Genomic DNA, 72,089 nt, shown 5'->3' with positions numbered 1-72,089 from the left:
GGCTCCGGTGGTTCCCGATCAAGGCTGAGGTGCTGGATAGCTCCGCAAGATCAAGGGGAAACGGGTGGTGGTGTTGGATGGACGGGGGAGGGTCTGGTTGCGACGAACGGCACCGGAAGGCGGCGGCAGCCGAACCGGCCGGAGTCGGGGATGACGGCTACCAACCGCCGATTGCTGGCTGAGGGGTGCTATGGGGGTGGCCTGGGGTCGCATGATTGCTCGGAGGATCTCGGGGGTCTCCTTTTATAGCGCAATGAGGTTGGTTCCGTGGTGGTGGATAAGAACGACGGCGAATCGCCGTTCTGTAGTGGCCAGGGCGACGTGGCCGCAACGAGCACTAGCAGACGGGCTTGAGGATAGGCTCGGGCTGTACAAGGGGGCAGCGGGCGCGCTGCTGCGGCTCGAGCGGCGCCGTCCATGGCAGGAGCCCACTGTGGCCGACTGCTAGCCGCCGTGGCCGACCTGACGGCGGCGCTGTAGGGCACCAGGGGCGGCTCTGCGGCGAGGGAGGGGGCGGGCGTGCTGGCTGCGAGTGGGGAGAGGCCAGAGCGGGCGCGGGGAGGCGGCCGTGCGACGCGGCGGCTCGGGCGCCCGCACGTGCAAAACGCGAGCTCTGGGCGCGCCCAGAGCGTGCACGCCAACTGTTCGGCAAAATGCCAATGCGTGCCACAGGGCTTGGGTGAGGCTGGCAATTAGCAGACCTAGGTTAGGAGTAGCTAGGATCTTAGTGGACAAGGTTGCTGGGTCAGTGGATTAAGTACAAAATGTAAACTAAAAATCATGTCAAAACTGACTATGCACACCAAGTGTTTGACAAAATGACAAGGGCTTCTAGACAACTCTTGGAGTGGCCAGAATTTCCAGATCAGGGTCTCCCTAGATGTGGGTGATGATGGCAAGATCATTTGGGCAAAACCAGAAACTTGCTAGTGCAAGTTTTGCAAACCTTCAGTTTTGGACAGAAAGAAAAAGGCCTTATTGCATGCACTTAAAATCCTCCAATGGGTCCACTCTCCTGGACTTAAGGGTTTTGCAGGGTGGTCTATAAGTAGGAAAAAGCTCATGGTTACTAGAGCAAGATAATCTAGGGTTGCAGTACAAAACACTAAGCTGGACCAGAATGAAGATGAGGATGATTTTCTCAAATTTTTCAAAGAACACCAATGGGTTTTTGCATAACGTTGAATTATATGCATCTACTGACATCTCCAAACACTTCAAAGAATTTTTATAGGAATATTTAAAAAGGTTGTAGTGCAAAAATACCTACTGGACCAGATTTGTAAAGTTGATGTAGAGCTCAAAATCTCCAATAACCAAAGGATATTTTTGCATAAAGGTGATGTGGAAACATCACATGACATCCCCAAATTTTGGTGAAAATTTTAAATGCATTTATCAAATGGTTGCAGTGCAAAAGAGGCTCCAAATTTATGAAAAATCATTTTAAAAGAAAGAAGCTCAGGAAAAACAATTATGCAAATAAATCCACTGATAAAGGATTGTTTTATTAAGAGAGTATACAAGTCCAATAACAGTTTTTTGGAAAGTTTCCCACTAGAGGTAAAAACCCACAATATTAAAGAGAAGAGGGGTTCCGAAATCAAAAGATAACCCAGAAAACAAATTTTTTATTTCCTGGCAAAATTTTAATTTATAAAACAAGGTCAAAATTTGGGGTGTTACAACACTAGCCCCCTTAAGAAAAATCTCGTCCTCGAGATTTGTTAAAAGCTGTTTGAACAAAGATCGCTCTACAAAAAGAAAAATAATCCTACTTATGCAATAAAATGTGGCTACAGTGAGAGGGCAATAAGTGGTGTAAAACTACAGTGTGGTATACTGGCGCTGCGCGGGGAAAAGTCCACGGTTGGGGAAAACGAGATATTTCTACGTTGGATACAGTAAATTTAGAATAAATTCTAAATTTCAAAAATACGCTGCTCGTACCCGAGAGCACAGTGCTCTCTCTGGCTGACAGGTGGACCCGGGGCCCACTGTCGGCCTCTTCTTCTACCTCTGGCTCTCTCCTCTTTCTCTCTCTCGCGTGCCCTCCCGCGCTTTCTCCACCGGCGACGCCTAGCGCGTAGGGCATCTAGGCCGTACTGCGGTAGTGCGCGGCGTGCTAGCTGCCGGTGCAGCGTGCACTCACCTCGCGGGCCAGTGCACTGTCGGCACTGCTCGCGGATTCGCCTCCGAACACCGGCGATCGAGCGACGAGCGGTGCTGGTGGACTTCGCCCACCGTACACCGATCTCGAGCTATAAAATGATCGCGGTGCTCCTTCTTCTTCCTCACACCTGGCCTCGCTTCTCCCTCTCCTTCATTCTCCTCCATTTCTGTTTGCAGGAGCTTGAGACGAGGCTCTAATGGCGGAGGTGATGCCGGACTGGTACGTGGTCCTGATGTGCGGAGGTTTGGCGACGCTGCTAGGGTTCTCCGTGCTCCTGTGTGCGATTATCCTTGATGATCGTCGTGATGCTGCTGCTCGAGTGTTAGCTCTCCGCGGTGGCGGTGATCACGAGGATTAGGTGCGGCATCGAGTGCTAACTGCTATCAGTGTGCTGGAACAACTTGCGCCCGAATGATTACTCACAAATCTCCCTTACTGAGACTGTGGTGTCCTCAGGTGTGATCAGTTAGGTGCAAAAAGTGCATGAGGATTTGTAATTAGCGCACGAGGCCGAGTGGTTGTGGTTGTGAGGCTGCTGTTATGGTGCTGCGCGAATAAAAATCTACGTCGTGAAGAGGTACATGCTGCAGCAACTCAGGGAAAGAAATCTCACTTCAAAATTTATCGCGAGTGAAAAATTGGTTAAATCAAAATTAACAGTAGTAAAACTGCTCACATAATTTAAACCAAATATTTGATCCGTCACACAAATTTTGGATACCACGCACAAGTTACAACACATAAACAAATACTGGGATAATAAACACAGCGGTGACGTCTACAATAAAAACGGTAAATGGACAGTGTCCTGAGAAAACGTCTCTGGTACTGGGGCACACTCCTCTTCTATCGGGGGAAGCGGATTGACCAGCCGATGAATGCGTCTCTCCTGGTCAGGCCTCAGTGGTCTGCCAATAGCGATCTGAGGATTTAAATCAGCGAGGCTCTGGAGATAACCCATTACCCGCTGAGTCAAACGTTCTTGTGCGATAACATACTGGGCAAGGTTGGCCAGTACTGGGTCTCTTTCAATTCGCCCACCGGGAAAAGATGCTACTTCTCCGGGTGCTGCACGACTCGGAAAATAATAATACCCTCGATCACTGGCATAGGGTACCGCGAATCGAAGATGAGCAAGCGCTTCGTATGCAGCAGCTTCTATGGCCATATGCGGAGTCGGCATGGATTTCCCCACGAAGGAGACTTCCGTTGGGTCTTGGTTTGGGTTTGCGGGAGGGATGTGCACCACTGCCTGGTACTGCAGGTAAAGTCCCACAATATCTTGACAAAACTACCTAGGGTTGCGTCTGGAGTTCTCAGATAAATACTGGGGGTCGGCATGGCAAAGAAATGGCTGTGTGTGTTGTGCACAAGGTGAGGGGTACTTGGCAAGGTCACGAGGTGGCCTTTTATATAGCATTGGGGGTTGGGTTATTTACCGTGGTGAAGGGTAACTAGTTGTCGGTTCTGCTCTTGGGGTCGGGGTCAATGCCATAGATACACATATCTCATAAATGTGACACATTGTTGTAGGTGTCGTCGGGGTGGTTTTGGTAGCTGCGCCCGGAATTTAAAAATGCAACTGTACGCTGACGTACTTATGCATGTCTACTATTCAAAAATAGAGGCGCACAAGCAGACAACATTTAATAATGGTGATACAGGATCACATAATTACAAGGCGTAGAAATACTAAGGCTTGGTACAACTCGAGTGACTTAGTCTACTTCGTTAATGTCTAAGCGGGCTGGCCTTGTGGACGTCGAGGCTTCTCCACGGGTTTCACCGTCGGGATTAGCCGGATGAGGTTGAGGGGCTGCAGGGTCGGGGTAGCGATGATGACCATCGCGGGGGTTGTTGGCCACAATCCCGTTGGAGCGTGTTCCCAAAAGGCGACCAAGCACTTCTAGGGACACCAAAGCATTTTGGTCGATGGCTGGGGCAGACCACAAGGACTCGATCGGCTGTCCGAACAGCACGACTGGGTTGATGGCGTCGGGCTCATCCTCTCCTCTTGCCGGGGCTCGGCGAACCAGTTCTCCACGAGCTGCGATCAGATCAAGGGTGATTTGATCGAACAGTTCCTCCAGTGCACTTACATAGCGCACCAGATGCAACAATGCAGGATCCATCTCGTGATCTCCGTTGGCAACCTGGGGTGGCCTACCATACACGTCACGGCTAGGGTAGTAGTAGAACGAGCGACAGTTAACTCTGGGCGACAAGTGCCGGAGTTGAACTATAGCCTCTCGAGCTGCTAGCTGGATGGCTTGTGGCTCAAAGGAAGTTGTCCTTCCAGTGAACCTGTAGGGGCGTTTTGGCGATAGTCCCCTACCATAGATGTGTACAGTAGCCCAGAACTGACGGCTCTCACCGCTCATGAGTCCTTGGTACACAACATATTCTGGGGGCTCTTCTAATGCATAGGCACGGTGGGTGAGGTTTGCGAGCACGGTCACAAAACCTCCAAGGTTGGTTGCTGTGGTCTCATTGTGAACAATGGGGCCAGGCATTATGGCTTGGTTTGGGGGTAGAGGCTGTGCTGTGCTGGGTTGAGGCTAGCGTGCCCTCTTTATAGAAAAGGGGACGGAGTCTTCCTTCGCACGCTTGCGAATGAGACATTTTAGGTGTCGGTCACTGGCGCGTGATCGACGGGCTATGCTGATAGGTTGGGCACCGACTGCCAAAAGCGTCGGAGTCACTGTGTGGCTTTCTTACACGAGAAGCTTGGCCGCGGTTGGGTTAAGGTCTGGTGGGTTTGTTAACCTAGGTTTTTTTTTCAACCTGGCTAAGATAGGATTAACCCATGGTCAGCCTGGCTCTGATACCAAGTCTGTCAGGACCGGTTTTTCGGGGTATTAATTTTCCAGAAAATGGCCCTTGTGCTCACCAGCCCCAGGATTACTGTTAGCTGATGAGGCACCAACTTGATACAGAAATTCCAAGCAAAGTACAAAATATGTAGTACAAGACCATTGTGGCCTATGAGTACAACACTTGGTTTCTAGTGGTTGATGGCGGAAGCGGTTTGTGGTTCATCTGCATCTATGGGACTCCATTTCCCGCAGGAACAGCTGACCAGGATAACTCCTATCTCCGCGAGGCTGCTATCATCATTGCGTAGGTTCCGGGGCTGTCATCACAACGCTCCTCTCCATGCGAGAAATCTGGCCAAGACAATAGCCAGGGACAAGCCAGTGAGTACTTTTGAATGTACTCGCAAACATTATGAACACGGGTATAATATACCAAGGGATAATCATGCTCCGAAATATTCTATGATCACAACGTCAGTCACGAAATAGGCAAAATCCATGAAGCACGCAAGCAGATTATTTATATAAAGCATGAGTATGCAATATGGAAGTAGAAACAGAATGCACCGATCGGGTGTCTGGAGCGACACCTCGAAAGATTTAATATAAATCATGCCTCAGTCGGGCGTCTGAGCGACACCACATAAAGGGCTCATAAATAAAAGAAATAACAAGCATGCCACAGTCGGGCGTCTATGCGACACCACATAAAGGGCATATAAATAAAAGAAATAACAAGCATGCCACAGTCGGGCGTCTATGCGACACAACATAAAGGGCTTATAAGAGAATAATCGCAGTGAGTATCCAGGAGGTAGAAACGTCCCAGGGATACTCAATAATTCAAATAATAAAATGGGTTAGTCTGTAATAATAATAATCATCCTCATCACAAGTCACAAGTCATGATCCAAGTTCTGGTTTAACAATCTTGTCCTCCGAAGACCGACACTAAGACCAACCCTAAGACTGACACTAGACCCATCTCAGACTGTAGTCCTTACCCATGGACACGGCTATCCGAATGGATTTAACCTCTGTAGAGGGTGTACTCTTTACCCACGAGTAACGAATTTCTTTAGTCCATCGGGACTAATTCCGCCGACGGTCTTTTAATTGAAAACACACCTGTCCGCACACACCAGCCTAACTTACCTGTGTCTGGAATCACCCACGACACCTGTCAAGCAAAACTCTAAGTGGGGAGGCTACAACCTCGATTAGCATGGGATCACGCGCGCAAACTAGGGAAGCCACTCCCCTCGGCTACAACCGGAAACACCCATGCCCCCGGACCAGGTGGCATGCCTACCGGATGCCTCCGGTATCTTCCACCATGGCCTCTCTGTACGGTGTGTGCTTGGAGGGGTTGACAACTTATTGAACCGTACCCTACCTGCGGCAGGGACAAGTGGTGGCACAAAACAAGTATGGGGGTTACTGGAACAAGACACGATCTACGGCCGACTCAGGGGGTTCAAGTATTCCCTGTATGATTAGCATAACAAATATACCTCAACTAACAGATAGAATCACCGCTCATCATACCTCATCATGCCATACCGGACACACTCGTCTCGACGAGGAACTAGGGACAAGCTCGTGTCTACCCAAGACAGCGACTTTCCCGGCTTCCTTCCGGTATGCATGAAAAGCTCACGAGGATGATAACTATCACCAGCATATCCATTTCTAACAGCGAAGAATCTCTATATGCACTCATGCGTATGATCGTATCATCACATAAAATAACGAAAGTCCCTTGTCAAGGTGGTGTTGTAACCGTATCAAACAACACACAAAAATATTATGCCAGGGTTCATAATGCTTACCTTCAAGAGTATGCAAGGGGGTGCACTTTTTGAAAGTTGCTTTCCTTCTTCAAAAATCCTATTTTGAGGAAATTTAAATGAACACATAATTTTAAAATAGTACAAAAAAGTTGTTTGAAATTTTTTCAAATAAATACTAAAATACACTAGACAGAAATTGAGAAAGGTAGGAAAAAGGATCAACTCATTTGGAGTTATATTTAAAAAGATATAGCCAGTCAAAGTTTAGTCAAAGTTCTGTTTTTAATAAAAACCAGAAAAGGAAAACGTTTCGGGGGAAAATATGCTTTCGAAGCAGAGGAGACGTACTTCAGGGTTTTCGCGTCCACTTAAACATGTGGTGGCGGGGCTGGGTCACTGACAGTGGGTCCAGCGGGCCCACTGGTCAGGTTTGACTAGTCCCCCGCCTTCTTCCTCCTCTGTCCAAGCCGAGGCGGGGGCTCCGGCGATGGCATCCGAGGGCGGGGATGGATCCGTGGTTCCAGGGCGGTCCTCCCGGTGGTCGTTGGGTTGTCGGGCGTGGAAGGAGTTGCCGGCGGCGAGCTCCGCGACGGAGGAGGCTTCGTGTGATTTTGGGGGTTTGGGCTCCGGTGGTTCCCGATCGAGGCTGAGGTGCTAGATAGCTCCGCAAGATCAAGGGGAAACGGGTGGTGGTGTTGGATGGATGGGGGAGGGTCTGGTTGCGACGAACGGCACCGGAAGGCGGCGGCGGCCGAACCGGCCGGAGTCGGGGAAGACGGCTACCAACCGCCGATTGCTGGCTGAGGGGGTGCTATGGGGGTGGCCTTGGGTTGCATGAGTGCTCGAAGGAGCTCGGGGGCCTCCTTCTATAGCGCAACGAGGTTGGTTCCGCGGTGGTGGATAAGAACGACGGCGAATCGCCGTTCTGTAGTGGCCAGGGCGATGTGGCGGCGACGAGCACTAGCAGACGGGCTTGAGGATAGGCTCGGGCTGTACAAGGGGGCAGCTGGCGCGCTGCTGCGGCTCGGGCTGCGCCGTCCATGGCAGGAGCCCACTGTGGCCGGCCGCTAGCCGCCGTGGCCGACCTGACGGCGGCGCTGTAGGGCGCCAGGGGCGGCTCTGCGGCGAGGGAGGGGGCGGGCGTGCTGGCTGCGAGTGGGGAGAGGCTAGAGCGGGCGCGGGGTGGCGGCCGTGCGACACGGCGGCTCGGGCGCCCGCACGTGCAAAACGCGCGCTCTGGGCGCGCCCAGAGCATGCACGCCAACTGTTCGGCAAAATGCCAATGCGTGCCACAGGGCTTGGGTGAGGCTGGCAATTAGCAGACCTAGGTTAGGAGTAGCTAGGATCTTAGTGGACAAGGTTGCTGGGTCAGTGGATTAAGTACACAGTGTAAACTAAAAATCATGTCAAAACTGACTATGCACACCAAGTGTTTGACAAAATGACAAGGGCTTCTAGACAACTCTTGGAGTGGCCAAAATTTCCAGATCAGGGTCTCCCTAGATGTAGGTGATGATGGCAAGATCATTTGGGCAAAACCAGAAACTTGCTAGTGCAAGTTTTGTAAACCTTCAGTTTTGGACAGAAAGAAAAAGGCCTTATTGCATGCACTTAAAATCCTCCAATGGGTCCACTCTCCTGGACTTAAGGGTTTTGCTGGGTGGTCTATAAGTAGGAAAAAGCTCATGGTTACTAGAGCAAGATAATCTAGGGTTGCAGTACAAAACACTAAGCTGGACCAGAATGAAGATGAGGATGATTTTCTCAAATTTTTCAAAGAACACCAATGGGTTTTTACATAACGTTGAATGATATGCATCTACTGACATCTCCAAACACTTGGAATAATTTCTAGAGGAATATTTAAAAAGGTTGTAGTGCAAAAATACCTACTGGACCAGATTTGAAAAGTTGATGTAGAGCTCAAAATCACCAATAACCAAAGGATATTTTTGCATAAAGGTGATGTGAAAACATCACAAGACATCCCCAAATTTTGGTGAAAATTTTAAATGCATTTATCAAATGTTTGCAGTGCAAAAGAGGCTCCAAATTTATGAAAAATCATTTTAAAAGAAAGAAGCTCAGGAAAAACAATTATGCAAATAAATCCACTGATAAATGATTGTTTTATTAAGAGAGTATACAAGTCCAATAACATTTTTTTGGAAAGTTTCCCACTAGAGGTAAAAACCCACAATATTAAAGAGAAGAGGGGTTGCGAAATCAAAGATAACCCAGAAAACAAAATTTTTATTTCCTGGCAAAATTTTAATTTATAAAACAAGGTCAAAATTTTGGGGTGTTACACGCCACCCAGTTGGTGTCGCGCGGCTCGGTGATGTAAAACCACCCCGATTGTCACCCCTTCACGGTCTCCACATAGGAGCCTTTGAGCCAGGTGACGTTGGGCATTTTGCCCACCATGGCGCCTCCGCACTCTGCCTGCTGACCGACTACCACCTTTGGCTTCACATTGAAGGTCTTTAGCCATAGGCCGAAGTGGGGCTTGATGTGAAGGAAGGCCTCGCACACGACGATAAACGCCGAGATGTTGAGGATGAAGTTAGGGGCCAGATCATGGAAGTCCAGCCCATAGTAAAACATGAGCCCGCAGACAAACGGGTGGAGGGGAAATCCTAGTCCAGGACGAAGTGGGTAAGAAATACCAGCCTCTCATGGGGTTCTGGAGTAGGGATGATCTGCCCCGCGTCTGGCAGCCGGTGCGCGATATCCGCGGCCAGGTATCTGGCTCCCCACAGCTTTGTGATGTCCTCCTCCGTAACGGAGGAGACCATCCACTTGCCTCTCGCTCCGGACATGCTTGGAGTTGTTTGAGGAGAAAAACGCGAACTTGGGTGCTGGAGCTCGAGTGCGCAAGAATGGATGAGCAAGGAGGAAGAAGGCATGGGTGAAAAAGGTGAATACTTGTCCCTTTATAAGGGCGGAAGAAACTATGCGCCTCCCCACCTACCTGGTAAACTCGCTTATTCCCCAAGCACCGTAATTGATGGCGCGGTTAGGTTACCCACACCCGTATTGATGAGAATCCCATGATAAGGGGACACGATCTCTGCTTCGACAAGACGTGCCAAGAAAACCGCCTCGCAATATGTGCAGTGGCTGGTTGAGAAAAACGGTTTGAATAATGACCGCGCCATGGTGTGATGTCATGCCGCAAAATGTGTCAGCAGATTAGATTTGTGGAAATATTATTCTCTCTACGGTGGTATGTGGAATTTTTTTTTGCACAGCCGGACACTATCCTTGTGTTCAAAATCTTCTATGGAGTATTCGGAGGACGAACCCGCTTTGCAATGCCGAAGACAATCTGCGCGCCGGACTCATCGTCATTGAAGCCTGGTTCAGGGGGTACTGAGGGAGTCCTGGATTAGGGGGTCCTCGGACAGCCGGACTGTTGGACTATGAAGATACAAGATTGAAGACTTCGTCCCGTGTCTGGATGGGACTCTCCTTGGCGTGGAAGGTAAGCTTGGCAATACGGATATGTAGATCTCCTCCCTTATAACTGACTCTGTGTAACCCTAGCCCCCTCCGGTGTCTATATAAACCGGAGGGTTTAGTCCGTAGTACAACAACAATCACACCATAGGCTAGCTTCTAGGGTTTACCCTCTACGATCTCGTGGTAGATCAACTCTTGTAATACTCATATCATCAAGATCAATCAAGCAGGAAGTAGGGTATTACCTCCATCGTGAGGTCCCGAACCTAGGTAAACATCGTGTCCCCCGCCTCCTGTTACCATCCGCCTTAGACGCACAGTTCGGGACCCCCTACCCGATATCCACCGGTTTTGACACCGATAGCCTCTACTACCACGGGGTCCTATTCATCCAACCCCCCACCGGGAACTGTTCATCCAAACCCCCCCCCCCAACAATGCTCACTGTTCATCCAGAGGCAACATCGATCGGCTTCAGTTAGCAGCAGTTGCGAAGGAATCACCTGGGTTCAGTTAACAGCAAGGGATCGATCGATCGCTCGGGTTCAGTAACGCGTAGCCTGCAGTGCAATCGCTCGGGTTCAGTTAGAGCCCAACGTCTCTCTTGGGTTCAGTTAGAGCCCAACGCCTCGCACACATGCGCGTACGTACGACAGAAATGCGCATCGCTCGGCCCCCGACCACCCATCGTAACCAGGAACTCCCCAATATTTTCCGCGCCCTCGCTTCTACCATGGTTTTTTCTGTCATGGACGGCCCAAAGAATGTCATGCATCTGCGTCTCTTGCCTGCCCAGGATGAAAAACCCATTTTTTTCATGATTTTTTGTTATAGAAGTAGGACCCCACCACATCTATGATGATACTTGGTTTTGTCACAATTATCATCACAGAAGTGTCATAACTATGACAGAAAAAAATTCCGTTCGGCCCAAAATGTCACGGATGTGTCTTTTTTTGTACTGTCTTCATCATCTTTCTTTTTAGTTTACTTAGGTGGAAAGGGCATAGGTTTTTGAACCCATGGTTCTCTTTCTTTACGGTGTTTTTAGCAATAAAGGCTCTTTTATCATATCTTGTATTCTTAGGTTGTGGGTTATCAAGATCAACTGGTGGTTCTATCTCACCATCATTATCTAGTTCTTTACTATTTGTTTGAGTATTTTGATGAACCTCATCATTATCAGAAGGTGAATGTTCATTACCAGACTGATTTCAGCATCAGAGATAGAAATTTCATTATCATTATCAGGAGGTTTTTCTACTTCAGGTTCATTAGAGGCATGCAAAGTCCTATCATTTTTTTTCTTCTTTTTCTTTTTCTTTTTAGAAGGACTAGGTGCAGTGGAGTTGTTCCTTTGTGAATCTTGTTCAATTCTTTTTGGGTGTCCCTCAGGATAAAGTGGTTCCTGAGTCATTTTACCTCCTCTAGTTGCTACTCTAACAACAAAGTCATGTATGTTATTGTTCATTTCATCAAGCAATTCTCTTTGTGATTTAGCAACTTGTTCTAATTGAGTTTGAAACATATAAGAATGCTTTCCCACACCTCTAATATCATAACATCTGCCTTGAAGTGATCTTGCTTTCTAATGTACTTCTCAAACTCATAAAGGCATTGGCTAGGGTGCATATTGTGAGGATTGTCATTAGCATTGAACTTCATTAGAGAATTTACCTCTACCAGCTTAGGCAGTGGTGGTGTATCAAGCCCATGTATTTCTTCAATAGGAGGTAAAATTTTAACATCCTCAGCTTTAACACCTTTTTCCTTCATAGATTTCTTTGCCTCTTGCATATCTTCAGGACTGAGATATAAGATACCCCTCTTCTTCGGAGTGGGTTTAGCCGGTGGTTCAGGAAGAGTCCAATCATCATAATTTTTCAATATATTATTCAATAATTCTTTAGATTTTCCAACAGATCATTCACTGAAAACACAACCATCACAACTATCTAGGAAATCCCTAGAAGCATCGGTTAGTCCATTATAGAAGATATCAAGTATTTCGTTTTTCTTAAGAGGGTGATCAGGCAAAGCATTAAGTAATTGGCAAAGCCTCCCCCAAGCTTGTGGGAGACTCTCTTCTTTAATTTTCACAAAGTTAAATATTTCCTGTAAGGCATCTTGTTTCTTATGAGCAGGGAAATATTTTTCAGGGAAGTAATAAATCATATCCTGGGGACTATGCACACAACCAGGAGCAAAAATATTGTACCAAGCTTTAGCATCACCCTTTAATGATAACGGAAATACTTTGAGAATATAATAATAGCAAGTCTTCTCATCATGAGTAAAAATGGTGGCTATGTCATTCAACTTAGTAATATGTGCCACAACAGTTTCAGTTTCATAACCATGGAAAGGATCAGATTCAACCAAAGTAATCAACTCTGGGTCGATAGAGAATTGATAATCCTTATCATCAATAAAGATAGGTGAAGTAGCAAACTTAGGATCATATTTCATTCTAGGATTCAGAGATTTTTCTTTATACTTGCATAATAATTTATCTAGATCATCTCTATCCTTAAAAGCAAGAATATCTCTAGTGGTCTCCTCATTCATAACATAACCTTCCGGTACCTTAGGCAATTCATATTAGGAAGGCTAGTTCTAGCAGGTGTTTCAGTTTCAAGGTCATCATCAGATTCAATAACATCATGTTGTATTACTCTAGCAATTTGTTCATCAAGAAAGTCACCAAGTGGCACATCATTATCATCAAGCAAGGTACTAGCATCATCATAAGTATCATTCATAGTAGAAGTAGCATCATCAATAACTTGCGACATATCAGGATTAATAGCATGTGGTGGTGTTGCAAGTTTACTTATAACAGAAGGTGAATCTAAAGCAGAACTGGATGGCAGTTCTTTACCTCCCCTCGTCTTAGAGGGATAAATCTTAGTCTTAGCATCCTTCAGATTCTTCATAATGATAAATTGATAATAATCCCAAGTGAATCAACAAATATAGCTATGCTCCCCGGCAACGGCGCCAGAAAAGGTGTTGATAACCCACAAGTATAGGTGATTGCAACAGTTTTCGAGGGTAGAGTATTCAACCCAAATTTATAGATTCGAAACAAGGGGAACCAAAGAATATTTGTAAGTATTAGCAGCTGAGTTGTCAATTCAACCACACCTGGAGATTAATTATCTGTAGCAAAGTGATCAGTAGCATAGTAATATGATAGTTTTGATAATAGTAACGGCAGCAATAGTAACGGTAACAGTGATAGCAGTAGTTTTGTAGCAAGTGCAACAGTAACGATAGCAGTATTAACTTAGCAAGAACAATATAAGATAAATTCGTAGGCATTGGATCAGTTATTTGTTGGATGATATTCATCATGTGACAGTAATAACCTAGGGCGATACGGCACTAGCTCCAGTTCATAAATATAATGTAGGCATGTATTCCGTAAATAGTCATATGTGCTGATGGAAAGAACTTGCATGACATCTTCTGTCCTACCCTACCATCGTAGCGGGGTCCAATTGGAAACTAAGGGATATTAAGGCCTCCTTTTAATAGAGTAACGGAACAAAGCATTGACACACGGTGAATACATGAACTTCTCAAATTACGGTAATCACCGGGAGTGGTCCCGACTATTGTCACTCCGGGGTTGCCGGATCATAACACGTAGTAGGTGACTATAACTTGCAAGATCAGATCTAGAACATGGATATAATGGTGATAACATAAACGGTTCAGATCTGAAATCATCGCACCCGGGCCCAAAGTGACAAGCATTAAGCATGGCAAAGTCATAGCAACATCAATCTCAGAACATAGTGGATACTAGGGATCAAGCCCTAACAAAACTAACTAGATTACATGCTGAATCTCATCCAACTCCTCACCGACCAGCGAGCCTATGAAGGAATTACTCACTCCCGGTGGGGAGCATCATGTAATTGGCGATGGAGAAGGGTTGGTGATGACGAAGAACGAAGATCCCCCTCTCCGGAGCCCCAAACGGACTCCAGATCTGGCCTCTCTATGAAGAACAGGGGTGATGGCGGCTCTGTCTCGTGGATCGTGATAATTCTTCCTCCTGGTTTTTTTGTGGAAAAATAGGATTTTATAGCATCGGTTTTAGGGTCTGCGGGGCCACCAGGTGGGGACAACCCACCTTGGCGCGCCTTGGGGGGGGGGGGGCAGACACGCCCTGGTGGGTTGTGCACACCAGGTGCCCCCCCTGAGGTGACTCTTGGCTCCAGAAATTCTCTTTATTGATATAAAAAATTGTCGGTGTACAAAAGTAGGGGCTTTCTGTACCCCTTTACTTGTGCGCGGGCTGCTATAGCCAAACCTGCGGCCACGCTTGGCGGGGCAGAGGAAGCAAGATACAAGACTACCAGAGTCGCGCTGAAACCAGAGGCGTGAAGAGTGAAGAGGCAAGGTGGGTTTCCCCCGGCAAGAGCCTTGCCGGGGATGACCTACGCCGCCCTGGCAAGAGCCTTGCCGGGGCAACTTACCCAACACCAGCAAGGCCGCCACCCTTGAGCCTGAGAGTTCCGACACCATCGACAACATTGGAACCAAGGCTCGGGAGGCGCCTGCATGGTGGTATGCAGATCTTTGTGAAGACTGAAGGCCTGCAGGATTGGATGAAGAACCAGAAGACGAAGGCCCCCGGCAAGACCCTTGTCGGGGACGCCCACACGACCTCGGAAAGACCCTTGTCGGGGCCCCGATAAGACCCTTGCCGGGGGCATCTACGGGGCCACAGCCAGGCCCGCACTTACCAATGCTTCGCTGCCCCGTGGCCGTCCTGACGCAGCAGCCAACCTGCCAACTAGGCACGCACCTACATGGCAGCATGCAGCTTCTAGGCCAACCAAGCAAGCATCTGCGTGGTGGCATGCAGATCTTTGTGAAGACCCTGCCACCGCGCCAGCTCAGCAGCCAACCAGCTAGCGTGGCGCTGCATGCCTTGTCAGCCAGGACGCGCGTCGGACCAAGGCGAAGCGGCGATAGACAGGACGGGCTTCCTTGCCATCCCCGATTAAGCAAGGGGACACGTCGGTAGCGCATTAAATGCATTTTCTCCCACGATGTCAGAGATAGACTTGTACACTGTACATACTTTCCACCTCCTGTGTGCCACTGTGGCGACCCCTTTGACTATAAAAGGAGGCCCGAGGCGTACTGAGAAAGGATTCGGACTTTTTTGGCTAGGCATGCACCGCAGCTAGTTCAACATGTCAAGAACACCAAATATACACCAAAGCAGGACTAGGGTATTATCCATCGCTTGCGGCCGAAACCTGGATAAAATTCCCTTGCGTTGATCTTCTAAACCCGCTCTTTTTACAGCCCCGCGACCCGGCAACCGTAGTAGGGATTCACTGTGATTCCAGAGGTGTCGTTATTGAACCTCGACATCTTTGGCGCGCCAGGTAGGCGGCGCAAGCTCTGAAATATCCGGTTTTGGAGTCTGCTCATGAACTCCTTCGTCGCGATGGCTCAAGAGAAGAGGGCGACGTTGATCAGCCACGCTTTGGTGCCATCAGCTAGGCGAAGCAGTGCTGTCTGCAGCCGCAACAACCATCCACGTAGCAGAGAAAAATCTAAGTCGCGCAGATCCTTGAGCAAATTCCTTTTTAATATAAGGTTATTCTCCTCAAAAAATCTTGCTCCTTCTACGGAAAACCTGTACGCGATGGAGCCCTCCCACTATCGGCAATTCCCTTGTTTTGTTTCGAGTCCGCTCAACAGTTTAGGCGACTGCGCTGAGAATGGCAGGGTGGCTTGCCTGGCAGCAAGCACCCCCGGCTGGCTGCTAAGGATTCGTCCTTCAAAGCACCCTAGCATTGGTTTACGCGCCGGCAAACCTATCCAACTAGGCGTAGGGCGAGTACATACAAGGAAAGATCAAATAGGAAGATATCATGCTTCATTTTGAAGTACTGCAGATAAAATTGCTGTGGTTCTAACTTAAGATAAAATTGTCTTGGTCATGAACTTGCAGCGGCGATGAGAAATGGGATGCCTAGTCCCGGCACTGGCCCTCCACCCTCTTGACTCCGTCGACGCAGCTGATGATGGGCTTCATACGCTCCTCGAGCACCGTGAGGTCCGTGCCCTCCGGCAAACTCTCTAGCACATCGGCGAAGTCGACGCTGGGATTCCAGAACTCCACCTCAGTGAGCACCTTGGTCAGGGCGCCCCGAAAGAGCCTCCGGGACTCATTCGCCAGATAGACTGCTTGAGTGGAGCGGAGCTACTCCAGGTCGTGGAGGACACCCTCGAAGAACAGGTTCAGCCTAGCATTCAGGCTCATGTTCGGCTCCTGGGAGTACCTGACGTCTGGCATGCCCATGGCGGCCAGCTTCGCGGTGATCCTCCTGGCGACGTCGATGAGGCGGCTGATCCAGAGGTTTACGCTCTTTGCGTAATCCTCATGCTTGGCGGCGACATTGCTCCACAGCTGCTTCTCGTGCTCCAAGGCCTTGTTCAGGGTCTCCTCACGAGCCCCGGCCTTCGAAAGCTTCCACTCCAAGCTGTCCAGTTTCAGCTTCAGGTCATTGATGGAGTCGTTGGCTTCGGAGAGCAGCTTGGCCTTGTCGGAGATGGCGACCTGTGAATCCGTGAGAGCGCGGTTAGCTGTGTCCCTCTCCTCCGCCAACTCCAGGGCCTACTTCCTCAGCTCCTCCCGCTCTAGCTCCAGCTCCTTCACCTTGCCGACATGGTCTAGGGCCTGAGCATCGAGTGCCTCCTTGTGCCTCTGCTCCAGCTCCTGGGTCCGCTGTGCGGCGATGTTCCCGATTTCTTCATCCTTGCCGCGGAGCGTGGCGGCAAGCGCCTGCTAACGGGCGACAAGGTCTTCCTCTTGGGAGTCTAGCAGAGCCTTCTACTGTTGCCGGGCAGCATCGTCCTAGGCAACCTACGCCTTCGCCGCCTCCTGGGCCTTCTCAATATCGGCCTGCTTCAGGATGAGCTCTCGCTTGCGCTCATCCAGCTCACCCTGGGCAGCCCTCAGCTCATCCCGGGCCTCGCCAAACCAAACTTGCATCTGAGCGACGCGCTCCTCAAGGTCTCCCTCCGCCTTGTCCACCGCCGCCATCCTGGATTTCACCTTTTCTTGGTGGGCACGATGAAGTGCTTGGAGCTTTTGGAAGTTGGCACCCATGGCTCGGAGGAGCTGCTCCTCCTGGGAACCATCGCTGCCGGCGCTCGGTTCGTCGATAACCTGGAGCCCGGCGGTGGCGAGCACCTCGTCATCGAAGAACTCCCCCTCGGCAGGCGCTCTGGTGTCTGCTGACCCTGGGAGGAGGACGAACAAGTCGTCGCCCACCTTCAGGTACTTGCCCGGCGCGGTGGCTGCAGAGGAGGAGGGTTGGTCGTTGGCCACCTCCTCCCCGACAAGCTTCTTGGCGGCCTCCTCGGCGGTAGCCTTGCCGGCCTCCTCGGCAGTGGCCTTGCCGGCCTCCACGGCAAGACCCTCGCCGGTCTCCCCTGTGGCGCACTTGGCGGCCTCCTCAGCTATGATCCTGACAGCCTCGGCTTCGGTGTCCTTGGCGACCTCCCTGATGACGATGTCGATATCCTCCTGGTCCATCGAGGGAGGGTCTGGAAAGCAGAAACGAAGAACGAAAAGAGGCCAAGATCAAGGTTCAGGACAAAAAAAGAAGGAGAAAGGAAGACAGGGACGAGAGGAAGGCCGCTTACCCATGCCAGGCGAAGAATTGGTTCCCTCCCTGCCAACATTCGTTGCCGGGACGGAGCCACCAGCCCCCAAGTCCGCCTCCTCCTCCTCCATGAGCGTGGGCTCGGCGGTGGTTGTCCTTGCCGGGGACGCCGCTTTGGGCGGCGTGGTCAATGGGGGCAGCATGTTGGGAGTGGCCCTCATGGGCTCCTCGTCCTGCTGCTCTCCTCCTGCAAACCCGGCAAGACCAGCACCAAGGATTCGTCCCCCCAACGCCCGTCGATGCAGAGCGAGTAATGAACTTACGCTGGGGGCTGAAGCGGGGGCTGTGTCGAGGGCTGGCATCTGGGCTGATCTCCACCACCACCGGCATGCACGAAGTGCTCGCCGGGGGCTTGACGCCCGCCGAGGCTTTGGCCCTCTTCGCCGCCCTCTGGGCCAGCATCTCCGTCTCCCTGCAAAAGGCAAGATCAAGTCAGGAGAAACAGCACGGGCTGGGAGTCAGCAAAGATAAAGGGTGAGATGCTTACTCTTCCTCCTCCGCCGGCCTCCTCTTCCTCTTCGGGCTGAAGGACCCGAGGTCGAAATCGGCCTCGGGTTCGCTGTCCGAAGGGGGAGGAGAAGGGGATGGGGTCTTGCGCCACTTGGACGAGGAAGAAGCGGCGGCCGCTGCCTTCTCCTTCGCTACCGCGGCCCTCGTCTGGCGCACGGGCTGCGCCTGGGCCTGTTGCCGTTGCGCGGTCCTACAGGGTCGGACCGGCTCGCCAGAGGTAGCCCGCCGTAGGATACGCCTCCTTGCCGGGGGCGAGGAGTCATCCACCTCGGTCTCCTCCCCAGTCGACTCCTCGGTCGTGTCTTCGACAAGAGGGGCCCCGGCGCCGGCGCCACTGGGTCCTCCGGCAGGCACCGCCCACTCAGCGAACTACCTCTCCGCCGCGATGGTGTTAGCCTCATCCTCCATGGTGCTGCTGCTGCCGGCCTCCTGGGCAAGTGCCGCCTCCTCTGTCGTGACAGCGATGTATGCCAGCTCCGCCTTGGTGGTGTCGCGGATGAGCAACGGCTCATCACGGACGTACCTCTCCAACAGGTTGTCGAAGAACACCTGCCCCTGCTCCGCTTCTGGTTCGGCCCAGCTTGGATCGAGGCCGTGCATGTTGAAGTCCGGCATCATGGCAATGATGTTGGTCTGGCGAGAATTGTTGCTCAGCGGGACCACTCCCGCTCGCAACCCAAACAGAGACCCGCCGGCCCTGACGGCCTTTGAGGGAGTCCTGGATTAGGGGGTTCTCGGACAGCCGGACTATATACTTTGGCTGGACTATTGGACTATGAAGATACAAGATTGAAGACTTCGTCCCGTGTCCGGATGGGACTCTCCTTTGCGTTGAGGGCAAGCTTGGCAATTCAGATATGTAGATATCCTCCCTTGTAACCGACTCTGTGTAACCCTAGCCCCTCCGGTGTCTATATAAACCGGAGGGTTTAGTCAGTAGGACAAGAACAATCATAATCATAGGCTAGCTTCTAGGGTTTAGCCTCTACGATCTCGTGGTAGATCAACTCTTGTAATACTCATATCGTCAAGATCAATCAAGCAGGAAGTAGGTTATTACCTCCATCGAGAGGGCCCGAACCTAGGTAAACATTGTGTTCCCCGCCTCCTGTTACCATCCGCCTTAGACGCACAGTTCGGGACCCCCTACCCGAGATCCGCCGGTTTTGACACCGACATTGGTGCTTTCATTGAGAGTTCCACTGTGCCGTCACGATAAAGGTTTGATGGCTCCTTCGATCATCGGCAACGATGCGATCCAGGGTGAGGTTTTTCTCCCCGGACAGATCTTTGTATTCGGTGGCTTCATACTGCGGGTCAACTCGCTTGGCCATCTAGAGCAGATCGAGAGCTACGCCCCTGGCCGTCAGGTCAGGTTTGGAAACATAAACTATACCGCCGACATCCGCGGAGACTTGATCTTCGACGGATTCGAGCCCATGTCAGGTGCGCCGCACAGTCACGACGAGCATGACTTAGCTCTGCCGTCGGACGCTGTTCGGGAGATCACACCTGTGGCTACTCTAGCCCTCAATCTAGAGCAGATTGCACCATCCGAGGACGGGTGGATGGACCCCGCCACGGAGGCCGCACACTCAGCGGTGATAGAGCCGAATACTGACTTCACCTCCTACGAGACCTGTGTTGCCGGACCCTTGGATTCGTCCCCGGCCACGGGCTCCGAACCGCCTGCGTCCGTGCCTATCGAATCTGATTGGGCGCCGATCATGGAGTTTTCCTCCGCGGATATCTTTCAGCACTCGCCCCTGCGCGACGTGCTGAATTCATTAAGGTCTCTCTCCCTGTCAGGAGGCCCTTGGCCGAACTATGTCCGGCTCGAGTGGGAAGCGGACGACGAAGAAATTCGTTCCCCACCCACCACCCACTTAATAGCCACTGTCGACGACTTAACCGACATGCTCGATTTCGGCTCCGAAGACATCGACGGTATGGATGACGATGCAGGAGAAGAACAGGAACCACCGCCCACAGGGCGCTGGACTCCCACCTCATCATATGATATATACATGATGGACACCCCCAAAGAAAGCGTTGGCAATAAGGCAACGGAGGATAATCCCCTCGAGAAGCAATCTAAGCACCGGCGTCAACGGCACCGCTCTAAGCCCCGCCATAGCAAAAGCGGTGATACCGGCACAAGAGACAATAACGCTGCGGATAGTGCCGAAGACGAAGACAATCCCCTCCAGCCAGGCTTCGAGCGGGAGGATGGGCAAGCTAGCCCTAAGGAATAGGCAGCAGACGGAGAATCAGAGGATGACAATTATATGCCTCTCTCCGAAGACGAGGTGAGCCTCGGCGACGAAGAATTTATCGTGCCTGAGGATCCCGTCAAATAGGAGCGCTTCAAGCGTCGGCTTATAGCCACAGCAAAACGCCTGAAGAAAAAGCAACAACAGCTTCAAGCTGATCAAGATCTACTAGCAGATAGATGGACCGAGCTCCTGGCGGCCGAGGAATACGAACTCGAGCGCCCAACCAAAAGTTACCCAAAGCGCAGGTTGCTACCCCAACTCGAGGAGGAAGCATTAAAACCTACGCTTCCAGCGTATGATGCGGCTGACCGGCCACCTCGTGGCCGAGACAAAACGACATATCAAGCCAAATTCCAGCCCGCACCCCGTCGCCAGTTAAACAAAAATACCAAGGCCCGGGGTAACACGCAGGACCTACGAGACGTATTGGAAAACAAAGCAGGACATACAAGATCGATCTACGGATCACGGGGGGGCGCCCCAACGCGTGACGACGACCGTCACGCCGGATATACTAAAAGCAAATCCTGCAGGGCCGAATACAGCACACAAGACTCGTATGAACTGCATCGCGACATAGCCCGGCACAGAGGCGCCGCACACCCCCTATGCTTCACTGACGAAGTAATGGATCACGAATTCCCAGAAGGTTTTAAACCCGTGAACATTGAATCATATGATGGTACAACAGACCCCGCGGTATGGATTGATGATTTCCTCCTCCACATCCACATGGCCCGCGGTGACGATCTACATGCCATCAAGTACCTCCCACTAAAACTCAAAGGGCCGGCTCGGCATTGGCTGAATAGCCTGCCGGCAAACTCCATTGGCAGTTGGGAGAATTTGGAAGACGCATTCCTTGACAACTTCCAGGGCACTGATGTGCGACCACCGGATGCCGATGACTTGAGTCACATAACCCAACAGCAGGGGGAATCAGCCAGGAAATTCTGGACTCGGTTCCTAACTAAAAAGAACCAAATTGTCGACTGTCCGGATGCCGAGGCCTTAGCGGCATTTAAGCATAACATCCGCGACGAGTGGCTCGCCCGACACCTCGGCCAAGAGAAGCCGAAGTCCATGGCAGCCCTCACGACACTCATGACCCGCTTTTGTGCGGGCTAGGACAACTGGCTGGCTCGCAGCAATAACACATCAAGAAACCCTGGCAATTCAGATGCCAAAGATAGCTACGGCAGGCCACGTCGCAACAGACACAAGCGCCGCAACAACGGTGACAACGCCGAAGACCCGGCAGTTAATGCCGGATTCAGTGGCTCTAAATCCAGTCAGCGGAAAAAGCCGTTCAAAAGAAGCAATCCGGGCCCGTCCAGTTTGGACCGCATACTCGATCGCTCGTGTGAAATTCACGGCACCCCCGATAAACCAGCCAACCACACCAACAGAGAATGCTGGGTGTTCAAACTGGCCGGCAAGTTGAATGCCGAAAATAAGGAAAAGGGGCTGCATAGTGACGACGAGGAGGAGCCCCGGCCGCCGAACACAGGAGGACAAAAGAAATTTCCTCCCCAAGTGAAAATGGTGAACATGATATACGCAACCCATATTCCCAAGCGGGAACGGAAGCGTGCACTAAGGGACACCTATGCGATGGAGCCAGTCGCCCCAAAGTTCAACCCATTGTCTTCTTGTCCGATCACGTTCGATCAAAGGGACCACCCCACCAGTATCCGTCATGGCAGTTCTGCCGCATTGGTCCTTGACCCCATCATTGACGGCTTTCACCTCACTCTAGTCCTTATGGATGGTGGCAGCAGCCTGAACCTGCTCTATCAGGATACAGTGCGCAAAATGTGTATAGACCCCTCGAGGATCAAACCCACCAAAACCACCTTTAAAGGTGTCATACCAGGTGTAGAGGCATGTTGCACGGGCTCAATCACACTGGAAGTGGTCTTGGATCTCCGGACAACTTCCGAAGTGAGGAGTTAATCTTCGATATCGTCCCCTTCCGCAGTGGCTATCATGCACTGCTCGGACGAACCGCATTCGCCAGATTCAACACGGTACCGCATTATGCATACCTCAAGCTCAAAATGCCAGGACCTCGCGGGGTTATAACAGTTAATGGAAACAGAGAACGCTCGCTCCGTACGGAGCAGCACACCGCTGCCCTTGCAGCAGAAGTGCAAAGCAGACTTTTGAAGCAAACCGCCAATTCGGTGAAAAAGCCCCAGACACCTTCAAGAGAGTCCGGAGTAACCTGCAACAGGATCTCCAGGTACGTTCAGAGTTCGCCTAGCAATTCGACCTCCGTCCTAGTCCCAGTAAGCGGCGAAATTTGCGCTGCGCGTACATAATTACGCACTCAAGATACCATGGGCATAGGCGGACGCACGGCTACGGCACGGCCCACAATGCGGCTCGACCGCTTCAAGACCCGTATACCTTTAACATTTTCTTCCTTTCAGGCCCCTATTCTCTGAAGGCCCTCTCCGATCGTCTGATTATCGGACCCATCCTGGGAAGGAAACACCAAAGTAGCAAGAAGCTTTGACGTACAAGGGAATCCCGAGGTGGTATCTGATAACGATCGCTATTCCTGTTTTGCATACCCACACGCAACTTGCCCTTGGAAAGGACATGTCAAATAGTCCTATTTTTTGCTTATTGCACTACTTGTACACATACGCTTTGACGTATCATTTAAATAATAATATACAGCGTTAGCTTATTATTACATTTCTTCATCTTTTTTCCTTGTCTGTTTATTTACGACAAATTGCACCCGTACATTCTGATACGTCCAGTGCGCCAGGGGCTACAGTGTACCCCATAACACGACATGAAAAGTCCGAACACTTTCGACAGTGCGACACCCCAAACTTATAGCACTATATGCATCAGCTCCGAATCATGTCTTGGGTCAATAGTTGGGATTGCCCGGCTCCCATGTTTTGGTACCTTACGTTCTGCTATATCGGCTAAGGTAGCGCTGGGAGAACTACTGCGATTGTGTCCCTGTTCTTCCGGATGAGCACCTCAGTAGAGAAAGCCAAAGACTGACTGTCGATGCGGCGAGAGCTCGTCGCTGTTCAAGAGGTCTCAAATCCTTAAAGATTTTTTTTGCTTCGGGCGAGGAATCAGCCTTGTCTGATTTAGGCGTACATAGCGCCCCAAGTTCGGCCTTTCGAATACTAGGGGCTTCGCCAAAATTTAAAATTGTAGACTTCTATGGCCAAGTGAGAGTGATAAAGCTTTCTAGTCCGATTGCCTGGTTCGTTGTGCTGAACACCTCCTTCGAAGGACCCAAAACTGGGATAAAGAGTGATCAGGTTTATCCCGAACACCTCAGTACTAGTTACATGGGGGCAGAATCCGACGACTGGCCAACTCTCAGATTTTATAAACGGCCGCACAGAAGGTAATATTTTAAATTAACAAGCGTTATATAGCGCTCATGAACTCGTTTCATATTACAGGATCACATGAGTGCATTCATTCAAATATTACATCCTTAGCACATTCCTCCGCCACAAGGCGGGCACCCTTCAGGACATTGTCATAATACTTTTCGGGGTGGCGATGCTCCTGCCCTCCGGTGGCCCCTCCTTCACCAGCTTTTCGGCATGCATCTTTGCCCAGTGCACTTTCGCACGGGCAAAGGCCCTGCGTGCACCTTCAATGCAGACGGACCGCTTTATGACTTCGAGCCGTGGGCAGGCATTCACAAGCCGCTTTACCAGGCCGAAGTAGCTGCTGGCCAGGGGCTCGCCAGGCCACATCCCGACTATGAGACCCTTCATGGCCAGTTCGGCCGCCTTGTGAAGCTCGACCAGTTGCTTCAGCTGGTCGCTCAAGGGCATCGGATGTTCGCTCCTAGTATACTGAGACCAGAACAACTTCTCCGTCGAGCTCCCTTCCTCGGCCCGGTAGAACTCTGCGGCATCCGATACGCTACGGGGCAGATCTCCGAACGCTCCTGGAGAGCTCCGAATTCGGGTAAGTAAAAGGAAAGTTTTCTTCACATGCTTGCTTTACATAATGAATGCCTTACCCGCCGCTATCTTCTTGACCGACTGAATCTCCTGGAGGGCCTTTTGGGCTTCGGCCTTGGCATTTTGTGCGTTCTCGAGGGCCTTCGCAAGCTCGGACCCCTGCGTCTTAGAGTCGCGCTCCAAGGTGTCGTATTTCTTGACGAAATCCTGGAGCTCTTGCTGGACCTCGCTGACTCGGGCCTCTTGCTTTTCGCGCTCGATGCGCTCCTTGTCGCTCTGCCTTCAGCCTCGGACAGCGCCTTCTTCAGGGCCGCCACTTCGGCCGTGGCCCCTATCAAAATTCATGATGATCCTATGATCTACAAACCACTTTCTCTTTATCAATATAAAAACAGGGTATCACTTACCTTTGTTCTCTTCGAGATGCCTCTTGGTAAGGCCGAGCTCTTCCTCAGACCGCTCAAGGTCCCGCTTCAGTCCGGCGACCTCCGCAATACGAGCGGCAGCGGCCAGCAGTGAAGCCTGCTTATTCACATAGACATATTCTGATTAGACTCCTGCGATTGTTATTTGATCCTCTGTCCGGCCGTTCTTTCCGAACACCAAACAGAGCATCAGGGGCTACTGTCTATGTTGTGATATTTTCTCATAATTTGATTACTTACCTCAAAGCCTGTTAGGAGGCTGGCACAGGCTTTGGTCAATCCTCTTTTGGCGGACCGAACTTTCTCGACCACCGCACTCATGATGGCGCGGTGCTCTTTGTCAATGCAAGCGCCGCGAAGCGCTTCCAGCAAGTTGTCCGATGCCTCTGGTTGGACAGAGGCCATCGGCACAGACGGCTCGCCACCCTTAGCGAGGGGTCGCCTGTCAGAATCCGGAACCACTGGAGGTTCCGGCGCAGTATCCGGCTGAGGGCCAAACCTGCTGCGGCCCCGTCATCAGAACCCGTGGGAGTCTTACCCCCACGCGCCCGGCGCCTGGAATGTCGCCTTGGGTCGCCTCCAGAACTATCTCCCCTTGGTCCGGTATCATCTGAGACAGCACCTCGGTGTCGTCCATGGGCCGGGGGGAGGTGGCTGTCGGGAGCGAATCGCTGTTCATCGCTGACGGGTCCAAAGATCCATCCGAAGAGGATACGTCGATATGGGCTTTGGATGGACTGCATGATCATGTTTGGCATGATAAGAAGCAATAAAACGAATATACCAGAACTATTATGGTATCCGGATACTTACGACTTCGCCAGGGGCTTGTCCCTGGGTAACCACTCCTCGTCGCTGAAAGCGGCCGTTGTGGAGCAGTCCGGAAGGAGGGTCCTTCCCTTCTTGGACCCTTCGGCCTCCCCAGATAGGGCGGCCTTCCTTTTCTTGTCTCCCCCGACTGGGGGGTGAACTTTCCTCTTCCTCCTCCTCGTTTTCGTGGTAGGAGGGGCCTCGGTGTTATCGGACGATGAGTCTGATACAACCTTGCGCCGGAGACCTTTCCTGGTCCCCGCAGCCTTCTTCTTGGCCTTCTTCTCCGGCGCCTCATAGGGCGCCGGAACTAGCATCTCCATCAGGAGAGCCCTTGCTGGATCTTCGGGCAGTGGGGCCGGACAATCAATCCGCTCCGCTGTCGCGACCCAGTCCTGTTAAATGGCATGGAGGCTCAGATCCCTCACATGATTATGCTGGGGAAAGGAACATCTAAGGGGAGGAGGTACCTCAGCGGACTTGAACAGCACCTTCCAGATGTCTTGGTGCATCGTGTCGAAAAGCTCTCGCATCGTCTGGTGCTTAGCCGGGTCGAACTCCCACATATTGAATGCCCATCTTTGACACGGGAGGATCCGGCGGAAGAGCATGACCTAGACCACGTTGACAAGCTCGATTTTCTTGCTTATCATGTTTTTAACACAGTTCTGGAGTCCGGTCAGCTCCACCGATGAGCCCCAGAATAGGCCCTTCTCTTTCTAGGAGGTGAGCCGCATGGGGATGCCGGATCGAAATTCGGGGGCCGCCACCCAGGTGGTGTCGCGTGGCTCGGTGATGTAGAACCACCCCGATTGCCACCCCTTCACGGTCTCCACATAGGAGCCTTTGAGCCAGGTGACATTGGGCATTTTGCCCACCATAGCACCTCCGCACTCCGCTTGCTGGCCGACCACCACCTTCGGTTTCATGTTGAAGGTCTTCAGCCACAGGCCGAAGTGGGGCTTGATGCAGAGGAAGGCCTCGCACACGACGATAAACGCCGAGATGTTGAGGATGAAATTGGGGGCCAGATCATGAAAGTCCAGCCCGTAGTAGAACATGAGCCCGCGAACAAATGGGTGGAGGGGAAATACCAGCCCACGGATGAAGTGGGTAAGGAATACAAACCTCTCGTGGGGTTCTGGAGTAGGGACGATCTGCCCCGCCTCTGAGAGCCGGTGCGCGATGTCTGCGGCTAGTATCCAGCTTCCCAGAGCTTCGTAATGTTCTCCTCCATCACGGAGGAGACATCCACTTGCCTCCCGCTCCGGACATGTTTGGAGTGGTTTTGCGGAGAAAATGCGAACTTGGGCGCTGCAGCTCGATTGCGCGAGAATAGATGGGCAGGGAAGAAGAAGGCATCGGTGAAAAGGAGGAGTCCTCGTCCCTTTATAAGGGCGGTAGAAACTGTGCGCCTCCCCACTTGCCTGGTAAACTCGCTTATTCCCCAAGCGTCGTGATTGATGGCGCGGTTGGGTTACCCACACCCGTATTGATGAGAATCCCGTGATAAGGGGACACGATCTCTGCTTTGACAAGACGTGCCAGGAAAACCGCCTCGCAATATGTGCAGTAGCTGGTTGAGAAAAATGGGTCGAATAATGACCGGGCCATAGCGTGATGTCACGCTATGAAAATTGTCAGCAGATTAGATTTGTGGAATATTATACTCTCTACGGTGGTATGTGGAATTTGTTTTGCAGAGTCGGACACGATCCTTGTGTTCAAAACCTTCTATGGAGTATTCGGAGGAGGAACCCGCCTTGCAATGCCGAAGACAATCTTCGCGCCGGACTTATCGTCATTGAAGCCTGGTTCAGGGGCTACTGAGGGAGTCCTGGATTAGGGGGTCCTCGGACAGCCAGAATATACTTTGGCTAGACTGTTGGACTATGAAGATACAAGATTGAAGACTTCTGCCCGTGTCCGGATGGGACTCTCCTTTGCGTGGAGGGCAAGCTTGGCAATTTGGATATGTAGATCTCCTCCCTTGTAACCGACTCTGTGTAACCCTAGCCCCCTCCGGTGTCTATATAAATCGGAGGGTTTAGTCCGTAGGACAAGAATAATCATAATCATAGGCTAGCTTCTAGGGTTTAGCCTCTACGATCTCGTGGTAGATCAACTCTTGTAATACTCATATCATCAAGATCAATCAAGCAGGAAGTAGGGTATTACCTCCATCGAGAGGGCCCGAACCTGGGTAAACATTGTCTTCCCCGCCTCATGTTACCATCCGCCTTAGACGCATAGTTCGGGACCCCCTACCCGAGATCCGCCGGTTTTGACACCGACAGCCTTGCCAGCCTTCTCGGCCTCGCCGGTCCTCTCGACCGCACCGTCCTCATTCACCTTGAGCTAAAAGAGCCTCTGGCAGAAATGGGCATGCCCTAGCACCGTGAAATTGTGCTTCAGGATAGGGCGGAGCCTCATGATATCGGCGGCGTTCCTGAAATCCCAGGCCAGCCTCCCCTTGTTATGCAGCGGGGCGAACCGGCGATGGAGGAAGTCGGCCCTGATCATCTCGAGGGAGAGCCCAGCTGAGGTAAGGTGGTGAATCCTGGTGGTGGCGACCATGAGCTTCTCGTCGTCGGCGTCGAGGTCACTCCAGTCCTTGCCGTGGACCGGCGGCCTCTGACGGACCCGGCAGAACTCCGGTGGGTCTTCCCCTTCGATCCAGCACCACCGGCCCTGCCACTTGTCCCACCTCTCCTTCTGGGCACCCTCCGGGTAAGTGCCCCTGCTCTGGGTCCCTGGGATCCAGGTGATCCAGCCAGAGATGGCACCCCCTGGCTGGATGCGAGGGGAAAAGTAGTGGCGGAAGAGCGCCGTACTGGGGAGCACTCCAGCAAAGCCCTCGCAGAGGTGGGAAAAGAAGGCCATGCACGCCACAGCGTTCGGCGTGAAGTCCAGAAGATGGAAGTCGTAGGTGTGCATGATGTCGTTGAAGAAATCAGAGAAAGGGGGACAAAGCCCACAGGAGAAGTAATCGACGAAGAAGGGATACTGATTCGGACCAGCCTTGGCGAAGTCGGATGGGACAACGTGCGTGGCGGGGTGCCCCGTCCTCTCCCTCCCCCATAGAGGCCTGAACTCCTCCCTGAGGACAAGCACGTTGACCGACGAGTTGAAGAGGGCGAACTGCATCCACAACTCCGCCAGGTCGACTCCCGGCGCCTCCTTCCCCCCATCGTCCTTGACCACTCCATTGCCCTTGCTCGTCTTGGGCGCCATGGCGGTTGAGAAGGGATGAGGGATTGAAGGCAATGGGTGCGCGGCGGTGGCGAGCGGAGGCGAAAGCATTGGTGCATGCTTGAGGAAGAAGAAGGGGGAACGGCAGTTCCGAGATTGGAAAAGGCACAGGGGGTAAATGAGCAGCGCGCCTGCGGTTTTTTCCTTTTTATGGGGAAGGCACGGGCCTCCCTTTACCATTTTACCACGATGTGACGCAGATGTACAGCAACCGCCCCACGCACGACCCCCATGTCACGCATTCAACGCGGGTCGTGGGGAAGCACCACTGGCGAAGGGATTACCATAGTCAAGACTCTGCCACGCGTGCCCGCGCACCGTTCTGGGCCTGGCCCAACAACGCTCCGCGCTTATGTGTGGCCCAGGCCCGAGGGCCCCTGTTGGTGTACAAAAGTAGGGGCCTTCTGTACCCCTTTGCTTGTGCGCGGGCAGTTGTAGCCACACCTGCATCCACGCTTGGCGGGGCAGAGGAAGCAAATACAAGACTACCAGAGCCGTGCTGAAACTAGAGGCGCGAAGAGTGAAGAGGCAATGTGGGTTTACCTTGGCAAGAGCCTTGCCGGGGACGACCTACGCCGCCCAGGCAAGAGCCTTGTCGGGGCAACTTACCCAACACCAGCAAGGCCGCCACCCTTGAGCCTGAGAGTTCTGACACCATCGACAACATTGGAACCAAGGCTTGGGAGGCGCCTGCATGGTGGTATGCTGAACTTTGTGAAGACGGAGGGCCTATAGGACTGGATGAAGAACCAGAAGACGAAGGCCCCCGGCAAGACCCTTGCCGGGGGCATTTGCGGGGCCACAGCCAGGCCCGCACTTACCAAAGCTTCGCTGCCCCGTGGCCGTCCCGACGCAGCAGCTAGCCTGCCAACTAGGCACGCACCTACGTGGCAGCATGTAGCTTCTAGGCCAACCAAGCAAGCACCTGCATGGTGGCATGCAGAACTTCGTGAAGACTCTACCACCGCACAAGCTCAGCAGCCAACCAGCTAGCGTGGCGCTGCACGCCTCGTCAGCCTGGACGTGCGTCGGAGCGAGGCGAAGTGGCGACAGACGGGACGGGCTTCCTTGTCGTCCCCGATAAAGCAATGGGACACGTCGATAGCGCATTAAATGCATTTTGTCCCATGATGTCAGAGATAGACTTGTACACTGTACATACATTCCACCTCCTGTGTGCCACTGTGGCGACCCCTTTGACTATAAAAGGAGGCCCGAGGCATACTGAGAAAGTATTCAGGCTTTTTGGGCTAGACATGCACCACAGCTAGTTCAAGATCTCAAGAACACCAAATATACACCAAAGCAGGACTAGGGTATTACGCATCGCTTGCGGCCCGAACCTGGATAAAATCCCCCCGCGTTGATCTTCTAAACCTGCTCTTTTTACAGGCCCGCGCCCTCGCAGCCGTAGTAGGGATTCTTTGTGATCCCATAGGTGTCGTTCTTGAACCCCCAACAAAAATCCTAGGTAGTTCTGCTGAAAACAACGTCAGTCCGGGGTTAGTTTCATTCAAATCATGCAAATTAGAGTCTAAAACAAGAGGAAAAGTGTTAGGAAAAGTAGATACGTTGGAGTGCATCAGGGGGCGCCCTGAGGTCTTGTGGGCCCCTCGGAGCTCCTCCAACCCTAATTTTTGGCATATAAATTCACAAATATTCCCAAAATACCAGAAGTGTCCAGCAAAAATATTTTTTCGCCGCCGCAACCTTCTGTTGCCATGAGATCCCATCCTGGGGCCTTTTCTGGCATCCTGCTAGAGGGGGATTCGATCACGGAGGGCATCTACATCAACTCTATTGCCCTTCTGATGAAGCGTGAGTAGTTTACCAAAGACCTACAGGTACATAGCTAGTAGCTACATGGATTTGATACGTCTCCATCGTATCTATATATTTTTATTGTTCCATGCAAATATTCTACAACTTTTACATACTTTTGGCAACTTTTTATACTATTTTTGGGACTAACATATTGATCCAGTGCCCAGTGCCAGTTCCTGTTTGTTGCATGTTTTTTGTTTCACAGAAAATCCATATCAAACGGAGTCCAAACGGGATAAAAACTGACGGAGATTTTTTTTGGAATATATGTGAATTTTGGGAAGTGGAATCAACATGAGACGATGCCCGAGGGGCCCACGAGGGTGAGGGGAGCGCCCTAGGGGGTCAGGCTCGCCCTGGGCCCTCGTGGCCACTCCGTAAGGTGGTTGGTGCCCTTCTTTCGTTGCTAGAAAGCCAATATCCGGATAAAAATCATGTTCAAATTTCAGCCCAATCGGAGTTACGTATCTCCGGGAATATAAGAAATGGTGAAAGGGTAGAATCAGGAGCGCAGAAACAAAGAGAGACAGAGAGACATATCCAATCTCGGAGGGGCTCACACCCCTCCCATGCCATGGAAGCCAAGGACCATAGGGGAAACCCTTCTCCCATCTAGGGAGAAGGTCAAGGAAGAAGAAGAAGGGGGGCTCTCTCCCCCGCTCTTTCGGTGGCGCCGGAACGCCGCCGGGGCCATCATCTTCATCGCAATCTACATCAACACCTCCGTCATCTTCACCAACATCTTCATCACCTTCCCCCATCTATCTACAGCGGTCCACTCCCCGCAACCCGCTGTAACCTCTACTTGAACATGGTGCTTTATGCTTCATATTATTATCCAATGATGTGTTGCCATCCTATGATGTCTGAGTAGATTTTCGTTGTCCTATCGCTAATTGGTAAATTGATATGATTGGTTTAATTTGCTTGTGGTTATGTTGCTGTTCTTTGGTGCCCATCATATGAGCGCGCGCGTGGATCACACCATAGGGTTAGTTGTATGTTGATAGGACTATGTATTGGAGGGCAAGAGTGACAGAAGCTTCAACCTAGCATAAAAATTGATGCATACGGGATTGAAGGGGGGCCAATATATCTTAATGCTATGGTTGGGTTTTACCTTAATGAACGTTAGTAGTTGCGGATGCTTGCTAGTAGTTCCAATCATAAGTGCATAGAATTCCAAGTCAGGGATGACATGCTAGCAGTGGCCTCTCCCACATAAAACTTGCTATCGGTCTAGTACAGTAGTCAATTGCTTAGGGACAATTTCGCAACTCCTACCACCAGTTTTCCACACTTGCTATACTAACTTTATTGCTTCTTTACCTAAAACAGCCCCTAGTTTTTATTTACGTGCTCTTTATATTCTTGCAAACCTATCCCACAACACCTACAAAGTACTTCTAGTTTCATACTTGTTCTAGGTAAAGCGAACATCAAGCGTGCATAGAGTTGTATCGGTGGTCGATAGAACTTGAGCGAATATTTGTTCTACCTTTAGCTCCTCGTTGGGTTCGACACTCAATCGAGAGAGGCTACAATTGATCTCCTATACTTGTGGGTTATCAAGACCTTTTTCTGGCGCCGTTGCCGGGGAGTTATAGTGTGGGGTCAATATTCTTGTGTGTGCTTGTTTGCTTTATCACTAAGTAGTTTTTATTTTGCGCTCTTGTTTTCTATCTTTAGTTATGGGTAGGAAACGTAAAATACCAAAAAATAGTTGTACATACTACACCAATGGTTGAAGAACCACTCAAAATCTTTCACACTCCTGAAGCTTTTTACTTGGATCATCTTCGATCCCTATGTGCTCGTGCTGAAACCCCAACTAGCTTAGTTGAGGGCAAATCTTTAGATGAGCATGCTTGTTATGTGCGACACCGCATATCTGAAAAAGGGAAACTTTTACTGGATCAAATTCATCGTTTGCAATGCTATGCTTGGAATTTATGTGAAATATATGATTTTACTTGTTGTTCTGAAGACCCTAAGAAACAACTTCCCTACCAATGTGAGTTTAGTGATAATGGAATCGTATCTTCGTATGCTAAGGGTGTTTATAATTACTATGATGTTCAACAAATTAAAGAATTTGTTGCTTTTAAGGGTGCTTATGAAATTGCTTCTTTGATTGAAACGTATGATGCTACTCTTTACAAATCTGAAAATTTTGCCATACTTAAATATTGTTATGATAATTATGCTTCTAATGCCTATGTTAAACCATATATCGAGGACTCCTCCGCTGTCCAAGAAGAGACTAATATTTTGCAGGAGTCTATGGAAGAAGGAATTGATGAAACTGTGGGCTCATTGGATGAAAAAGATGATGAGGAGAGCGAAGAACAAAAGGTGGAAGAGCGGATTAGCTACACGTGCCCACCTTCTAATGAGAGTAACTCTCCAACTCATACATTATTTAATTTCCATTCATGCTTACCGAATGATGAATGCCATGATAATTGCTATGATCCAGTTGATTCTTTTGAGATATCCCTTTTTGATGATGCTGGCTATGCTTGTGGCCAAGATGCCAATATGAATTATGCTTATGGATATGAACTTGCTATAGTTCCTTATGTTAAACATGAAATTTTTGCTATTGCACCCATGCATGATAGTCCTATATCTTTTTGAATTCTCCCGACTACACTATATCGGAGAAGTTTGCCCTTATTAAGGATTATAGTGATGGGTTGCCTTTTACCGTTGCACATGATGATTTTGATGAATATAATATGCATGTGCTCACTACTCCTACTTGCAATTATTATGAGAGAGGAACTATATCTCCACCTCTCTATGTTTCCCACACGATAAAATTGCAAGAAACTGCTTATGCTATGTATTGGCCTTTACTTTGTGTGCATGAATTGTTCTTTTATGACTTGTCGATGCATAGGAAGAGAGTTAGACTTCGTCATTACATGATATATGTTACTTTGTGCTCACTGCTAAATCACAAATCATTGTTAATTAAAATTGGCTTTGATATACCTTGGGATCCGGGTGGATCCATTACTTGAGCACTATATGCCTAGCTTAATTGCTTTAAAGAAAGCGCTGCCAGGGAGACAACCCGGAAGTTTTAGAGAGTCATTTATTTCTGTTGTGTGCTTTTATGAAGTTTAAAAATAAAAATAATGTGCCAAGATTTGCCTTTAGGATGTTTACATTGCTTGTTAGTTTGTGCGGTGCAAAACAGAAACTTAGGCTGTAGTGCGCGATTTTATGTTTTTTACTAGAACGTCAAACCGTTCTGAAACATTTTGCACTGTCTTGCTATAAAAATTGTTTATTTTTCCTAAATTTTTCAGAATTTTTTGAGTACCAGAGGTATGGTGAATGTTCAGATTACTACACACTGTCCTGTTTAAGACAAATTCTGTTTTTGATTGCATAGTTTGCTTGTTTTGATGAAACTATTGATTTCTATCAGTGGATTAAGCCATGGAAAAGTTATATTACAGTAGCTACAATGCAAAAACAAAATATGAATTTATTTGCAACAGTACTTAGAGTAGTGATTTGCTTTATTATACTAACGGATCATACCGAACTTTCTGTTGAGTTTTGTGTGGATGAAGTGTTCGAGGATCGAGGAGGTCTCGATATGAGGAAAAGGAGGAGAGGCAAGAGCTCAAGCTTGGGGATGCCCAAGGCACCCCAAGTAAATATTCAAGGAGACTCAAGCGTCTAAGCTTGGGGATGCCCCGGAAGGCATCCCATCTTTCTTCAACAAGTATCGGTATGTTTTCGGATTCATTTCGTTCATGCGATATGTGCAAATCTTGGAGCGTCTTTTGCATTTAGTTTTCACTTTTCTTTTATGCACCATTCTGGTATGAGATAGTCCTTGGTTGATTTGTAGAATGCTCTTTTGCTTCACTTATATTTGTTACAGCGTGGGCATATCTTTTGTAGAAAGAATTAAACTCTCTTGCTTCACTTATATCTACTTAGAGAGATGACAGGAATTGGTCATTCACATGGTTAGTCATAAAATCCTACATAAGGTTCCTTGCAATAGTTTTGCGATATAGAGATGATAATATGTGGGAGGTACTAGTAAATGGTTGTGTTTAGTAAGAATATTGGTGTTAAGGTTTGTGATTCCCGAAGCATGCACGTATAGTCTCTCGTTATGCTATGAAGTTGGAGCATGATTTATTATTGATTGTCCTCCTTATGAGTGGCGGTCGGGGACGAGCGATGGTCTTTTCCTACCAATCTATCCCCTAGGGGCATGCGTAGTAGTACTTTTCTTCGAGGGCTAATAAACTTTTGCAATAAGTATATGAGTTCTTTATGACTAATGTGAGTCCATGGATTATACGCACTCTTACCTTTTCGCAATTTTCTAGGCTCTACGGTACCGTGCATTGCCCTTTCTCACCTCGAGAGTTGGTGCAAACTTCGCCGGTGCATCCAAACCCCGTGATACGATATGCTCTATCACACATAAGCCTCCTTATATCTTCCTCAAAACAGCCACCATATCTACCTATTATGGCATTTCTATAGCCATTCCGAGATATATTGCCATGCAACTTCCATCATCATCATATACATGACTTGAGCATTCATTGTCATATTTCTTTGCATGATCGTAAGATAGCTAGCATGATGTTTTCATGGCTTGTCCGTTTTTTGATTTCATTGCTACGCTAGATCATTGCACATCCCGGTACACTGCCGGAGGCATTCATATAGTCATATCTTTGTTCTAGTATCGAGTTGTAATATTGAGTTGTAAGTAAATAAAAGTGTGATGATAATCATTATTAGAGCATTGCCTCAGTGAGGAAAGGATGATGGAGACTATGATTCCCCCATAAGTCGGGATGAGACTCCGGACTTTAAAAATAAAAATAAAAGAGGCCAAAGAAGCCCAAATAAAAAAACAGGCCAAAGAAGCCCACCAAAAAAACAAAAAAAACAAAAAAATGAGAGAAAAAGAGAGAAGGGGCAATGCTACTATCCTTTTACCTCACTTGTGCTTCGAAGTAGCACCATGTTCATCAGATAGAGAGTCTCTTGAGTTATCACTTTCATATACTAGTGGGAATTTTCATTATAGAACTTGGCTTGTATGTTCCGATGATGGGATTCCTCAAATGCCCGAGGTCTTCATGAGCAAGCAAGTTGGATGCACACCCACTTAGTTTCCAGTTTGAGCTTTCATACACTTATAGCTCTTAGTGCATTCGTTGCATGGCAATCCCTATTCCTCACATCTATATCGATTGATGGGCATCTCCATAGCCCGTTGGTTAGCCGCATCAGTGTGAGACTTTCTTACTTTTTGTCTTCTTTATATTTACCCCTATCATCATACTCTATTCCACCTGTAGTGCTATATCCATGGCTTGCGCTCATGTATTGCGTGAGGGTTGAAAAAGCTGAAGCGCGTTAAAAAGTATGAACCAATTTCTCGGCTTGTCATCGGGGTTGTGCATGATAAATACTTTGTGTTAAGAAGATAGAGCATGACAAGATTATATGATTTTGTAGGGATAGCTTTCTTTACCGTTGAAATTTTGAAAGACATGATTGTTTGTTGGGAAGCCTGAGTATTGATGTCTTTATGTCAAATTATGGACTATTGCTTTGAATCACTTATGTCTTAATATTCGTGCCATGATTAGATATATGATCAAGTTTATGCTAGGTAGCATTCCACATCAAAAATTATCTTTTTTATCATTTACCTACTCAAGGAAGAGCAGGAATTAAGCTTGGGGATGCTGATACGTCTCCGTCGTATCTATAATTTTTTATTGTTCCATGCCAATATTCTACAACTTTTACATACTTTTGGCAACTTTTTATACTATTTTTGGGACTAACATATTGATCCAGTTCCCAGTGCCAGTTCCTCACTACTAGGGAAAACTTTATGCACAGAAATCTTAGTAGCAGCATGGTTTAAAAACAAACGCTACTGCTAATTAGCAGTAGCGAGCTTCAGGAAACCGCGCTACTAATAGCCCTGTAGCAGTAGCGCTCTAGGTGAAACAAGCGCTACTACTATAATTGCCACGACATTGCCTCCAGGCTAGATATAGTAGTAGCGCCCTTCTCCTGGACGCGCTACTGCTAAAGTACTTAGTAGCAGCGTTTTTCTTCAAAACTCGCTGCTGCTAAGTATCACCCCCTTGCAACTAATTAAGTTTAGTCCCATACTGCTAAGCGAACAAGGTGTTTACCACCTTAAATATGTTACTTCTCAAACTATCTCGAGCACTTGGTCTTCATTGAACTATATGTGTAGGATTTGTGGCTGCAATATGAATCTTCACCTATGCCTATACAGGTACGGTGAGGATTCATGTTGACTATTTAGATTCTACACAAAAAGATCAATGATGACCAATGTATATTTTTTATGTTTTTACATGCTTAGACTTAGTAGTAGCTTTTTTTAGGACAAAGCACTACTGATATTGGGCTTAGCAGTAGCGCGCTCCCTGTACCCGCGCTACTGCTAAAGCAAAACAAAACACGCGGTCCGGCCACCCGCACGCTCATCTCTCAATCATCGCCCTCCGCCCGACGCCGACAGCTGCGGTTAGGGTTTCTCCTCCGCCACCGCCGCCGCAGCTAATGCTCCTCTCCCCTCTCGCTGCCCCTTCGCTGCTCCTCCACCCTCTCGCCGCCCACTCTGTCACTGCCCGTGAGCTCTGGTCGGGCGCCTTTGGCCGAGCGCCCTCGATCCCCTCGCCAGCCGCTGTCGTCGCGCCCTCTCGTACGAAAGTCACCGGCTTTCCCCTCGTCAGCACCCCCGACCGAGGTCACCATGCCATCCCCCTTCCTCAACAGCACCCCCCGAGGGCTGCCCTACCTAGATGCAGCGAGGGCTTACGAATTTCATATGGATAACTAGATGCTTTTGTTTTTTTGTAGTAAGTTATTTTTTGCAAAATGTAGGTGCCAATTTAGTTGAAATGCTTTGGTAGGTGGTATCGTGATCTGCTAGATATTGGTTTTGATACAAGAATTTAGTTTGCAAGTGCTAAGTTAATCCCAATTAAATTTGCCACTTGTTTTTTAATCAGTTATCTTAGGCAATAGGGGCCAAATTAGATGAAATGTGTCTTGGTAGGTGGTACCTTGATTTGGTAGATAACTTATTATAGATCTTAGGATTATACCTTTGGTAGGGGCCAAATAGTTTTTTTGGCAATAGGTGCCACTGAAATGCTTTCATAGGTGATACCTTGTCATCTTGTATGTTACTAGATCTTTGGGTTATAATTGTCCATCAAATTGCTTCTCGCGGAAGAATCACTTCATCTAGAGAACTTGTTGGCTGTGAGTCTTGTTGGCTGATTTGGCATTTGCCTGCTAGCTGTTGGTTCTATTATAGAAGGTGTTAGTAAGTTAATTGAGAGCTTGTTGTTTACTTTTTGGGATCGGGTTCCACTATGAAAATATAACTGAAGAAGAACCAAAAATATCACATGCTACTATTTTTCTTTCCTGTGAAATGGATCGTTAATCCTTTATGCCCATATTGCTTTAGGAAAATGGCGCCGCCACCACCACCACCATGACGACTGTGCAAGTCAAGGTGCGCCAGCAGCCTTGCAACTAGCAAGCTGTTCGCCATCTACTTCCAGCCGAGTTTTCGTCATGCGGCGGTAAGAAATTAGATGAAATGTAACAACTATTTTATTTTTAGTGTTGGCATTGCTGCATTGTGTCATTTTGCTTTTTTTACATAGATCCTCCCATGCAATGTGAGGCTGACTGGAGACACTGTGACATTTGAGGCTCCTGGGGGGCCGTACACTATGGAGGTCGAGAAAGGACGCAATATGTCACAGATTGGAGGAGATGGATGGGCTTGTTTCCTCGCCCGCATGCGTCTTACTGGTGGTGAGTTGATCAGCTTCTCCTTCAGAGCAGAAAGACCCAAGATGGTTGTCATTTATATCAACCTGGTGGAAGATGATGAAGATGACGAAGATGATGGAGATAATGAGGACCCACTCGATGAAGATGATGAGAACCCACTTCATGAAGCCATCGTAGCTCAAAGAATGAGGCTGAGCGAGGAGGAAGTGTGCAACCTATGGGACATAATTCCGCCACATGATGACTTTGTCGGGGTGCCATTCGTGACCCGCCTGACAAGTACCATGGTCGATCGGCATGAAATGGTATGTTATACTACTGTAGTACTTTGATGATATATATATATGCTTTATTGTTATACTTACAAATGCAAATTATCCGATGATATGCTTAATGAATCAAATGATATGCTTAGTGTAGAGTGCAATGATATGCTGTGTGGAATCCAGTCGATGATATGCTTTAGTGTTGAGTCTGATCACATGCTTATTAGTGTAGAATCGAAGGAACTATTAATAGTGTAGATAATCCATATATACTTATTAGTAGAATCAATGCTTAATTAGTACAAATGTGTAGTACTGTGTCTTTTGATAGTGTAGAAATCTATACTTAATAGAAATATATTTGCAAGAGTATGTGCGAGGCTATTTATTAATTGATACATTTTTCTTATTCAGAAATTGCCAAAGAACCTATCTGTGAGTTGTGGTATCGAGCCTCATGAAGAAGGCTCAGCTGGACTACGCCTTACCGCAAGGGTCTCCGTCACCACCTGTACTTACTGCATGGACATAGACGGTCGCACACACTTAAACTCGGTTGGGTGGAAGAGACTCCTCGTTGGCAAGAATCTTCGTGTTGGACAGGTCATCCGAATTACTATCTGGAACACCCACCGCCCAGGCTTGAGGATGATGATCGTCGTCGATATCATCTAGAACTACATATGTGTGTGTGGCTATATCATCTAGAACTACATATGATGATCGTCGTCGATATCATGTACAACTACATATAATGATCGTCGTCGATATCATCTAGAACTACATATGATGATCGTCGTCGATATCACCTAGTACTGCTTGAGGATGCATGTTGAGTATGTATGAAATTGTTATCTAGTACTCCCTCCGTTCCAAATTACTCATCGTAGTTTTAGTTCAAATTTGAACTAAAACCACGATGAGTAATTTGGAACCGAGGGAGTACTACCTAGTACCTATAATACTTTAAGAAATTGATATCTAGTAGTACCTAGTATCTGGAAATTGCAATTTATTGAAGCTCAAACGGGGTAGGAAGCCAGGGGGAAATGATGAAAGATATAACAGTAGCGCGGGGCTAGGAAATTGCTACAGCTAATTAATAGTAGCCCGTTCTGTAAAAGCGGTGCTGATATAGTCAATAGTAGTAGCGTGAGTACAGACCGCACTACTAATAATAGTTAGCTGCAGCGCCGTAGTAGTAGTGCGGCTGCCCGCGCTGCTGATAGCCTCAAAATCCGCGCTACTACTAGGGTTTTCCCTCCTAGTGCCTGTTTGTTGCATGTTTTTTGTTCCGTAGAAAATCCATATCAAACGGAGTCCAAACGGGATAAAAATTGACGAAGATTTTTTTGGAATATATGTGAATTTTGGGAAGTGGAATCAACGCGAGACGATGCCCGAGGGGCCCACGAGGGTGAGGGGCGCTCCCCAGGGGGTCAGGCGCGCCCTAGGCCCTCGTGGCCCCTCCGTAAGGTGGTTGGTGCCCTTCTTTCGCCGCAAGAAAGCCAATATCCAGATAAAAATCGTGTCCAAATTTCAGCCTAATCGAGTGACGGATCTGCGGGACTATAAGAAACGGTGAAAGGGTAGAATCAGGAGCGCAGAAACAGAGAGAGACAGAGAGACATATCCAATCTCGGAAGGGCTCTCGCCCCACCCATGCCATGGAATATAAGGACTAGAGGGGAAACCCTTCTCCCATCTAGGGAGAAGGTCAAGGAAGAAGAACAAGAAGGGGGGCTCTCTCCCCCTCACTTCCGGTGGCGTCGGAACGCCGCCGGGGCCATCATCGTCATCACAATCTACACCAACACCTCCGTCATCTTCACCAACATCTTCATCACCTTCCCCCATCTATCTACAGCGGTCCACTCTCCCGAACCCGCTGTACCCTCTACTTGACCATGGTGCTTTATGCTTCATATTATTATCCAATGATGTGTTGCCATCCTATGATGTCTGAGTAGATTTTTGTTGTCCTATTGGTATTTGGTGAATTGCTATGATTGGTTTAATTTGCTTATGGTTATGTTGCTGTCCTTTGTGCCCATCATATGAGCGCGCGTGTGGATCACACCATAGGGTTAGCTGTATGTTGATAGGACTATGTATTGGAGGGCAAGAGTGACAGAAGCTTCAACCTAGCATAGAAATTGATGCATACGGGATTGAAGGGGGACCAATATATCTTAATGCTATGGTTGGGTTTTACCTTAATGAACGTTAGTAGTTGCGGATGCTTGCTAGTAGTTCCAATCATAAGTGCATAGAATTCCAAGTCAGGGATGACATGCTAGCAGTGGCCTCTCCCACATAAAACATGCTATCGGTCTAGTAAAGTAGTCAATTGCTTAGGGACAATTTCGCAACTCCTATACCACCACTTTTCCACACTCGCTATACTAACTTTATTGCTTCTTTACCTAAAACAGCCCCTAGTTTTTATTTACGTGCTCTTTATATTCTTGCAAACCTATCCCACAACACCTACAAAGTACTTCTAGTTTCATACGTGTTCTAGGTAAAGCGAACGTCAAGCGTGCATAGAGTTGTATCGGTGGTCGATAGAGCTTGAGGGAATATTTGTTCTACCTTTAGCTCCTCGTTGGGTTCGACACTCTTACTTATCGAAAGAGGCTACAATTGATCCCCTATACTTGTGGGTTATCAGGCTTCTTCTCTCTCTTTGATCCTCAATACCATGTTCTCCTCGATGTTCTTGGAGATCTATCCAATGTAATATTCTTCTGCAGTGTGTTTGCTAAGATCCCTTGAATTGTGGATTTATGATCAGTTTATCTATGAATATTATTTGAATCTTCTCTTAATTCTTATATGTGTGATTCGATATCTTTGTATTTCTCCTCGAATTATCGGTTTGGTTTGACCAACTAGATTGGTTCTTCTTGCAATGAGAGAGGTGCGTTGTTTTGGGTTCAATCTTCCGGTGATCTCACCCACTGACAAAGTAGAGGTAGCGAGACACGTATTGTATTGTTGCCATCAATGGTAAAAATGTGGGGTTTTCATCATATTTCTTGAGTTTATCCCACTAGATCATGTCCTCTTACTTAAGGCCTTACTCCGTTCTTAGGAACTTAATACTCTAGATGCATACTGGATAGCAGTCGATGTGTGGAGTAATAGTAGTAGATGCAGGCAGGAGTCGGTCTACTTGACATGGACGTGATGCCTGTATTCATAATCATTGCCTTGGATATCAGCATAACTTTGCGCTTTTCTATTAGTTGCTCGACAGTAATTTGTTCACCCACCCTATTATTTTCCTTTAAGAGAGAAGCCCCTAGTGAAACCTATGGCCCCCGGGTCTATTTTCCATCATATATATCCATAAACCAAAAAACCCAAAAATACCTCACTTCAATGTTTTTACTTTGTTTTACGTTTTACTACTCTTTTATATCTATCTCTACCGGATCTCATCCTTGCAAGTGACCGTGAAGGGATTGACAACCCCTTTATCGTGTTGGGTGCAAGTGTTTGATTGTTTGTGCAGGTGCATAGATTGGAGACTTGCATGTATCTCCTACTGGATTGATACCTTGGTTCTTGACTGAGGGAAATACTTATCTCTACTTTGCTGCATCACCCTTTCCTCTTCAAGGGAAAAACCAACGCAAGCTCAAGAAGTAGCAGGAAGAATTTCTGGCGCCATTGCCGGGGAGATCTACATCAAGCCTACCAAGTACCCATCATAAACTATCATCTCTTGCATTATATTATTTGTCATTTGCCTCTTGTTTTCCTCTCCCCAACTTCTAAAACAATTGCATAAAAACACAAAAAGATTTCCCCTTTTATTCGCCCTTCTTCCGTTACTAATAATAATGATTTTATTAGTACTCCGATTTCTCGTGTGCTAGATTGCTTTCTTTGTCACGATGTCTCAAGAAAATACCAAGTTGTGTGATTTTTCCAATACTAATAATAATGATTTTATTAGTACTCCGATTTCCCCCGCCACTAGTGCGGAATCTTATAAAATTAATGCCGCTTTGTTGAATCTTGTTATGAAAGAATAATTTTCTGGCCTTCCTAGTGAAGATGCACATCCCATCTAAATACTTTCGTTGAGTTGTCTGATATGCAAAAGAAGAAAGACGATGTGGATAATGATATTGTTAAACTGAAGCTATTTCCGTTCTCACTACGAGATCGTGATAAAACTTGGTTTTCATCTTTGCCTAAAGATAGTATTGATTCATGGAATAAGTGTAAAGATGCTTTTATTTCCAAGTATTTTCCTCCCGCTAAGATCATCTCCCTTAGGAATTATATAATGAATTTTAAGCAACTTGATCATGAACATGTTGCACAATCTTGGGAGAGGATGAAATTGATGATAAGAAATTACCCTACTCATGGTTTATGTTTGTGGATGATCATACAAAAAATTTATGCCGGATTGAATTCTGCATCTAGAAATCTTTTAGATTCGGTCGCAGGAGGTACATTTATGGAAATCACATTAGGAGAAGCTACTAAACTCCTAGATAATATTATGGCTAATTACTCTCAGTGGCATACCCAAAGATTTTCCACTAGTAAAAAAGTGCATGTGATTGAAGAAATTATTACTTTGAGTAGAAAGATGGATGAACTTATGAAATTGTTTGCTAGAAAGAGTGCTCCTATTGATCCTAATGATATGCATTTGTCTACTTTGATTGAGAAAAATAATGAATCTATGGATGTGAATTTTGTTGGTAGGAACAATTTTGGTAATAACGCGTATAGAAGTAATTTCAACCCTAGGCCGTTTCCTAGTAATTACTCTAATAATAATGGTAATTCCTACAAAAATTATGATGGAAATTATAATAAGATGCCCTCTGATCTTGATAAAAATATTAAATAATTTATTAATTCCCAAAAAGTTTCAATGCTCTAGTTGAAGAAAAATTGCTCAAGATTGATGACTTGGCTAGGAACGTTGATAGAATTTCTCTTGAGATTGATTCTTTGAAAACTAGATCTATGCCACCCAAGCATGATATTAATGAATCTTTGAAAGCTAATAAAATTCCTATTGATGAGTGCAAAGAAAGAACCGCTAGGATGCGCGCTAAGCGAGATTGGTTTGTAAAAGCGCGTTCTTCTAGTTTTTGCGAGAATAATGATGAAGATCTTAAAGTGATTGGTGTGACTCCTATTGAATCTTTGTTTTCTAATATAAATCTTGATAAATATGGGACTAGAGATGAGTCAACTTTTGCTAAAAGGTGTCCCAATGATTCGGAGTTTATAGATCTTAATGTGAAAATTGATAAAAGTGGGATTGGAGAGGTCAAAACTTTAAGTAGCGATGAATCCACTCTCTTGGATTTCAAGGATTTTAATTATGATAATTGTTCTTTGATAGATTGTATTTCCTTGGTGCAATCCATGTTGAATTCTCCTCATGCTTATAATCAAAATAAAGTTTTTACTAAACATATCGTTGATGCTATGATGAATTTTTTTGAAGAAATACTTGAGTTGGAAGTTTCTATCCCTAGAAATATTTATGATGAGTGGGAACCTACAATTAAGATTAAAATTAGGGATTATGAGTGCCATGCTTTGTGTGATTTGGGTGCTAGCGTTTCTGCGATTCCAAAAACTTTATGTGATGTGTTAGGTTTCCATGAATTTGATGATTGTTCTTTAAATTTGCATCTTGCGGATTCCACTATTAAAAAACCTATGGGAAGGATTAATGATGTTCTTATTGCTGCAAATAGGAATTATGTGTCTGTAGATTTTATTGTGCTTGATGTAGATTGCAATCCTACGTGTCCTATTATTCTTGGTAGACCTTTCCTTAGAACAATTGGTGCGATTATTGATATGAAAGAAGGAAACATTAGATTTCAATTTCCTTTGAGGAAGGGCATGGAACACTTTCCGAGAAAGGAAATTAAGTTCCCATATGAATCTATTATGAGAGATACTTATGGATTGCATACCAAATATGACAATATTTAGATCAATGTTTTATGCCTAGCTAGGGGCGTTAAACAATAGCGCTTGTTGGGAGGCAACCCAATTTTATTTTTATGTTTTTGGTTTTTGGTTCTGTTTTTCAATAATTGTATTTTGGTGTTTCAATTAGTGTTTGAGCCAAATAAGACCTTTGGGATGGCTACGGTGATAGTTGATTTGATCTTGCTAAGGGGAAGCGTTTATCAACGTGGTTGATGTAGTCGTACACCTTCACGATCCGTCCCGATCAAGTACCAAACGTACGGCACCTCTGCGTTCAGCACACATTCAGCTCGATGACGTCCTCGCCTTCTCGATCCAGCAAGAGAGGTGAAGTGGTAGATGAGTTCCAGCAGCACGACGGCGTGGTGAAACTATCCGCAGGGCTTTGCCAAGCACAATGGACATGGACGGAGGAGGAACTAGAATTAGAGGAAAGGGGGCACCGCACACAGCTTGGGGATCATGGTGTGTGTTGCCCCCTCCTCTCCTCACATATATATAGGTGGGGGAGGGAAGCAACCCTAGGGCGCCCCCTAGGTGGCCGGCGGCCAGCCCTAGGCTCCTGCCCTAGGCGTCCCCCCTTTCCTTATTTAGGGGTGGAGGAGATGGCAGGGGAGGGCCCGGCGGCTGTCCTGCCTTGGCGCCGCCTTTCCCTCCTAGCACGTGGGCAGAGGAGGTGGAGCTTGCTCAGCCCCTTAGTGGACTGGTGCGCCTCCCTCCTTTGGCCCATGAGCCCCACCAAGTACCGATGGCCTCCCGGAACCCCTTTTGGCACTCCGATAAAACTTCGGTGCATTCCGAAACCTTTCCGGAGACCAAATAGTATTGTCCTATATATCGATCTTTTCCTTCGGACCATTCCGGAGCTCCTCGTCATGTTCATGATCTCATCCGGGACTGCGAACAACATTCAGTCACCAACTCACAGAACTCACATAATAGTATATCATCAACGAATGTTAAGCGTGCGGATCCTACGGGTTCGAGAATGATGTAGACATGACCAAGATGCTTCTCTGGTCAAATAACCAATAGCGGGACCTGGATGCCCATATTGGTTCCTACATATTCTATGAAGATCTTTATCGCTTGAACCTTTATGACAACATACGTATTTCCCTTTGTCTGTCGGTATGTTACTTGCCTGAGATTCGATCGTCGGTATCTCCATACCTAGTTCAATCTCGTTACCGGCAAGTCTCTTTACTCATTCCGTAATACATCATCTTGTAACTAACTCCTTAGTCACTTTGGTTGCAAGCCTCTTGTGATGCTATATTACCGAGAGGGTCCAGAGACACCTCTCCGTCATACGGAGTGACAAATCCCAATCTGGGTTTACACCAACTCAACAGACACCTTCGGAGATACCTGTAGAGCACCTGCATGATCAGCCAGTTACATTGTGATGTTTGATAGCACACAAGGTATTCCTCCGGTATCCGGGAGTTTCATGATCTCATGGTCGAAGGAATATGTATTTGAGATTAAGAAATCAGTAGCAATAAACTGGACGATCATATGCTAAGCTAACCACTACTAGGAAAAGGGCTATAGATGGAATGGCCACTAATGGCGCACCAGACATGTGGTGCGCCATTAGTGTGAAAGACACTAATGGCACACCAGACAAACGGTGCGCCATTAGTAACAATTTTTTTTATTTTGCCAGACATACTAATGGCGCACCAGGACATAGTGCGCCATTACTAGTTGTAACTAGTAATGGCGCACCAGCAGCATAGTGCGCCACTAATTTTTTTTTTACTTTTTTGCAAAACTACTAATGGCGCACCTGGTGCAGTGCGCCATTACTAGTTTAAGCTAGTAATGGCGCACTGCTCCCCGTGCGCCATTAGTGTATATTTCATGGACACTTGATCTCGATCCCCCTCCATCTCGCGATCGCTATCCCACCTCGCCAGATCCGGTCACCCTCGCCGCCGAGCACCCCCTGCACCCTCTACCCCGCTCCACCGGGCGCCGCCGCCGACCCCCCGCACCCTCCCCCGCTCCACCGCCGCCGACGACCCACCGCACCCTAGCTCCCCTGCTCCACAGCCGCCGATGACCCACCACGCCCTCCCCAGCCCGCTCCACCGCCGCCGACGACCCCCCGCACCCTCCCCCACTCCACCGCCGCCGACGACCCACCGCACCCTAGCTCCCCTTCTCCACAGCCACCGACGACCCAGCGCACCCTCCCCGGCCCGCTCCACTGCCGCCGACGACACCCCGCACCCTCCCCGGCCCGCTCCACCGCCGCCGACGACCCCCAGCACCCTAGCTCCCCTGCTCCACCGCCGCCGACGACCCACCGCACCCTCCCCGGCCCGCTCCACCGCCGCCGACGCCCCCCCCGCACCCTCCCCGGCCTGCTCCACCGCCGCCGACGACCCCCCGGCCCGCACCCTCCCCGGCCCGCTCCACCGCCGCCGCCGACCACCCGCACCCTAGCTCCCCTGCTCCACCGCCGCCGACGACCCACCGCACCCTCCCCGACCCACTCCACCGCCGCCGACGCCCCCCCGCACCCTCCCCCGCTCCACCGCCGCCGACGACCCACCGCACCCTCCCCGGCCCGCTCCACCGCCGCCGACGACCCCCCGCACCCTCCCCGGCCCGCTCCACCGCCGCCGACGACCCCCCGCACACTCCCCGGCCCGCTCCACCGTCACAAATTATTACTGTTTTTGTAAAAAATTGTTACTGTTTCATATTCATATTCATTTTCTAAAAAATTTATTAGATGCAACAAAAAATAATTAAAAAAATTACTTATGGCGCACCTATGGCTGGTGCGCCATTGCTACATAAAAAAAAATTACTAATGGCGCACCCGTCGTGGGTGCGCCATTGCTATGTAAAAAAAACATTCTAATGGCGCACCGCTTTGGGGTGCGCCATTAGTAAGTTCCCCCCCCTTAGCTAATTCCTCCCCTCTCCCTCGCCAGTCCACCCGTGCGCTCACCTGACCCACGACGCCGCCGCCCCGACCCCCGCCGGACTCCACCCCCGTCGCCCCCGCGCCCCCGTGCCCCCCACCACTGCAGCTCCCCCGCGCCGCCGCCCCCGTCCCTTCGCCGCCGCCCCCGCGCCGCTGCCCCCGCGCCCTCCCCCGCGCAGCCATCCCTTCGACGCCGCCGCCGACCCCAACCACAACCCCGACCCCGACCCCTCCGGCGACCGGCCGCGCCCGCCCAGGTATCTCTCCTCCTTCCTCCTTCCTCCTTGTCCAGCGGCCCGCCGCCCCGACAGCATCTCCAGCAGCACCTCTGAGCAATTTGCTCCACTTGTTCATGCAAGCTAGTAAAACTGTTGTTCTTCTTCTTGCTCCTGTGATGGATTTTCTGGACCTTACATTCGTTCCTGCACTAGTACTTCTTCTGCTCTGTTTAAAACTGCTCTTCTCTTTTTGTATTAGTCTCAGATAAGCAAGCATGATGCAATTATGATCTGGGCAACCGCAGATAAGTAGTACGAGTAACTATGTTTGTAAATCAAAATTGCTTCACTCCTCGTGATAATCTGCAGATTCAAGTTTTGGAAAAAAATGTTCTGTCTATTTACAGTGTGGAGTATACAGTTATTACAGTGTCAATGTTGATGATTTACAGTGTGGAGTAGTCATATTTTTCTTTGAAATATAAGTGCAATTTCTTTGTCTTGTTGCTAACTGAATTTACAGTACTAAGTGGTCTCTAAATTCTGCAGTATTTATGTTCATGACTTTACTGAACTATGTTGTCTTTTCTAACAGTGCCTTCATTTAAATAGTTATATTTTAGCTTCATGGTTCTGTGTAATTTGTGCCTTGATTTTCTGTCATCTCTGAATTTTGCTGTTCCTGTGCTTGCTACTCCTTAATTCACACATGTACAGGAGGTACAAGAGGTTAAATTGAATCTAACCCTCCAATGTTATATGTTTTGAACTCCTTCCTGAAATCCCTTCTATTATTTTTATCCCAAACAAGTACCCAGGTTTATAAAGATCTAGTGAGCATTGCCAGTGTTGGGGAGGGAGTGATCTGAATTGGTTTATGTGACTCATCCTCATTAACTTTTCTCTCTAACCTTTTTTACAGTACAAATAAATTGTTCCTTCTTCTGTATTTGACCACTGTTTATTGTGGTTTTGATTTTGTTACAGTGTTCTCAAGTATAACAACATAGTGGGATCATTTGTCAACATAGTGGGATCATTTTGCAGATTCCAGCAAACAACATAGTGGGATCATTTGTCAAGGCCAGCATCGGAGTGCTAATTTGTGCTCCCTGCATCCTTTTTCTGAGCTGTTTGTGCTCCCTGCATCTTTCAGCTCTCATTTTCAGTGGAGTTGTTGAATTATATGCTCTTATTGGACATGTTTTACGTGTTGATCCATCAATTGCTAGTTTGCTGGGTTTTGTCTGCGACCATCGTGTCGTGATGATTTTGCAGGTACCCCGAGAGACCCTTGAGTTTGCCGGAATGTCGATTAACTTCCGTTCCGGCAAATTCGGGTACTCCATATGTCCTATTTTCAGCAAAGGTCATGCTGAAATTTTTCGTGAATTTTAGCATGACTTTGCTAAAAATAGGACATATGGGGCACTTCTGACTAATGCATGGGCCGGGGTATCTTAGTACTTAATTAAGTAGGATCAACTGCCTCTTGTGTTATTCATATAGAAGTGTGATATCTACTCATAGTTATGACTAATGTCAGTTGCTCGTCATCGATAAACCCTAATCTGGTAGGATGACCTACTAAAAAAGCCCATACCACATATTCTATTTGGATGGGCGTGTTTTCACCACACTGTGGATTATCTTATTGGACCCAACAGAGATGATGTAGTTTTGAATTATGAACATAGGAAATGTCGTCATCGGATGACGAAAGTCTCTCGAGGGAGTGCGACTGGTGCCACGACGGTCGAGGTCTGTGCGACAGGCCTCACCTGGACGATGATCGGCGCTTCAGCATTAAGCTCGAGGAGACCTTCGAAGTTGAAATGGTACGCAACGACGACAAGTGTTTTTTCATAATTAAGCATGACTTCAACTATTCCAACGTGTAATTTCATCTTTTACAATTCGAGTATAGTTTATCCCATGCCATGCAAGATGCTATGTCTTGGAGAGGATGGATTTTGAAGATCATGAAAATTTTGAAACAAAGAAAATTCACCTAAGGACACATCATGATGTGGATTTTGAAGTAAATATGTATAATGCTGAGAGCGTAACCCATTTTGGTTGCAAAAATTGGGAAGCATTTTGCAAGATGTATGGTTTTGATGAGGGTATGCTTGTCACCATGGATCTTGGTGATCCTGGCATCGACCAAGACAATATGGACATTTGGGTCCTTGTTGATACGCCTCCAGTTCTACTGCTATGTGAGTTTCTCAAACATAGTTAATTATTAACTAATCTATATTGTTTATTTCAAAATAGTTGACAACTTATTTCCATTGACAGCTTATTTTGATTGTTCAAAAAATGTGCGGAAAATGGTAGACAAAACCCACTACACCGATGGCTCCGAGTTAACTTATCAGGAGAAAAATCATCTGGTCGGATTTTGTACTGATCTTGAGAATTACAATATCTACAATCAAACTCCTCAACATTATGGTCAATACGTGCCACTAGTGCACGTGTTGAACTACGATAACTACCATGGAGATACCCTGGTAAGATTTTGTACTATTACGACATCCGTGCATCTTTTGCATACTTCTAAAACTAGTACATCATTGCTAACTATGAAGTTATTACTATGTTTTTCAACAGAGAATCCCAGAGGATTGTGTGCCTCATTTGATGTATCAGAATGGCAGCCTTCAAGTTTTGAACTTATATCCAGGTCATCCTACAAATCTCAACTGTCCATACCGGATTTCTAGAAGAAGTGGAGACATGCTAATCAGAGAATGGAAAAAATGTATGGACAGTCGTAAGGAGGTTCTTGGAAGCGAAAGGAAGCGCCGCGCAAGAATTGGAGACAGGATGATCTCCATTCTCCATAATGGAGAGTCAGGGTCTATATTGTTTTATGCTATTTTACCTTATATAGGGTATTTTAGGTCCTGCCTAATACTGATGATCATGTGCTAAGAACAATTAAGTAGGGTTGGTTCGATGACTATCAGGATGATGATCGTATGACTTGTTATTAATAACGAGTAGAAGTTGTATGATGATGATTAGTAGGACTTGTTAGGATTAGTATTAATTTCGACAAACTCGCTACTCGCGGTCTCGAGACTTGTAATGTTCTATCTTTGTTCGGTCTTTTGATTTCGGAGACTAATATGATGAATTGTATTCGGAGACTAATCTTCTATTGTATTCGATGAATCTGCTGTTGCTGTGTGGTGCTGTTTATATTCTGTCCAATAATATATTTTGTAATCTGTGCAAATATCAGAAAAGAAAAAAATCCCTAATATACGTACTAATGGCGCATCACCCAGACGTGCGCCATTAGTATGCCAAAGGATACTAATGGCGCATCACCCACCAGTGCGCCATTAGTATGGCAAAGCACATGCCCCCTGGGAGGCATACTAATGGCGCACCGTGGCCTATACTAAGGGCACACTGCATGGTGCGCCATTAGAGTACCAGATACTAATGGCGCACCAGCGGTGCGCCATTAGTAAAAATTACTAGTGGCGTGATGCTAGTGGCGCACCAGTAGTGCGCCATTAGTAGGCAAAACTGGTGCGCCACTAGTAAGCCTTTTTCTAGTAGTGAACAGATGGGTCTTGTCCATTACATCATTCTAGTAATGATGTGATCCCATTACCAAATGACAACTCATGTCTATGGTTAGGAAACCTTAACCATCTTTGATCAACGAGCTAGTCAAGTAGAGGCTCACTATGGACACGCTATTTGTTTATGTATCCACACATGTATTTAAGTTTTCGATCAATACAATTCTAGCATGAATAATAAACCTTTATCATGATTAAGGAAATATAATAATAAGCACTTATCATTGCCTCTAGGGAATATTTCCAACAGTCTCCCACTTTCACTAGAGTCAATAATCTACTTTCACATTGCCATGTGATTAACACCCAATAATTTCTAAGGTGTGATCATGTTTTTCTTGTGAGAGAGGTTTTAGTCAATGGGTCTGCAATATTCAGATCCGTGCGTACCTTGCAAATTTCTATGTCTACAATGCTCTGCATGGAGCTACTCTAGCTAGTTGCTCCCACGTTCAATACGTATCCAGATTGAGATTCAGAGTCGTTCGGATTGGTGTCAGCATCGACGTAACCCTTTACGACGATCTCTTCATCACCTCCATTACCGAGAAACATTTCCTTAGTCCTCTTTAGGTAACTAAGGATAATTTTGATCGATGTCTACTGATCCACTCCTGGATCACTATTGTACCCCCTTGCCAGACTCATGACAAGGCACACAACAGGTCTGGTACACAGCATGGCATACTTTATAGAGCCTATGGCTGAGGCATAGGAAATGACTTTCATCCTTTCTCTTTCTTCTGCTATGGTCGAGCTTTGAGTCTTTACTCAACTTCACACCTTGCAATATAGGCAAGAACGCTTTCTTTGACTGATCCATTTTTGAACTTCTTCAAAACTTTGTCAAGGTATGTGCTTTGTGAAAGTCCTATTAAGTGTCTTGATCTATCTCTATAGATCTTGATGCCCAATATACAAGCAGCTTCACCGAGGTCTTTCATTAAAAAATTCTTATTTAAGTATCCTTTTATGCTATCCAGAAATTCAATATCATTTCCAATCAATAATATGTCATCCACATATAAAACCAGAAATGCTACAGAGCTCTGCTACTTCTTGAGCTTGCGTTGGTTTTTCCCTTGAAGAGGAAAGGGTGATGCAGCAAAGTAGAGATAAGTATTTCCCTCAGTTTGCGAACCAAGGTATCAATCCAGTAGGAGACAACGTACAAGTCACCGAATACCTGCATAAACAATCAAACAACTTGCACCCAAAGCGATAAAGGGGTTGTCAATCCCTTCACGGTTACTTGCAAAAGTGAGATCTGATATAGATAGATAAACGATAAAGTAAATATTTTTGGTATTTTTGGTTTATAGATCGGAAAGTAAAAGATTGCAAAATACTAAATCGGAAACTTATATGATGGAAAATAGACCCAGGGGCCATAGGTTTCGCTAGAGGCTTCTCTCAAGATAGAAAATATTACGGTGGGTGAACAAATTACTGCCGAGCAATTGATAGAAAAGCGCAAAGTTATTACGATATCTAAGGCAATGATCATGAATATAGGCATCACGTCCTTGTCAAGTAGACCGAAGATTCTACATCTACTACTATTACTCCACACATCGACCGCTATCCAACATGCATCTAGAGTATTAAGTTCATAAAGAATGGAGTAACGCATTAAGAAAGATGACATTATGTAGAGGAATTAACTCAAGCAATATGATGTAAACCCCATCTTTTTATCCTCGATGGCAATAAAACAATATGTGCCTTGCTGCCACTACTGTCACTGGGAAAGGTCACCGCAGGATTGAACCCAAAGCTAAGCACTTCCCCCATTGCAAGAAAAACCAATCTAGTTGGCCAACCAACACTACTGGAATCAGCTAATTTGCCATCTGCCAGCTCTTTGCCGTCTGCTAGCGGATGGCAAAGAAGGTCTTTGCCATCAGCTACCCAAAAGCAGACGGCAAAGAAAATGGCAAACAGCAAAACAGGCCTTTGCCATCAGTCACTTCTTTGCCGTCAGCTGGCGGACGGCAAAGAATCATTGCCGTCAGCTGGCGGACGGCAAAGAGAGAGGTGGCCCCCCACTAACGAGCCGTTTACGAAAAAAAACGCCACCTCTTTGTCGTCTGCTAGCAGACGGCTTGCCGTCTGCTAGCAGACGGCAAAGAGACAAAACAGCGGACGGCAAACCAGATCCACACCCACCGCGCGTTATCTCTTCTCTCCCTCTCTCCCCCCCGCCGTTATCTCTTCTCTCCCTCTCTCCCCTCCCCGACGCCCACCAGATCTGCACCCGCCGCCGCCCCCGCCGCTCCTCGCTCCGCCGCCTCCTCTCCTCGCCGGCCGTCTCCGCGGCCTACCTCCTCTTCGGCCTCGCCGGGTTCCTCGCCGCCGCGGTCCTCCCTCTCCCGGGCGCCAGCCGAGGCCCCGCGGGGCCGCTGCCCGGACTCCTCGCACCCGCTCTCCGTCTCCGTCGCCTGGGACCGGCGCCCCGGGGATGCCGCGGGCGGCGCCACCGACCTCCCGGCGGGCCTCGCCATTGAATCGCGCGGTAGGCACCAGGTCATGGCCTTCGTCGGGATCTTCACCGGGTTCGGCTCCGTCGGCCGCCGCCGCGCGCTCAGGCGGACGTGGCTCCCCTCCGATCGGCAGGGTCTCCTTTTGAATTGCTGCACTCTTCTCACTACTACTGATAAATAGTGATTAATTAGTTTCTTTCCTGAGATCGAAGAATGATGCATGAAATTGGACAATCTATTGTTCTGTACAGGGAATTTGTACATTTGCTTCTAGAGTTCTAGTGGTAAACGTGCCCAAGTTCTGTTGCTTGATGATTGTCACAACTATTTTTTATTTTGGTTTCTATCCAGTGATGATGTCGCTTAAGTGCTCTTGCAATTCTCATCATGTTCACTTTAGTGCAGGTTGGAGGAAGCTACTGGTCTGGCATTCAGATTTGTGATCGGTAAAAGCAATGACAAGTCTAAGATGGCAGCTCTTGAAAGAGAGGTTGAAGAATATGATGATTTTGTGCTTTTAGATCTTGAGGAGGAGTATAGCAGGCTTCCATACAAAACGTAAACAGTATAGCTAGTATCATATCATTATGTTATCTCTTCATATGGGAACTGATTTGATCTTATGTTTTAGGTTAGCATTCTTTAAGGCTGCCTATGCGTTGTTCGATTCTGATTTCTATGTTAAAGCTGATGATGACACTTACTTGAGACCAGGTGAGCAAGAAACTGACAACATCCAAGATATATGCTCTCGGTGGCTTTGACCAACATACACAAATTTTATTTTTGTAAGGTACACATACACAAACATACATTGGATGCATGAAGAAGGGGCCTGTTTTTACTGATCCCAAATTGAAATGGTTAGTTTCTTCTTTTCATTTTTTACCTAACACTTTTCCTTGTGAAGGATGTCTAACTCTAAGAAGCAATACATGCTGTTACATGCTAAATATATGGAAAGTACTCCCTCCGTTCGGAAATACTTGTTGGAGGAATGGATGTCTCTAGATGTATTTTAATATTGCAAAACCTGAACCAAAAGTGATTTTTTTTCTACGACATAACAGTAGTGCATCAAAACTGTAGTCTTCTGGTCTCACAAGTATTTGTGTTAAGATTCGTAATAGTTATCTGAAACCAAAATGGTTGGCATTGTCTGGTGGGCAAGGAGTGATGCCGTCAGTGAAGCAGTGGAGCTCACATGGATTGGTCTAGTGGGCAACATTTGCCATAAGGGCCTATTTTTTCCCATGTTCAGCGCTGATAACTGTTTTGGACTGGATCTAGTACTTTCATATCATAGGATATAAAGAAGTAGTGGGGCTCACTTGGATTGGTCTAGTAGGCAATATTTGCTGTAAGGGCCTAAATTTGTTTTTATATGTTTAGCGCTGACTGTTTTGGATTGGGTATAGTACTTTCATATCTGCATTTTTTCATAGTTAAGTTCTGAGCTTCCTGAGATATGTTTCTTTTAGAGCCAACAATTGTGCTCGAGTATTGGAAGGGAATGCAATGGTTAGCATGGAATGAGGTACTGGACTGTTTAGAATAGGTTAAGCAGCTTGTTGTTCTCAGTGAATAGGGTATGTACTACTAGCATGGACATGTATGTAATGGCCGGGAGAAAGTTGGTTATAGTGTTTCCATTTAATAACTGGATCCGGTGGGGGTGGGGGGGCTGTCTAAGAAAAACAGTGCGAACTTAGAGAAAAATTGTGTGGTTAACTGGTTAAGAACCTGAGAAATGCAACTGCAAGTTTAGGGGTACATAAAACATACGGTGTACAAGTTGAGGGAACAAGAGCGCAATTCATACCATATGTTTTTTTGTATTTGCGAACGCTCACCTGGGAAATTATACTGTGTAGCACTCGTCGCTACCTGCTTATTGTTTTGATTGTTATCTTTTGATGAACGCAGGTATGAGCCACAGTCCTTCCTACTTGGATCAGAATACTTCCTTCATGCATATGGGCCTATTTATGCTTTATCAGCTGATGTGGTGGCAAGCTTAGTTGCTCTGAGAAACAACAGGTAAATATTCTAAAACTCACCAAACTGTACCAGTAAATATTATTTTTTGGGTCTTAGCATGCCAACTAGTACCAAGATTTTTTTTAACTTGGTACCACAGAAAGATGTATACCTAAAAAGTGCCCTGGGGCCACATGTTAGTGACACATGAATGGCACTTCACAACTTGAGTGTGCCGTGGTTGTGGTTGTGGGATGTGTCGTGGCGCGGTGGTGCTGGATGTGCCCACGTCGCCGGCGGTGCTGGATGTGCCGTGGCGCGGTGGTGCTGGATGTGCCCACGTCGCCGGCGGTGCTGGATGTGCCGTGGCGCGGTGGTGCTGGATGTGCCCACGTCGCCGGCGGTGCTGGATGTGCCGTGGCGCGGTGGTGCCCCTGGGTGGCGCCTCCGTGCTGCGGTGCCCCTGGTTGGCGCCTTCGTGCCCGTGCTCTCACTGGTGCCGCCGTTGTGGTGCTCTCTGGCAAGCTCCGGCTTGTTGTGGTGGTGTTGGTTGTGATGCTGGTCACACCATAGTGATGGTGTGGCTGCATCCTACTTCGGCTACAACTCCTTTTGGTGAGCTTCTCCTTGCTCCCCTCCTGATCTCTCTAATGCATAGCTCTAGATCTTGATCTTGTGGGATGTGAGGCTCTATTAGCTGTGGTTAGCTGCTGTAGATGAGCATCAACTTGTATTGGAGCTCTCTGTGATGGATTCTTGCTGTGTCAGGGTTTTGGTCAGTGACCATCTATGTGTATTTGTGAAGTATATATACTCCTGTACTGCTCTGTTCTGTTTAGTTGATCCTGGAGTTGTTACTTTGGTCAGTTACTTTACTCATGAACGGATACTCACTTGTTCTTAGTTATTTTACTTCTAATACTGATATGAACAGATACCACTTGGTTTGGCTATTCCTATTTGTCTCTTTCTAATAGCCTATGAACAGATGCTATACTTGGTTTTGGCTGTTACTTTCCTAGTTTTCTACTGATAAGACAGATACTACATCTGATTTGGGCAGTGATGCTGGTCTGAGCCCCCCTCTCTTAGGCTTAATTTACATGTGACTATCCCTGTGCTGTGATGAACTAGCCCTGGCACTTCCAGGCTGTCTGAGCACATAATCCCTCAAGTATACCTTGAGGTCTTCTGTAGCTCTCCTTAATAGTTATCTCTTCTAAGCTGCTGGTGGTTGGATGTGTTGGGACTTGGTCTGGTTGGCTGATTATCTTGATCTCAAGTACTGGCTCCTAGGGCATTGCATTTCACCAAGTGAAATGCTACATTTCTACTCCTAACCCATTCTCTCTTTCTTAGTGTTTTTGTTATGCAGGTTGGAAGAAAAGAAGAAGATCCGGAGAAGATCTTAGTAATAAGATAGTCTTTTAGGAAAATAGATATTTAGTTTTAGATCATTCCTTGTAATATTTGTTGGATATGTGTTCATGGATATGTGTTGGATATATATGTGTTCATGACTATATATTGGTAACATGTGTTGGATATATATGTGTTCATGAGTATTGGTAATATGTGTTGGATATGCTATATTGGTCATATATATATGTGTTTGATTTTCTGTGAAAATGAATTGATATAAGAAGAAACAGAATTAATGCCTATTTGGTCTCTTTGCCATCTGCCAACAGATGGCAAAGAGCCTGCAGCCTTTGCCGTCAGCTGGCGGACGGCAAAGGCTGCCGTTAGCCACCTAACGGACACTAACACTACTCATTTTGCCGTCCGCTTCTTTGCCGTCCGCGGCAGATGGCAAAGGCGCCTTTGCCGTCAGCCGCCGAAAGCAGACGGCACAGTAGGTCTTTTCCGTAGCCTACTTTGCCGGAGCCTTTTGCCGTTCGCGGCTGACGGCAAAGGCCTTTGCCGTCCGCCGTTCATGCCTTTGCCGTCCGCCGTGGCAGACGGCAAAGTAGCTGATTCCTGTAGTGCAAACCGATAGTTCGAAGAGAGTTACAAAGATATCAAATAATTAATGCATAAAAGAATTCAAAGAAGACTCAAATAATATTCATAGATAAGCTGATCATAAATCCACAATTCATCGGATCTCGGCAAACACACCGCAAAAAAGTATTGCATCGAATAGATCTCCAAGAACATCGAGGAGAACATGGTATTGAGAATCAAAGAGAGAGAAGAAGCCATCTAGCTACTAGCTATGGACCCGTAGGTCTGTGGTAAACTACTCACGCTTCATCGGAAGGGCAATAGAGTTGATGTAGAGGCCCTCCGTGATCGAATCCCCCTCCAGCAGGGTGCCAGAAAAGGTCCCTAGATGGGATCTCACGGGTACAGAAGGTTGTGATGGTGGAATAGTGTTTTCTTGTATGCCTCTATTAGTTTGGGGATATATGGGAATATATAGGCGCAGAATTAGGTCAGGAGGTGCACGAGGGGCCCACAAGGATGGGGGAGCGCCCTACTCCCTGGGCACGCCCTCCGTCCTTGTGGCCGCCTCGTGGCTCTTCTAACTTCATCTCCAAGTCTCCTAGTTGTCTTCTGGTCCAAGAAAAATCACCGCGAAGGTTTTATTCCGTTTGACTCCGTTTGGTATTCCTTTTCTGCGAAACTCAAAAACAGGAAAAAAATAGGAACATGCACTAGGCTCTAGGTTAATATGTTAGTCCCAAAAATAATGTAAAACAACATATTAATGCATATAAAACATCCAAAACAGATAATATAATAGCATGGAACAATAAAAAATTATAGATACGTTTGAGACGTATCAAGCATCCCCAAGCTTAATTCCTACTCGTCCTCGAGTAGGTAAATGATAAAAACAGAATTTTTGATGTGGAATGCTACCTAACATATTTATCCATGTAATTTCTTTATTGTGGCACGAATGTTCAGATCCAAAAGATTCAAAATAAAAGTTTAATATTGACATAAAAACAATAATACTTCAAGCATATTAACAAGGAAATTATGTCTTCTCAAAATAACATGGCAAAGAAAGCTTATCCCTACAAAAATCATATAGTCTGGCTATGCTCCTTCTTCATCACATAAAATATTCAAATCATGCACAACCCCAATAACAAGCCAAGCAATTTTTTCATACTTTTGATGCTCTCAAACTTTTTCAACTTTCACGCAATACATGAGCGTGAGCCATGGACATAGCACTATAGGTGGAATAGAAGGTGGTTGTGGAGAAGACAAAAAGAAGGATATAGTCTCACATAAACTAGGCGTATCAACGGGCTATGGAGATGCCCATCAATACATATCAATGTGAGTGAGCAGGGATTGCCATGCAATGGATGCACTAGAGCTATAAGTTTATGAAAGCTCAAAAAGAAACTAAGTGGGTGTGCATCCAACTCGCTTGCTCACGAAGACCTAGGGCAATTTGAGGACGCCCATCATTGGAATATACAAGCCAAGTTCTATGAAAAATCCCCACTAGTATATGAAAGTGACAATATAGGAGACTCTCTATCATGAAGATCATGGTGCTACTTTGAAGCACAAGTGTGGTAAAAGGATAGTAACATTGCCCCTTCTCTATTTTCTCTTTTTTTTGGGCCTTCTCTAATTTTTTTGGCCGCTTTTTTCGTCTGGAGTCTCATCCTGACTTGTGGGGGAATCATAGTCTCCATCATCCTTTCCTCACATGGGACAATGCTCTAATAATGAAGATCATCACACTTTTACTTACTTACAACTCAACAATTACAACTCGATACTTAATACAAAATATGACTCTATGTGAATGCCTCCGGCGGTGTACCGGGATATGCAATGAATCAAGAGTGACATGTATGAAAGAATTATGAATGGTGTCTTTGCCACAAATACGATGTCAACTACATGATCATGCAAAGAAATATGACAATGATGGCGAGTGTCATAATAAACGGAACGGTGGAAAGTTGCATGGCAATATATCTCGGAATGGCCATGGAAATGCCATAATAGGTAGGTATGGTGGCTGTTTTGAGGAAGGTATATGGTGGGTGTATGATACCGGCGAAAGGTGCGCGGCACAAGAGAGGCTAGCAATGGTGGAAGGCTGAGAGTGCATATAATCCATGGAGTCAACATTAGTTAAAAAACTCACATACTTATCAAAACGAAGTACTACGCGCATGCTCCTAGGGGGATAGATTGGTAGGAAAAGACCATCGCTCGTCCCCGACCGCCACTCATAAGGAAGACAATCAATAAATAAATCATGCTCCAACTTCATCACATAATGGTTCACCATACGTGCATGCTACGGGGAGCACAAACTTTAACACAAGTATTTCTCAAATTCACAATTAATCACTAGCATGACTCTAATATCACCATCTTCGTATCTCAAAACAATCATAATGAATCAAACTTCTCATAGTATATCCCTCTTGGATGCCTATCATATTAGAACTAAATTTATAACCAAAGCAAATTACCATGCTGTTTAAAGACTCTCAAAATATTATAAGTGAAGCATGAGAGTTCATCAATTTCTATAAAATAAAACCACCACTGTGCTCTAAAAAGATAGAAGTGAAGCACTAGAGCAAAATTTCCTAGTTCAAAAGATATAAGTGAAGCACATAGAGTATTCTAATAAATTATGATTCATGTGTGTCTCTCTCAAAAGGTGTGTACAACAAGGATGATTGTGGAAAAAACTAAAAATCAAAGACTCAAATCATACAAGACGCTCCAAGCAAAACACATATCATGTGGTGAATAAAAATATAGCCTCAAGTAAAGTTACCGATAGACGAAGACGAAAGAGGGGATGCCTTACGGGGCATCCCGAACCTTAGGCTCTTGGTTGTCCTTGAATATTACCTTGGGGTGCCTTGGGCATCCCCAAGCTTAGGCTCATGCCACTCCTTATTCCATAGTCCATCAAATCCTTACCCAAAACTTGAAAACTTCACAACACAAAACTCAACAGAAAATCTCATAAGCTCCGTTAGTATAAGAAAATAAATCACCACTTTTGGTACTGTTGTGAACTCATTCTTTATTTATATTGGTGTAATAACTGTATTCCAACTTTTCCATGGTTCATATCCCTAGATACTACCCATAGATTCATCAAAATAAGCAAACAACACATAGAAAATAGAATCTGTCAAAAACAGAACAATCTGTAGTAATCTGGATAGTTCAAATACTTCTGTAACTCCAAAACATCTGATAGCTTATGGTGATAGTTGATTTGATCTTGCTGCAAAACAGAAACTTTTATTGCAAAATAGAACCTAAAAAGACACAAACACTAATTAAAACACAAGACTACATCTAACCAGAGGCTAGATGAATTATTTATTGCAAAGTAGAACCTAAAAAGAAAAAAGAAAAATAAAATTGGGTTGCCTCCTGATGCGGCTTGAAGCTACGTCGGTATTTCCCCAGAGAGGAAGGGATGATGTAGCACAGTGGCGGTAGGTATTTCCCTCGGTGATGAAACCAAGGTTATCAAACCAGTAGAAGAACCAAGCAACACTAGGTAAATATCACCTGCACACAAATAACAAATACTCGCAACCCGACGTGTCAAAGGGGTTGTCAATCCCATTCGGGTAGCGGTGCCGGAAATTGGCAAATGGACGTGAGTCATAAATATGGATAGATCGAATGCCAAATAAAATGAAGTGCAGCAAGGTATTTTTGTATTTTTGTTTCAATAGATCTGAAAATAAAAGCAAAGGCTAATAGATCGCAAAGGCAAATAATATGACAAAGAGACCCGGGGGTCGTAGGTTTCACTAGTGGCTTCTATGAGATAAAATAGCAAATGGTGGGTATACAAATTACTGTTGGACAATTGATAGAATTTCAAATAATCATGATGATATCCAGGCAATGATCATTATATAGGCATCACGTCCAAGATTAGTAGACCGACTCCTGCCTGCATCTACTACTATTACTCCACACATCAACTGCTATCCAGCATGCATCTAGTGTATTAAGTTCATGGAGAAACGGAGTAATGCAATAAGAACGATGACATGATGTAGACAAGATCTATTTATGTAGAAATATACCCCATCGTTTTATCCTTAGTAGCAATGATACATACGTGTCGGTTCCCCTTCTGTCACTGGGATCAAGCACCGTAAGATCGAACCCACTACAAAGCACCTCTTCCCATTGCAAGATAAATAGATGAAGTTGTCCAAACAAAACCCAAATATTGGAGAAGAAATACGAGGCAATAAGCAATCATGCATATAAGAGATCAAAGAAACTAAAATAACTTTCATGGATAAAAAGATAGATCTGATCATAAACTCAAAGTTCATCCAATCCCAACAAACACACTACAAAAAGAGTTACATCATATGGATCTCCAAGAGACCATTGTATTGATAATCAAAAGAAAGAGAGGAAGCCATCTAGCTACTAACTACGGACCCGTAGGTCTACAAAGAACTACTCACGCATCATAGGAGAGGCACCAATGGAAGTGGTGAACCCCTCCGTGATGGTGTCTAGATTGGATCTGGTGGTTCTGGACTCTGCGGCGGTTGGAATTGATTTTCGTCGACTGCCCTAGGGTTTCTGGAATATTGGGGTATTTATAGAGCAAAGAGTCGGTTCGGGGTGTAGCCGAGGTGGGCACAACCCACCTGGGCACGCCTGGGCCCCCAGGCACGCCTTGGTGGGTTGTGCTCCCCTGGGAGCACCCCCAGGTGCTTCTCCGGCTCACTGGATGTCTTCTGGTCCAAAAAAAATCCACAAAAAGTTTCGCTGCGTTTGGACTCCGTTTGGTATTGATTTCCTACGATGTACAAAACATGCAGAAAATAACAACCGGCACTTGGCACTATGTCAATAGGTTAGTACCAAAAAATATTATAAAATACTATAAAATGATTAGGAAACATCCAAGAATGATAATATAACAGCATGGAATAAAAAAAAATTATAGATACGTTGGAGACGTATCACCTCCCAACAAGCGCTATTGTTTAACTCCCTTAGCTAGGCATAAAAACAAGAATAGATCTAGGTATTATCATGTTTGGCATGGAATCCATAAGTGGATCTCATAATAGATTCATAAGGCAATTTAATTTTGTTTCTTGGAAAGTGTTCCATGCCCTTCCTTAACGGAAACTGAAATCTAATGTTTCCTTCTTTCATATCAATAATTGCACCAATCGTTCTAAGGAAAGGTCTACCAAGAATAATAGGACATGTAGGATTGCAATCTATATCAAGAACAAAGAAATCTACAGGCACATAATTCCTATTTGCAACAATAAGAACATCATTAATCCTTCCCATAGGTTTCTTAATAGTGGAATCCTTAAGATGCAAATTTAAAGAAGAATCATCAAATTCACGGAAACCTAGCACATCACATAAAGTTTTTGGAATCGTGGAAACACTATAACCCAAATCACACAAAGCATGGCACTCATAATCTTTAATCTTAATCTTAATAGTAGGTTCCCACTCATCATAAAGTTTTCTAGGGATGGAAACTTCCAATTCAAGCTTTTCTTAAAAAGATTGCATCACAGCATCAACGATATGTTTAGTAAAAGCTTTGTTTTGATTATAAGCATGAGGAGAATTCAACATGGATTGCAACAAGGAAATAAAATCTATTAAAGAACATTTATCATAATTAAATTCCTTGAAATCCAAAAGAGTGGGTTCACTGCTACTTAAAGTTTTGACCTCTCCAATCCCACTTTTATCAATTTTTGCATCAAGATCTAAAAACTCCGAACCATTGGGACGCCTTTTAAATGAAGTTGACTCATCTCCAGTCCCATCTTTATCAAGATTTATATTGGAAAACAAATATTAAATAGGAGTCACATCAATCACTTTAAGATCTTCATCATTATTTTCACGGAAACTAGAAGAACACGCTTTTATAAACCAATCTTTTTTAGCATGCATCTTAGCAGTTCTTTATTTGCACTAATCAATGGAAATTCTCATAGATTTGAGAGACTCATTAATATCATGCTTAGGTGGAATAGATCTAAGTTTCAAAGAATCAACATCAAGAGAAATTATATCCACGTTCCTAGCCAAATCATCAATCTTAAGCAAATTTTTCTTCAATCAAAGCATTGAAATTCTTTTGCGAACTCATAAATTCTTTAACACTATTCTCAAAATCAGAGGGCATATTATTATAATTTCCACAAGAATTGTTCTAGGAATTACCATAATTATTAGAGGAATTACTAGGAAATGGCCTAGGATTAAAATTACCTCTATATGCGTTATTACCAAAATTGTTCCTACCAACAAAATTCACATCCATAGATTCATTATTATTCTCAATAAAAGTAGACAAAGGCATATCATTAGGATCAACAGGATCACTCTTTCTAGCAAATAATTTTATAAGCTCATCCATCTTTCCACTCAAAACATTAATCTCTTCAATCGCATGCACTTTTTTACTAGTGCAAGATCTTTCGGCATGCCATTGAGAATAATTAACCATAATATTATCTAGGAGTTTAGTAGCTTCTCCTAAAGTAATTTCCATAAAAGTACCCCCCGCGGACGAATCTAAAAGATTTCTAGAAGAAAATTTCAATCTGGCATAGTTTTTTGTATAATCATCCACAAATTCAAACCATGAGTAGGGCAATTTCGTATCATCAATTTCATCCTCTCGCAAGATTGTGTAACATGTTCATGATCGAGTTGCTTAAAATTCATAATATCGTTTCTAAGGGAGATGATCTTAGTGGGAGGAAAATACTTGGAAATAAAAGCATCTTTACACTTGTTCCATGAATCGATACTATTTTTAGGCAAAGATGAAAACCAAGTTTTAGCATGATCTCGAAGCGAGAACTGAAATAGCTTCAATTTAGCAAGATCATTATCCACATATTTTTTTCTTTTGCATATCACACAAATCAACGAAACTTTTTAGATGGGAAGCGGCATCTTCATTAGGAAGGCCAGAAAATTGATCTTTCATAACAAGATTCAGCAAAGCGACATTAATTTCACACGATTCCGCATTAGTAGCGGTAGCAATCGGAGTACTAATAAAATAATTATTACTGGTGTTGGAAAAGTCACACAATTTATTATTCTCTTAAGTCATCGTGACAAAGCAAACAATCCAACACACGAGCACACAAAAAGCAAACGAAGAAGACGAACGGAAGAGGGGCGAAGAAAAGGAAAATATTTTCGAAAATCGTTTTAGAAGTGGGGGAGAGGAAAATGAGAGGCGAATGGCGAATAATGTAATGCAAGAGATGATAGTTTATGATGGGTACTTGCTATGGCTTGACTTGGCGTAGATCTCCCGGGCAACGGTGCCAGAAATTCTTCCTACTACTTCTTGAGCTTGCGTTGGTTTTTTCCTTGAAGAGGAATGGGTGTGCAGCAAAGTAGAGATAAGTATTTTCCTCAGTTTGAGAACCAAGGTATCAATCCAGTAGGAGACAACACACAAGTCACTGAATACCTGCACAAACAATCAAACAACTTGCACCCAACGTCATAAAGGGGTTGTCAATCCCTTCACAGTTACTTGCAAAAGTGAGATCTGATAGAGATAGATAAATGATAAAGTAAATATTTTTGGTATTTTTGGTTTATAGATCGGAAACTTATATGATGGAAAATAGACCCGGGGGATATAGGTTTCACTAGAGGCTTCTCTCAAGATAGAAAATATTACAATGGGTGAACAGATTACTGCCGAGCAATTGATAGAAAAGCGCAAAGTTATGACGATATCTAAGGCAATGATCATGAATATAGGCATCACGTCCGTGTCAAGTAGACCAAAACAATTCTGCATCTACTACTATTACTCCACACATCGACCGCTATCTGGCATGCATCTAGAGTATTAAGTTCATAAAGAAAGGAGTAACGCATTAAGCAATATGACATGATGTACAGGAATCAACTCAAGCAATATGATGAAAACCCCATCTTTTTATCCTCGATGGCTACAATACAATACGTGCCTTGCTGCCCCTACTGTCACTGGGAAAGGTCACCGCAAGATTGAACCCAAAGCTAAGCATTTCTCCCATTGCAAGAAAAACCAATCTAGTTGGCCAAACCAAACCGATAGTTCTAAGAGAATTATAAAGATATCAAATCATGCATAAAAGAATTCAGAGAAGATTCAAATAATATTCATAGATAAGCTGATCATAAATCCACAATTCATCGGATCTCCGCAAACACACCGCAAAAAAGTATTACATCGAATAGATCTCCAAGAACATCGAGGAGAACATGATATTGAGAATCAAACAGAGAGAAGAAGCCATCTAGCTACTATCTATGGACCCGTAGGTCTGTGGTAAACTACTCACGCTTCATCGGAAGGGCAATAGAGATTGATGTAGAAGCCCTCCGTGATCGAATCCCCCTCCGGCAGGGTGCCGGAAAAGGTCTCTAGATGGGATCTCACAGGTACCGAAGGTTGCGGCAGTGGAAAAGAGTTTTCGTGGATGCCGCTGTTGGTTTGGGGATATATGGGAATATATAGGCGCAGAAATTAGGTCAGGAGGTGCACGAGGGGCCCACAAGGGTGGGGGCGCACCCTACCCCCTGGGCGCCCCCTCCGTCCTTGTGGCCGCCTCGTGACTCTTCTGACTTCATCTCCAAGTCTCATGGTTGTCTTCTGGTCCAAGAAAAATCATCGTAAAGGTTTTATTCCGTCTGGACTCCGTTTGGTATTCCTGTTCTGCGGAACTCAAAAACAGTGAAAAAACAGGTACTGGCAACGGGCTCTAGGTTAATAGGTTAGTCCCAAAAATGTATAAAATGGCATATTAATGCATATAAAACATCCAAAATAGATAATATAATAGCCTGGAACAATAAAAAATTATAGATACGTTGGAGACGTATCAAGCTCCCACACTCACTTTCTTGTAAATACATGCTTCTCTGTAAGTCTCTACAAACCATATGATTTGATCACATCATCAAAGCATATATTCCAACTTTGAGATGCTTGCACCAGTCCATAGATGGATCGCTGGAGCTTGCACACTTTGTTAGCACCTTTAGGATCGACAAAACCTTCTGGTTGCATCATATACAGCTCTTCTTTAAGAAACCCGTTAAGGAATGTAGTTTTGACGTCCATTTGCCAGATTTCATAATCATAAAATGCGGCGATTGCTAAATGATTCGGACAGACTTAAGCATCACTATGGGTGAGAAAGTCTCATCGTAGTCAACCCCTTGAACTTGTCGAAAACCTTTCGCAACAAGTCGAGCTTTGTAGACAGTGATATTACCATCAGCGTTCGTCTTCTTCTTGAAGATCCATTTATTCGTGATCGCTTGCGGATCATCGAGCAAGTCCACCAAAGTCCACACTTTGTTCTCATAGATGGATCCTATCTCAGATTTCATGGCCTCAAGCCATTTGCTAGAATCTAGGCTCATCATAGCTTCTTCATAGTTTGAAGGTTCGTCGTTGTCTAACAACATGGCTTCCAGGAAAGGATTATCGTACCACTCTGGTCCGGTACGTGTTCTAGTCGACCTACGAGGTTCAGTAGTAACTTGATCCAAAGTTTCATGATCATCATCATTAGCTTCTTCCCAAGTTGGTGTAGGCATCACGGGAACAGTTTTCTCTGATGTGCTACTTTCCAATTCGAGAGAAGGTACAACTACCTCATCAAGTTCTACTTTCCTCCCACTCACTTCTTTCGAGAGAAACTCCTTCTCTAGAAATAATGCTTATTGATACGTCCATTTGTGGTAGAAGGTATACCCAATAGTTTCTTTAGGGTATCCTATGAAGACGCACTTTCACCACTTTGGGTTCGAGCTTATTGATACGTCCATTTTGCATCATGTTTACCTACTGTTATTTATGATGTTTTTATGCATAATAATGCATTTTGGAGTAATTCTAATGCCTTTTCTCTTATAATATGCAAGGTACACACAAAGAGGGAGAATTCCGGCACCTGGAAATCTGGACCTGGAAAAGCTACGTCAGGCCACCTATTCTGCACAACTCCAAACAAGCTGAAACTTTACGAGGAATTTTTATGGAATATACACTGGTGCACGTCGGTCCTAAACAAACGGTTTTTTACCCCTTTCCGCGACGGCATTTGAAACCGTCGCCAAGTGAGTGTGTGTGATAGGGTGTCCTTCCCACATGACCCAGAAATCATCGGGGATAGGCCATCCTGGGACACAGGCTGGAGCCGTGTGCGATCGGGCGAGGCATCGAAACCCAATCATTTCGGTAGGTATGTACATCCCACACGGTAATCCGAGAAATTCATTTCCGTAGGTATGTACATCCCACACGGTTATCCGAGAAAATCATTTCCATAGGTATGTACATCCCACACGGTAATCCAAGAAAATCATTTCCGTAGGTATGTACATCCCACACGGTAATCCGAGAAAATCATTTCCGTAGGTATGTACATCCCACACGGTGAATCCCAGAAAAACATTTCCGTTCGTATGTATATCACACACAGTCAATCCAAGGAATATGTTTCCGTTCTTATGTACATCCCACGCAGTCAATCCAGGAAAACGTTTCCGTTCGGACGTAAATCCCACAAAGTTTTATGTGTAGGCTCGTGTGTGAAAGGTGTAACTATCACACACGGTCTTCCTTGGTTAATTGTTTACTTTTATCAGCTATATCACACACGATTTGATGAAGAAAACTGTGTGGCATTGGGCTATCCATCGCAAGCGCTTTTACTGCTAGAACCGTTTGCAAAGGTCCATGACACATTTAGCAGGTTTATTAGTTTACATTTAATAATTCCAGTATTACGCAAATTCACATTTCATATCGAACACCTATTTGCCAATTTCATATCAGGCACATAAATATATTATAACATCACAGTGCGGTAGCTACATGAAAAAAGCACAGTACAACATATAGCTAGTTCAACTTCATAAGAACAATATATTCATTTCCCTAATCGAGATCATTCGGTGTCGGTGTACAAAAGTAGGGGCTCTCCTTTTTACCCATTTACCTATGCACGGGCAGTCGGAGCCGCGCCCACGGCCACACTAAGCAGGGTAGAGGAGGGAAGACGAAGGCACAAGACAACCAGAGCAACGCCAAGACCAGACACACAAAGAGCAGAAGGGCGAGGTGGGCTCCCCCGTCAAGACCCTTGCCGGAGCGGCCTCCGCGGCCCCGGCAAGAGCCTTGCCGGGGCAACTTGCCCGATGCCAGCGGAGCGTGCCACCCTTGCGCCGAGGGCTCCAACGCCATTAACCACATTGGGACCAAGGCTCGGGAGGCACCTCTGTGGTGGCATGCAGATCTTTGTGAAGATCAGAAGCATACAAGATCAGATGAGGACCAGAAGACGACGATCCTCGGCGGGATCCTAGCCGAGGAAACCCACGAGACCCCCGACAAGATCCTTGCCGGGGACGACCGCGATACCACGGAAAGGCCCTTGCCGGAGACACCTGCGAGGCCACAACTAGGCCCGCGTCTGCCAAGACTCCACCGTCGTTCCCATACAGCTGCCAGCCCAACCAGCTGGGCAGGCACCTGCGTGGCAACATGCGGCTTCCAGACCAGCCCAGCAAGCACCTGCGTGGTGGCATGCAGATCTTCGTGAAGACCCTACCACCGCGCCATCTCAGCAGCCTGCCAGTCTACATGGCGCTGCACGCATCGTTGGCCTGGACGCATGTCGGAGCAAGGCGGGGCGGCGACGGACGGGACGGGCCTCGTCGCCATCCCTAGTAAAGCAGCGGGACACCTAAGGGAGCACATTTAATGCATCTTGTCCCATAATGACAAGCGATAAGCTTGCGTACTGTACACCTTTCCACCTCCTGTGTGCCACTGTGGCAACCCCTTTTGTCTATAAAAGGAGGCCCGAGGCGTCCAGGAGAAGGATTCGGATCTTTTGGGAAACGCTCGCACCGTAGCTAGCTCAAGAGCTCAAGAACACTCTAATACATACACCAAAGCAGGACTAGGGTATTACGCATCCTCGCGGCCCGAACCTGGGTAAACGATCCTTGTGCTGACCGCCAGACCCGCTCTTTGCACAACCCCGTGCCTGCCAACCGTAGAAGGCCAGATTCCATTGATCCCATAGGTGTCGTTTCCCCGACATCTTTGGCGCGCCAGCTAGGGGGCGCAGTTGTGAAAATCCAGTCTAGCAGTTCTTCATCGCCATGGCTCCCAAGAAGAAGACGATCACGGTGATCGGTTCATCCGGAGCCGGACGGCCCGTACCAGCGCGAGCGAGCAGCAGGGTGGTCGCGGACAGAACCCGAGGCGTGGCCCGCGAACACCAACATCGCTCTGGCAGTCAAAGCCTGGAGAGCTGCGTCGTTCGTGCACAAGACGACGGGCCGCACGTCGCCAAATGCAAAGATGGGGCTAGGCCCCCCGCAGGCGGCGCGGGCCCCTCTAGGGGCAGCGCTGTGCCACCTACGGGCGGTGCAACGACCTCCAAGACGCCTAAGCCAGCGCCCACGACGCGTTCTTCCCAGATTGTGCGCGACGAGCAGCGTCGCCACGCTGGTGACCCCGGACGCTGCCGTGGGAAGAGTCACGTGCATCATTCGCGGGACGAAAGAGGCCAGCCCGCGCGCCGAAGTGCTGGCGGAAATAGCGCGCAGCCGCAAGGCCGTGATAGAGCTCCTTCTAACGTGGTTAGAAGTCGGAGCGCGTCACGGTCCACGCAGCTTTCGCCGCCGCCCATGCCAGCGGAAGCTTTGGCACGCGCGCAGCTGCTCTTCGATTTTCCTCCTGCTGCGGAAAAGCTCGAAGAGTGGAGAGCCACCATCCGGAGCCTCGTCGGCGTCGCCAACAAAGATGAGCCATGACTAGCGGGGCCGTCAGGACGACGCTCTGTCGAGCCACCGCATTCCAGTGGTGGAAGGACCGGAGGTGCTGCAGCTATGGTGCACTCTCCTCTTCCACGCCAGCCACCGCGGGTGTTCGTCTGTCGTGATGGCGCCTTTGATAACATTTCCATAGCGTCGTGCAACCTACGGACCCACCGCGATCAGCGCCAAGTCCTTCAGGAGCGAGCCCATGAAGACGCTCGAACCACCATCAAGCGCCGTCGCGACGCACGCCACCAGTCAGATAGGCGGGCAGGGCCCACTGTGGACCACCCAGCACTGGTAGTCTCCGGTGGCCTACCTACGAGGTGTGTTGCCCAGCCTTTACCTGTGAGCTGCGGCAGTTCCAGTGGCCGTCCCACCGCACGTTCAAGCCCGACGTCGGTGAGAAGTACAACGGCAAGACCCACCCGTCGTAGTTCTTCAACATCTACACCATCGCGATGAAAGCCACTGGAGCTCGCGACGACAAGGTGCTTGCCAATTACTTCCCATTGGCGCTAAAACCCAATGTCATGTCATGGTTGATGCACTTGCCGGCGGATTCCATTTCTTCTTGGTCGGATCTATGTCATGAGTTCGTTGGTGCCTTCACTGGAGGCCACCAAGCTCATGGCCAGGCAAGCAACTTGCATATCATTCCCCAGAAAGAAGGTGAAAGCCTGCGCAAGTACATACAGAGATTCAGTCGGGTGCAATACAACATCCCAGATGTTCATCCCACCGCTGTGATCAGTGCATTCCATCAGAATGTGCGCAACCGCAAGATGCGTGAAGAGATGGCAATGAACAAGGTCAAGGATGTGGACGAACTTTATGTTCTGGCCGACAGATGCGCCCGGGCTGAAGAGGG

The 72,089-nt window shown here is 46.9% G+C and overlaps 1 long non-coding RNA gene and 1 pseudogene across 1 annotated transcript; both read left to right on the top strand.

The window, feature by feature from the left end:
* Positions 1 to 29,168: 29,168 nt before the first annotated feature.
* LOC141020581 (probable beta-1,3-galactosyltransferase 14) lies at positions 29,169 to 54,569 on the top strand (annotated as a pseudogene).
* Positions 54,570 to 54,649: 80 nt separating this feature from the next.
* On the top strand, positions 54,650 to 56,428 carry LOC109768554 (uncharacterized). Its single transcript, XR_012183604.1, has 3 exons — positions 54,650 to 54,946; positions 55,020 to 55,251; positions 56,315 to 56,428. It is a non-coding gene; the product is annotated as an uncharacterized lncRNA (long non-coding RNA).
* Positions 56,429 to 72,089: the final 15,661 nt, after the last annotated feature.

The sequence above is a fragment of the Aegilops tauschii genome, chromosome 5 (assembly GCF_002575655.3).
Source record: "Aegilops tauschii subsp. strangulata cultivar AL8/78 chromosome 5, Aet v6.0, whole genome shotgun sequence".
Lineage (NCBI taxonomy): Eukaryota > Viridiplantae > Streptophyta > Magnoliopsida > Poales > Poaceae > Aegilops > Aegilops tauschii.
The sequence above is the reverse complement of the archived record's forward strand: the minus strand, read 5'-3'. Positions and strand labels throughout refer to the sequence as shown.